Source organism: Eurosta solidaginis, chromosome 5 (genome assembly GCF_040869045.1).
Source record: "Eurosta solidaginis isolate ZX-2024a chromosome 5, ASM4086904v1, whole genome shotgun sequence".
Taxonomy (NCBI): Eukaryota; Metazoa; Arthropoda; class Insecta; order Diptera; family Tephritidae; genus Eurosta; species Eurosta solidaginis.
In genome coordinates this window covers 67,005,608-67,077,696 of record NC_090323.1, presented here as the reverse complement: position 1 = coordinate 67,077,696, position 72,089 = coordinate 67,005,608, and the positions used below count along the sequence as shown (strand labels likewise).

Here is a 72,089-nt window from a genome sequence, read left to right as displayed (position 1 = left end):
TAGCTATTCTAAAAAATCTTATTTTAAAGAAATATTTATACAGGTATATTAGTTATATCCTTGTCTGGATGTATTAAAAGTAGCTATTTTATTATCGCGAACTTGTATTTGATGGGCGCTGGAAATATTTTGTATGGGCTTTGCTCTTGAAAACAGCTCTACAACTTGCAGTTCAGCGTTAATCATTTCAATTTGATTGCTTGTTACTTCTTCAATCGTAATTTTTGATGGACTCATGCCTGTGCAAAGTCATATGCATTGTTAACGACTACACCCCCGCTCTTACATGTTTTCGAACGATTGGTTGCACCAATCCCGTCTGCACAAATTTTTCCATGTGATGTTGCAAAGTAATTCCAAACAATTTTCATTCCAAATATTTCTTCAAAGTGAGGAATTAAAGCTGCAATGTATTTGTTTTTGAATTGTGATGATGGCCCGTCACTCCACATTTTTAAAATTCTAACTGTACTTGGCAAATTTTTAAACAATATATACAAGTATGGAACAATAGTGTCTTTTGTATGTGAAAAATTGTTTGATACCAGCACCTTGGCAGTGAAGTTTTCGTTATAATATAAGCCACTGATAAAAAATTGAAAGCTGCCGCTGATTCCAGTGTACACTTTGGACTTCATCTTGATTTTCACAAACGAAATTCTCCGCAAACTCCACTTGCAACAGACATTCTACGACATAATCCACACTAAGAGCTCTTTGGCGATCATAAACATTAAATACTTCGGACTGCTCGCTTTTTATTAAAAATGTGTACTTAAAATTGTGCCGACAAGCCAGATATATATGCAACAAGATCAGTTAGCTTTCCACTTTTCTGTCGTCTTTCAGTCCGATTGACACCATCGTTTTTCGCCCATTTCATCCATCATACTTGCATATCGAGATCAGTTTCAAGGGCAGTCAATTTCGGTACTGTTATACCAGTACATTTAACGCACTCTCCATACCAGCAGTCCATTGAAGGTATATCACACAAGAACTGCAATACAAAACCATTTTCATAATCTGATACGTGGGCAACAAATTTATGTAAAGCAGAGACAGCATATATGAAATTAGCATGGTATGAGCATAAGCACATGTTGTGTGGCAATTCTTTTATAAGCTTGACATGATCCGGTCGATGCTTTAGGAAAAAGTTAATCCACACGTATCTATATGGAAGGGGAAAGAAATTTTAAACCTAGTTTTTCCTTAACAAAGTGTAGTGGTGTTAAACAGTAAATAAAAATCACAGTACTTACCTTTCCCCGAGTTGCCTTGTTCTTCATTAAATAGTGCACATGCTTCTCTGCAGCTTAGTACCATATGCCTAGTGGGCAACAAGATTTTCTCGCCACTTTCGGACAGATATTCCTTCACATCTCGAATTCTGGGTGAGACTCGCGAAATATCATCACGCTCATTGAAAGCTGTAATAGCTTTTTTGAGCATTAAGATATTTTGGTGAATCTTTTTTTGGGGCGGTGGTGGTAGAATACCAGTATCCATGTCCATTTTGTTGGCTTCACACACGTTACTAAAAAAATTTGCTCAGGACGGCTTTCCGCTTAGTTGGTGATTGGGGTAATGCGGATCTGCTTTCCTCACCGCCTTACCGAATGTTTGTGAACAGTTATACCCTTTTAATTGAGTGGCACTCAAAACTGATCTGCTCCGGTTTTCCACATTACGCTTTTTTTCACGAAGCTTCTGTACCCTTTGCCGAATGTTCTCACGTCGTTTTTCGAGCACGGTACTAATTGTAGTTTGCGGCATTTCATTTTCTTCATTTTTCGTTTTTTGCCGGTAAAGTTTCGTACTTGCAGTTCTTTTCTTTTATTCTCCTCAAATTTTCCGGTGCTTTTAAGCTTAGCTATGTAATTTTTATTTTATTTACGCGAACCTGCGGTTTTATAATTAGTATCTTAGAATATACACAGTTAAATTATTTAAAAAAATCACTGCCACGTTACACATGATTGGCTCATTTTATTCGATGCTACCTAATTTTATTAATGTGATTTCTAATGAGACCGAAAGATCGCGGATTATACTAAGAACACATACCAGTGAATTTTAAAAACAGCGGTCAATTTCGCCACAAAATTTTCTAAGCCAAAAATGCATGCCGGAGGTATGTATATGGATACTTATCTAGTTTGATAAGTATCCAAATATACTATTTACTTCCCTTAAAACTTGAAAATTCTAGAAAAAAATAGGTCAAAATAATTTTATTTACCTTTTTTTTCGATGCTGAAATTTTTTCCATTTTTTCAATTCGAAGATTAATTTTAAAAGAGTGAGAAATGTCAAATACAGACACTTTTAATTTCTTGAAATATAGTGTTACTAGATATTTTACGAAATAGTCTTTCGTATCAAGTAACATTTCATACAGTATTTGTAAAATAAAAAAATCTCCGGTTTCACTTTTCGCGATTCTGGCCATGTCAATATTGTTTGGATCACTGTCGACATCTCGTTGTCAATTCACCAGTATTAGCACAATCATATAATACAACAAGCACTATAAATTGTAGAAGTTTTATCATGAAAAGGAGGGATGACTTGGCCCGTGTTGGAATATTGCTCCTGCCATCTACTTTACATTGCTAGGTGGTCTAGGGATCGTGAAAATGCAAAAAAGAGGGATCGTGAAAATGCGAATTCAAAAACTTGTAAATTTTGCTGTCGAATTTTAAGGAACTTCCCAATAATGTAGATATCTTAATATTTTGATTTTCAGAGCTTTAAGGTCGTTAGTGAAAGACAAAAACTATTTTAAAATTTTAAAGAGCTCAAGGCCGGTTTTAAATAAAACAAATGAATGAATAAATTAAAACAAAAACGTATTCATTTGTTTTATTTAAAACCGGCCTTGAGCTCATTAAAATTTTATAATAGTTTATATTAACGGCCAAAAACATTCTACATTAGGAAAGACAAAAAATATGTTTTTTCTTGTTCTCCTACGCGTTTCGATGTTTTCTACATCTTCTTCAGGGAGCCTGGTTTATTTAATATAAAACATAAAACAAAAGTGACAATTATTAATATTTTCACAACAAACAACATTCATCAATATTTCACTTACATTAATTTGTATAATTACACACATTAAAATATCATTTAATTGTGACTAAAACAATAACAATAATAAACAACACAACATTCTGCACATTTAAAAAGTTCGACTGCGTCCATTGCCTCGTACACTGTGATTGATTGCAGTCGCGTAGGCGCAGTTTATGTGATCCACATCTTCTTTGAAATTCATCGTTTTGTTTACTTTTTGTTGTATGCGCAGCCCTTCTGCTGTTAATCTCGTTTTCAAAATCTGCTGTATGGCCTGTGCTAGTCAGGTGCTCAGCAAGCACTGTAGTGGGTTTTTTGTTTTTCGCGTCGGTTTTATGCTCATTTATTCTTATGTTTAACGATCTCTTTCTGGTTCCAATATATATTTTATCACATTCTTCTCCAATTGATCCATTGCATTTTATTTCATAGTCTACGTCGTGTTGTTGGTCTTTGCTTAACTTGTCCTTTATTTGTGTAAATATTGTGCTAGGTGTTTGGTTTGGTTTGTGTGCAATTTTTATGTTGTTGTTCTTTTGTAAAGCTTTGCATTGATTTTTTGTCTGTTAGTCCTGGTATGTATTTGACGCCTGTGTATATTTTCTTTTCGTTTTCAGGTCTTAAGCCTACATTACTTCGCGCATTGTTAGGTATGTTTGCCTTGGCTGTTGTAATCCATGCGTTTATGAGTTTATTAGGGTAAACATTTTTGTGTATAAAATATTTTTAATTCGTCGTTCGTTTTCTTTCATGAACTCCTGTTCGCCTAACTTTAGAACTTTCTTAATAAAGGTAATTGCCGTTTTTAGAATTTCTTCCGCGTCCTTGGTTTTAATTATTGCGAATATATCATCATTCGCATTTCGTCATCTTCCGCCGTCACATCTCTAAGGTTGTTCGTTAGTTGTAGAGAATTACTTATGTTTAGGGTATCATTAATTGTATTTTTCATTATTAGCCCCATGATACAAAAAATGGAGGTAGTTCCATTTAGTGTGACGTTAAACACTTGACTTTTGCGAGGACAATGACAATTTACCAAAAACAAGCTACCAGATTGAAAATTGTTACGAATTTTTCTAATTTTGATGGATTTCATATTAATGGATACGATTAAATTCATAGTTAACAAGTAAGGAAGGTTAAGTTCGGGTGTAACCGAATATTACATACTCAGTTGAGAGCTATGGTGAGAACATAAGGGAAAATAACCATGTAGGAAAATGAACCGAGGGAAACCCTGGAATGTGTTTATATTACATGTGTATCAAATGAAAGGCACTAATGAGTATTTTATGAGGGAGTGGGCCATATTTCTATAGGTGGACGCCATTTAGGGATATAGCCATAAAGGGGGATCAGGGTTGACTCTAGAATGCGTTTGTACGATATGGGTATCAAATGAAAGGTGTTAATGAGTATTTTAAAAGGGAGTAATCCTTAGTTCCATAGGTGGACGCCGTTTCGAGATATTGCCACAAAGGTGGACCAGGGGTGACTCTAGAATGTGTTTGTACGAAATGGGTATCAAATTAAAGGTATTAATGAGGGTTTTAAAAGGGAGTGGTGGTTGTTGTATAGGTGGTCGCCTTTTCGAGATATCGCCATAAAGGTGGACCAGGGGTGACTCTGGAATGCGTTTGTACGATATGGGTATCAAATAAAAGGTGTTAATGAGTATTCTAAAAGGGAGTAATCATTAGTTCCATAGGTGGACGCCGCTTCGAGATATCGCCATAAAGGTGGACCAGGGGTGACCCTAGAATTTGTTTGTACAATATGGGTATCACAAGAAAGGTGTTAACGGGTATTTTAAAAGGGAGTAATCCTTAGTTCCATAGGTGGACGCCGTTTCGAGATATCGCCATAAAGGTGGGCCAGGGGTGTTTCTAGAATTCGTTTGTGCAATATGGGTATCAAACGAAAGGAGTTAATGAGTATTTTAAAAGGGAGTGGGCTTTAGTTCTATAGGTGGACGCCTTTTCGAGGTATCGCAATAAAGGTGGACCAGGGGTGACTCTAGACTTTGTTTGTACGATATGGGTATCAAATGAAAGTTGTTAATGAGTATTTTCAAAGGGCGTGGGGCTTAGTTCTATAGGTGGACGCCTTTTCGAGATATCGCCATAAAGGTGGGCCAGGGGTGACTCTAGAATGAGTTTGTATGATATGGGTATCAAATTAAAGGTATTAATGAGAGTTTTAAAAGGGAGTGGTGGTAGTTGTATATGTGAAGGCGTTTTCCAGATATCGACCAAAATGTGGACCAGGGTGACCCAGAACATCATCTGTTGGATACCGCTAATTTATTTATATATGTAATATCTGCCAAGATTTTAAGGGTTTTTTATTTCGCCCTGCAGAACTTTTTCATTTTCTTCTACTTAATATGGTAGGTGTTACAACCATTTTATAAAGTTTTTTCTAAAGTTATATTTCGCGTCAATAAAACAATCCAATTACCTTACCATGTTTCATCCCTTATTTCGTATTTGGTATAGAATTATGGCATTTTTTCATTTTTCGTAATTTTCGATATCGAAAAAGTGGGCGTGGTCATAGTCGGATTTCGTTCATTTTTCATACCAAGATAAAGTGAGTTCAAGTAAGCACGTGAACTAAGTTCATTAAAAATATGTCGATTTTTGTTCAAGTTATCGCGTTAACGGCCATGCGGAAGGACAGACGAACGACTGTGTATAAAAACTGGGCGTGGCATCAACCGATTTCGCCCATTTTCACAGAAAACAGTTAGTGTCATAAAATCTATGCCCCCACCAAATTTCAAAAGGATTGGTTAATTTTTGTTCGACTTATGGCGTTAAAAGTATCCTAGACAAATCAAATGAAAAAGGGCGGAGCCACGCCCATTTTGAAATTTTCTTTTATTTTTGTATTTTGTTGCACCATATCATTACTGGAGTTGAATGTTGACATAATTTACTTATATACTGTAAAGATATTAAATTTTTTGTTAAAATTTTACTTAAAAAAAAAACTTTTTTAAAAGTGGGCGTGGTCCTTCTCCGATTTTGCTAATTTTTATTAAGCGTACATATAGTAATAGGAGTACCGTTCCTGCCAAATTTCATCATGATATCTTCAACGACTGCCAAATTACTGCTTGCAAAAGTTTTAAATTACCTTCTTTTAAAAGTAGGCGGTGCCACGCCCATTGTCCAAAATTTTACTAATTTTCCATTCTGCGTCATAAGTACAACCCATCTACCAAGTTTCGTCGCTTTATCTGTCTTTTGTAATGAATTATCGCACTTTTTCGGTTTTTCGCAATTTTCGATATCGAAAAAGTGGGCGTGGTTATAGTCCGATATCGTTCATTTTAAATAGCGATCTGAGATGAGTGCTCAGGAACCTACATACCAAATTTCATCAAGATACCTCAAAATTTACTCAAGTTATCGTGTTAACGGACGGACGGACGTACATGGCTCAATCAAATTTTTTTTCGATCCTGATTATTTTGATATAGGGAAGTGTATATCTATCTCGATTCCTTTATATATGTACAACCAACCGTTATCCAATCAAACTTAATATACTCTGTGAGCTCTGCTCAACTGAGTATAAAAAAGAGAAAAAAGAATAAATGAGCAACATGCGTTGGAAATACATTAATATGAAAAGAAGGTTTTTAATAAGTTTTTTGAGCTGCCGAAAATTGTTTTGGTGGAAGAAACATGGATCGAAGTATATAAAGCAAGGGAATACAGCATTCTTAAGTGTCCGTACGTTTACTCAGAACATTTTGACATAACATACACGTTTGTCAATTGATTGACCGAAACCACAATTTCTAAAGAGTTTAGCACACTTAAACGCAATTTTTATGAAATTGAATTGTGATAAATTGGCGACAAGTCCACATTTTTTATTTATTGTATAATTCACGGGTAGCTCTTGAGGAGGGAATTGTTAAACCGTTTTTTAAGGAGAACATTGCCCTGTAGCTCTGCAAGTTAGCCACTAGTTATGAGAGTTCTTTTGCCCTTTTAACATTGACATGGATGTGGCTTCCCACAAACTTAACAAATTAAACCCTACCACTCACTGCAGACTTTGGAGGTACACTTTTTCTCAACATACCTTAAGAAATATCCACTGCAGAGCTATGATAATATGGCCACGCTAGAACAACAGGATTTTTCGTGTATTTTTTTATGTCTAGGGGTCAAGGTGCCATAAATATGACCAATGTGTGAGTCATTATCCACTATTTTTCAATAAAATTGCATGTTTTACTGTATTCTCAATAGGTATGTATGCACATAAATCGTACTATAGCATATTAATATTGTCTCAGATAACCATTGTGTTTTCATCCTGAAGGAAATTAAAAAAAAAAAAAACACAATTTCGCCTTAAACAGTACCGGTATGGCAACGCTTCTAGCAAAACAACAAACATTATGAAACTTCAAAAATCTCCAAATACGTCAAAAAATTTTGAGTGGAACTACTTTCTTTTTTATACCATGATTAGCCCTATGTGTCTAGAGAGTTTATTGCATGGCACACCTACGGAAGATGATATTGGTAGATATCTTAAATTTTATACATAGTTTGAACATTTGGAATTTTTCGATCGATTATTACCTTACTTCCCGTTGAGCTAGATTCTTGAAACTTGAAACGCTATTCAGACCCCGATGACAATATAGCATGAGGGGAAAAGTTTACACTAGGTGGCGCAGGGATCGTGAAAATAAAAAAAATCAACCGAATTCTTTCAAGTTTCAAGGAACTTCTCGAAAGCCTGGAGACCTGGAACTTTGAACATAGCTTAAGGCCCTGTTAAGTTCTAATATTTAGTATAAACAAGTTTCTAGATGGGGCAAGGATCGAGATATTTAAAGATATTTATAAAATCCATTTGGAACATATTGAAGCTTGCGACTAATTTTGGGTAACTTCTATTTGAGGTAGAAACTTAAAACCGTACACTTACTTCACTGCACCGTGACAATGCAACAAATGGAGAAATAATTCCGCTAGGTGGTGCACTGGTGGAGATAATAAAACAATCAAACGTTCTAGAAGTGGAGTAAAATACCTATTACAAAAAGTTCCTATAGATGCGACGGATCGAGGTACTTCGAATATCATATGAAAGTGGGAATACAGCGATCAATTTACATAAGACTTGCTATTCAGAAACTTGAAACTTGGCATATAGTTAAGAGCACCCAAGCAATGCTACAAAAAGGGAAAATAAAGAGAAGATAAAAAATTGTTTAACACTTCCTTTATATAAATGGTTCAAAACGCTTCGGCGGCGTATCCTTAAATACAGACATAATGTTGATGAATTTTGATATTGAAATTTTAACAGTAGCAATTGTAAACAGCTTGTCAAAAACGAACTATAAAGGTAGTGCGCAGTTTATGGATGTTTTATATCTTCTTTACAGCGACGCTCTTTATCTTGATGGATTTGCAGTAATTGTTCACTAGGTTAGGTTATTGTGCTTTGCTGACGGCTACTACTTTCGCCTGAAAAAAGCTACAGCGATCTAGCAGCTTGTAGGAACTGTTTATTTCCGGATTAGCAGTGTATACCGCAGACGCTAATCTTTCCACTACTTTTGAACCATCGGCGTACATGCTTACGCCTCGTGAGCCCTTGCGCCAACCATCTACGTCTATTGTGACTCTAAGATCCCCTTCGAAGCGCAGATACCGAATCAGCTAGTCTGTTCTTCCTGTAATAGATAACGCTATAGTTCCAGTTGTTAACGTTATATTCTTTGCCACCAGGTCTAAAGGTGGAATGTGCAGAATGGCATACAGTGCATCCGTCGGGGTTGTTTTCAGGACTACCGTAATGCTAAGCATTGACAGCCAGCATACCCCCTATAATTTTTTGAGGTAGGGTTTTTTTGTGTGGATGTCCACCAAATACGAACTTAACATAGGATACGCTTTACCATCACTGTAAATACCCAATGAAAAAGAGAAGACGATAGACCCCACATACAACGCAGCATTCTTTTGTATGCATAAAGTGCCGCCGAGGCCTGCTTCATTTCTTCAACTTTGAGTTTCCACGACAACTTACTGTCTAGAATCATTCCTAGATATTTTGTGCAATATTTCTACTGCAAGGTCAACCCTCCTAGCTTAAGCCTGGTCCGATTTGGGACATTGTACCTCTTAGTAGACATCGGGTCCCTCATCGAACTGCTTGAGCAGTTGGTCGATAACCAGCGTCCATAGCAGACGTGATAACACCCCGCCCTGCGGCTTGCCCCTCATTTCATGGCCACCCCTCATTGTAGTTAAGACCATATATGAAAGCCCCAGCAATGTCTAAGAAGACTCCTTAGGCACGCCCCTCATATTCCAGGATTTCTCTGTTTATAACCACCCTATGCAGTGCCGTGTCAACCGACGACTTGCCTTTAGTGTACGTATGTTGCGTTGTGGAGAGCAATTTTTCGTCCACGTTCGACTTGATTAAAATTTAAAACAAAAGGAAAAATTGGTGAAACTAAAGACTGACGTACCATCACTGACGGACATCCACATAGTCCAGCGTATTAAAACGCAGCGGCTACGCTGGCTAGGTCATGTTATGCGAATGAAAGATGGCGCTCCGGCTAAGAAAGTATTTTTATCGGAGCCGGCCTATGGAAGCAGAGGAAGAGGGCGGCCCAACTCCGCTGGAAGGACCATGTGGAAAACGATTTAAACTCCCTTGGTGTGACCAATTGGCGCCGGTTGGCAGAGCGAAGAAACGACTGGCGCACCTTGTTGGACGCGCATAACCGTTTAAACGGTTAAGCGCCAATTAAGTAGGTAAGTAATATATAAAGACTTATTATATTACACACAAGCAAAAGCTAAAGGTAAAATAATTATGTGTAATTGCTTTATTGATTTATATATATTTGTTTATTGATATCTTAAAAATTATATTCATATAAGCACTTAAAACTATATACATAATTTGTAACATACATTCATATGTAAATTCAATTGAAGTCAAACTAAAGTTAGAATTGTTTAAAAATTGGACCAAACAAATATTGAATTTATTTTCAATATATGATTACTATAGGAATTGATTTCCATATTTTTGATTTTAATTAGCGTCTAAAGAAAAAAAAGTAAATTTTTAAATTTACAATTATAATATAATTGTATATATTACAATATTCAAGCACTAACACTACGATAGGGGAGTGGAAAAGGCGTAACTTAATGCTAAGGTGATATTGTGAAAATAGTGGCGGTGTTTTGTATTTTCAAGCAATATTAGTACATAAAAATCTAGTTAGTGGTATGTGTGTGTGCTCTCGTTGTTAATAAAAGACGTGTTCTTTTGTCACCGAGTTGCAAAAATCGATTTTCTTATATCCTTACAACAATTGTACTATTTAGCAACAAAGCGGGTATAACAGAACTATATAAAATAAGTGGTCAACTAAAACACTTGATGATACAGATGGATTTGTTTTACATTAAAAATAAGTATTCAAAACTTCAAACTATCTGTCTTTATTTTGTCTACATTAGTTTTTAAACGTGTAATATACGCAGAAAAAATTATAGACTTATTTACCAACTATTTTCTTTTTTATTTTCGTTTATTTTAGAGAAAAACATGAATGAGCTTAAACAAAAAATATACAACTAATTTCAAACAACTTTTTTGTTAAATTTGAAAATCAACTTTTGGAAAATCCGGAATCAAAAATTAGGCGATTTAGCGTTCCTATAGCATTCTTGTAAACAAATAAAACACAAACTATATTTTAGATGTCAATGGTCTATATGTGTCTTATAACCTGTCAGCTTTGAAATGTTTGCCAAATGCCGAATCGTAACATATGTACATTACGAAAGAAAATTACTTGGTTCGTGAGTCTTACAAGGTAAATGGAATTATAGCAAAAAAATCTCGATTTATTTTGAATGAATTGATCTTTTTAGGACCAAAAGCACTTTGGAACATATTTTAAAGTCATAATAGACATAAAAACGCCGAATTGGTTGTAAAAATATCTAAAAAAAATCAATTTAGCGATTACTTTCAACTTCTCGTTCACGTATATAATCATGCCTAATACAAAAACCATGTTTTAATGTGACGAGTCATACCATCACGGATGTTACGATTTAGCTCCTGCCTCAACGGGGCTTTCTTTTGCTTTTCAGAATTCTATCACATATTTCTTGCAACTCGATGACAAAAGATCGCGGCTAATCCATATGATTTTGTATTGCTTGTTGACTTTTAATAAATGTGTATGTACGTACAACTGTTTTTCTACTTATATATATATGTATGTTTTTCTTATCGATAGCTAATTGAAAAGTCACCCTATCTTGGCTGCCATTTCAAAAACGCCCTCTTAAATGACTTTTTTAAAAACGCCAACCAATTTTTTTAAGAAAGCCCTATTTCCGAGTTTTCTGGAACAAATTTAAATATATTTTCAGCTGATTGGGCGTTTATTAAACCATTTTTAGGATATAGTATTGTTCAATCAAATTCTAAAAAAAGTGCTTTTGACAGAAAGTCTGAGACAAGATTTTTTTTACAAATTCTGAGATTGTACCTTTTGGAACTGGGAACCGAGATAAAATGATATTCCACTGAAACGTCGATATGTTGTTTTTAAAGTAAGAAAACGTTCGCTTTAAATGTAAGTCTATTTAAACCGCATTTCACAGTAACATCTCATTGAGGCAATAAAAACGCAGACTAACATTCTGCTGAGTTTGCTGAAAAGCATATTTCAACGAAAAATTCAAATACTTATTTTTTTGCCATTTTCTTGTGTCAATTAATAGCAAGTTCACATTCTAAGCCGACGATAAAAGTATAATTTATTATATATTTATATACGTATGTAGTTGTCTCAAATAATATTTAAAACGATAATTATGTATATTAAAAAATTATGTATAAAAAAAATTTTAAATATTGGTTCTTCATAATACGTAAATATATGCAATTTTGTTAATTTCTTTTATATTTTTTTGATTTATTTCACTTTTAAAAATATTCCAGCAAATAATACAAATAATTGTTTGCTTATAAACTATCCGTATAAATTTTAAATTTCACAACACTCGATGCGCGTTTCGTGTTTCTCCGACTCGATTTTATGATTAATGATGTAAAAACATATTTATTTAAAAAAAAAAAACATTGTTTTATAACGCTGTGCAACGATTTGAAATCATTTCCGGAGTGTAGAATAACTCAAACTCGCGAAGTCCGCAGCCAAGATCTAAACCTTTTTAAGTTCAAAATGAGAATATGTAAAATTATAAATGATAAAACGTAACATTGCAATGAGAGTGTAAATTGAAATTAGAATGCGTAAATTCAAATTGAGGAATGTAAATAAATCAAAATGAGAGTATATAACTTTGTAGTGGAAAAATATAAGTTGATAATCAGATATATAAATTCATTTTGAGAATGCGTAATTTCAAAACGAGAAGAAGTTAATTAAAAATGAGAAAAGAATATTTAAAAAGAATTTGTTAAATCAAACTGAGAAAAAGTTAAACAACACTTTCACGTCTAGGTCCAACATACGCCTAATGTAAATCCTACAGAATTTGCTCACCCTCGTTTACTTCCTTCATTTTGAGCTTACTTTTTCTCTTTTGAAATCTATTCTAAATATGAATTTATTTTCTCATTGTCAACTTATATACTCCCAATACAAATTTATACTTTCTCATTTTGAGCGTACAATTCTCAATTTGAATTTACGTATTATCGTTTCAGTTTACACTTTCTCGATACAAAATTACATTTTCTCATTTTGCACTTGAAAAGGTAAAATCTTCAATACAATTTTCTCTTCATGGATACTATACTAACACGTAAATGACAGAAAAAATATTAACAAATTTCGATTGTCATTTTGTAAATTTATTTATATTAGCTAATTTTATAAAGAGCTTTAATGACTTGTTTAACAAAAACTAAGCAAACTAAACTGAAAACCGTTTTAAAAAATATTCGAAAATTCGATGTATATACAAATTTTCAGGAAATTTTCTAAAATCTTAGAACTTTAACGAATTGCTTAACGAAAACTATGCAAACAAATTTCAAAAACGCTTTCGAAAATTTTAGATGTTTTTAACTTCAGGAGAATTTTGAAATTTTCAGTTCCAATAAATTTTAGTACAAGTATGAAGTCAATTAATTTTCTCAATAGACCAATGGCCCAATTGATAAGAGCCATGGCACCAACGTCGTAGTGTCGTAGCGCGACCATTGCGCCAGTACCAAGCAATACTAAATAACTATGCAGAAGTTAGTGCCACCATTAGATACTGTGGTAGCTGACCATAACCTTATCCTAGAGGGATGAAACTTTTTTGAGAGTTTAAACAAAGTCTACATCAGCATAAGGCGCTAAGGAAATATTTTTGTTTTGCGAATGTTAAAAAATGTTACATGTTTTCGTCTAAATATTCCACCTTATCATTCGACAAAATGCCTCCTAATTGCCGCACAGCTTAGTGCTTAGTTTAAAAAATTGTGTTTTGATTCATCAATGTGTTGCTATTAAGAAAATAAAATCAATATCAATTGATCGCGTTCGTGTTGAACTTATATTTCTTTAGTGTACACTTCTAAAAAAATCATATGATTTGAAATTTTAAGTTATCCGTTCACAATTGTACAATTCGACATATAAAACACGTATATTTTAGAAAAGATTCAAATGTATATACACATTTGCCGCAGTTAAGTTTAAATTATTAGGCACTAAGCACATACAAATTTAAAGAAATTATCAGTTGTTTTCTTCTTTTATTTATTTTCATTAATTAAACCAAACTTTATCTAAAATAAAATTCCTTCGGACAATTTTATTAAAAAATCAATTCGTATTTTGAGAAATAAATTTGAACTGGTATCTTGTCAGATAGAAATACATCGGGTTGTAGAGTTTCCCAAAGCTCAAAGACCAATTTGCAGAACTTAAATTGTAAAAAATGTATGAGTTTAACTTGAGTTAAAAAGTTAACTTTTCGTTCTGCACATGAGTCTAAATAAAAATTTGGAAAATTCTATTAATACCAGCAAACACCTTTTTAACTGGATTATTTTCATATGTAGCTTTTGTTATGAATTCAATAACATGTTTCCCGTCGGTTGAGTGATAGAAACATTTTTTTATGAACCTCGAGTAGAGCCAACTGCCAAATGAAATAATTATCCTTAAATTTCAAGGAAAAGGACCTTTAAATCATTTCTTACACTTCCCTTTTATATAAAGAGGAAACATTTTATTTATAGCCAACACTTTAAAATGTCATCCGTCAACTGCCTTACAAGATGTTTAAGATGGCTACGTTTTAGCGTTTTGGCAGCATGTTCAATATGGCGACGCATACGGTCGGCTATCTTCAGAGGGTGGTAGAAAGAGATAGAGGATGAGACCATGATAGTCAATTTCAAAATAAGGCGATCGGTTCTATTTGTTATTTTAACGTCTATGCTGCAGATATCACACTTCTTTTATCCATAATGATACAATTTATTAAAGAGTTCTTTTTAACGAAAATAGTTATAAGAAAATAATTGATCAAATTTGTTTAAAAAAATGTTTTTTTTTAGTTCCAATACGCTCTAGCAGTCGATATCGATTTCTCACATAAAAGCAATGCGTAACAGATAGTTTTCATGTTGAAAATTTAATTAACCAGTTACCAATGCAAGTAAATTTAAAATAAGTGAGAGCAAACTTTGATATTTAGGTTTCAACTTAAAAACAATATAAATTCAAAACGAACGATTTTAGTACCTATACAATAACATTTAATTTGCGAAACTTAAAAAAAATTGAGTGTGAATAATCGGTTTCGTGTCACTATATACTATTTATACATAGTCAATTATATATAAGTGTATATTTAGGTTTTACGTAACATCTTTACATAGACATTTATTACGTAAGATATTTATATTAATTCTATAGCTTGTTTTATGTAGAAAAAATATATAATAAACAATTTTAATGAGCCCAAGATTAGTCCTTCATTTAAATTTATGCATTTAAAAAAATTTGCTTGTTTTTCCATATATCAACTACATATTAGTATTACCAAACTACAAGTTTCTCAAAACGAGTTAAAACTCTAGGAATTTATTCTGGAGCGGGTGCTGAAGTAATTTTTTGCCAAATTTTTTGTCTATGCGAAGAACACAATTGAATTGCATACAACAAAAAAATTTTTTTGTTATTTCGAGCAAATTTTAAACAGCTTGAAAACCAGAAAATAGAGGATTCAATCTAAATATTTGCATGCAATTAAACAACTAACCCTGAACTCTATTAAGGTTTTATAAACAATAATTTAGTAAATCATAAAAAATAACCATAATAATAATAATAAACAAATATTTTATGATTAGTAATAAGTAAGAATAGCTTACTCAATACATATATTTATTTAATCTAATTTCATGCCGTAAGTTGTAAATGTTTTTGTAGTATATTATATATCAATAAATCCAAACTTCACCGTACATCGCCAAAATATGAAGTACTTTTGCATGGCTGATCCGGAAAGTGAAATATTGTTTGGTCATAATAACGACACAAACTTTAGTTTTATGACATACATATCTGAGGTGCCATAGCAACAAGAGTGTTACTCTGAGACTGAAATATGTACAAACCGTTAAGAATGCGATCAGTAACAGATCTTTTTTTCTCGGAACTTCCTCTAAAAAATACTTTATTTTGCGAGTGTATGTCGTATGGGGTATATTGCATAAAATTTGTCTCAGCATCAAATAACTCGACAATGGTTACAATTAGAGCAGTTGATCTAAAGCGGGTTTTCAGCTCGTATATTCTTTGCTAATATGAGAAAAATTTAATATTTGTAAACATTACACTGTGTAACGCCAACATAAACGTGATACAGTTATTTTTTCTGTACGTCTCGTCGAGTAGCAGAAGAATGAGGGTAAGCCAGTTTTGAAACACCTCCAAAATGCTATGTTAAAAGTAAAACTCGCGCCCTTGGTCTGTATCATTATACGAAAAAAATTAAGGTATATGTTGATGAGTGGAACCTTAGAATTCAAAAAAATTCATGAAATTTGTGCCATTTGAATTCATTATACTCATCACATTACAGAGTAACGAACCGGGTTTTGTTGTTGTTGTTGTTGTAGCAATGCCGGGTTTTCGTACATTGCAGCACACGTAAGTCTGTTATTAGCTAGCAGAATATCTGTAGAACATTGGACTAGTTGCTCACTAATTCTTTCTCCTAGCAGTCCTTTCAACTGAAACTTTTAACATTGTGGTGTCCTACAAAATGGAAAAACACCACCCGCCCCCCCCCCCCTCCCTGCAGGCATGTAGAACGCGTTGTTAATTGGCTCAGTCATAGGTGATTCTGAGATAGTCTCTGCCTTTGACTGATCAGTTTAAATACATATAGCTCGGACTTAAGCCCTGTTAGTACAAGTATGGCTGTCAAATGTCCCCCCGTGCATGCAATGGCGCTTTGCGTGACTCTCTTCCATATTTTCGACAGGGCTAATACTTATCTTGTTAAAGCTTTAGTAAATTTAATACTAAACGTATGCGAACGTGTTTAGAATTTTTTATTACGTTGCAAGAACTAAACCTCAAGAAGCATCTTTAAACGTCACACTTGTCCCAATGGACATACATAGCAAAATGTTTAATTTTCTTTTACAGATAAACACCGATAAAAACCCAAAATAACGTGTTTTAATTATTGACTTACATTTAATTTTGATTATAACTATTAGGATATAAATGAGCTTTTGAACTGATGATTGATTACCAGCTGTTGCTCCAACCTTTGCCAAAATATTTCATTTTGAGACAACTTTCACAAAATACTCCATGGTAGGCTCGTTTTTATTTTGTTTTGATATGGTCTAGTATATATATATATATGTATATACCACATATATTGTAGGTAATATGTATATATTTACTTATATTTACTAATTATTGAAGGTTGTATTGTTGTATTTATATGATGTAATTGCTGTGTTCTGAAAAAACCAAAAATATGTCATGCTGTGTATTTCTGAGCTACTACCCGTTGGTACAAGAATAACTTTTTTTTTTCTTATAACATTCGTGATAATTACGTTTCGCAGTATTCTTGTATATAAATGTAGTTAGAATTTCTATAAGGAATTTCGTTAGATTTTGTTTGTGGACCAGCTTATTGCACGACTGTATCATGAAATAAATTAAAGTATATAAGCACCACTCCCAATGTCAATAATAATTCAAAGCCCTTATTATATATAAGTAGATTCTAATTTATTGTGAAACTTCGCGAAAACGTTTTTGACGCTCTAAGCTTTCCACCTCGGCCCATGAGTTGCGCATATTACGAAATAGCTGTAAATTGAAGAAGAACGAGTTAAAATGTTTATAATTTAGATGAATATATTATTATAAAAATAGAAAATGTAATACTAAACCGATAGATTAATTTTAATCAACATAACTTGGCTAGACCTCCGAGGCAATACAATTCAAGCTTCAATTTTCGATGTACTTCTCCTTATTTTTTTTACTAGAAATTAGTTGGATGGATAAATTACCTAGAAGAATCTGGCACTAGGCCGTTGCTGGCTGGTGTACCGTAAGGTTCCGTATTGTGACCCCTATTATTTAGTGTAGTGACTACGCCGTGGTGTGGTAGTAACGTGCCGCGCCTACCACATCGAAGATCCTGGGTCCAAGCCCCAGAGCAAAGCAACATTAAGCCATACAAGGTGCCAGCGCGGTAACATACATACAAACATAAATAAAAGTTCCATGTACTTTGTTTTTGTAAATTGATGGACTAATGTCAAAATCGTACTGCGCCGGAAGTTGATGTCTCAAATCATATTAAAAAAGTACAAATCATATATATAGACATATATGTCAGCAATGCTGGAGCAAGCTTCTGAACTGTGTGTCAAGTTTAATAGCGACCTGTCATCTCTATCACATAGGCTATCTACGAATTTTCTTCCCTCTAACAGTGCTAAATCTTATGTACTGCCCATATCAAAAAGTTATGTTAACGGTCAGGCTCTTCCGAGCCTTTGGATCTATGATAACTGTCTTTTGTTGCTAAAGCGACGAATGTGGGATTTGTCGTTAATTTTAGTCTGTCCTGTGATGATCACATTAATTATGTCGTCATTGAAGTTTACTATACTCTACGAAACTTAAGATTGTCGGCGGCCTTATCCCTCTCGGAATAATAAGAAAGCAATACAATTGATATAGCCAATTATCTGTTATGCGGCATGTGTATACAGCAATTTAGATTCCAGGTCTCCACACAAAATTGATGTTGCTTTCAGTTATGTAACGAGGTATATCTGAATGGAGAACTAGTCTGTTGAGCTATGAGGTCGCTGATTACCTAAGAGCGAGCAACTGAATTTTCATGTATCGCATCGTTGCAGATAAGGCGCCCAGTGACTTACATACATAACAAGTTGACTTTTTCCAAGGTACAACTATCTTATGTCTGTAAGGCTGTTCTTTGTGAATGGTCTCCGCATATGGAACTCTATACCAAACTCAATGCGCAATAGCTTGACTAAAAGCAAGTTCAAGAATGTTATTCGTTCTTTTATTAATTGATGCCCCTATTCGGTACTGAGTTTAGGCATATAATCTGTGCATTGAACATATTTGTTCGTGTATTTGTCTTGATTTCATATCATGCATGAAATGGTTTAGGATAATATTTTGAATTATAGTTATCCACATTGCTCCGGTACTATGGCGGTCACCGGAATTATCAAAGTCATACAGCAATTTTCGAGTCAGTTTCACATTTTTTTACAAATTAGATAATCACAATTTTGTTTTGTCTGGCACTTGTTTTATATATATTTCTACGGACCGTAATAAAAACCGAAAACGTGGCTAAAACACTTTTTCTTTTAATAGCAAGAATTCTAATGCTCTTGGATATACATATAAATAATTATAATTTTGGAACGATTTTCCGTCATCCCTTGTCAAATTTGGTTTTGAGACAAACCGGTTTCGGCGTTGTGCCATCATCAGTGTCGATTTTGGTTCTGATATGTTGTTGTCGTTTGTCCTGTATTTATAGTTCGTAGGTACATGAGCAGGTATTGTCAAAATTGATGCTTGTATATATTTAGTTGTGTGTATGTGTTGTGTGTTCATTCAGAACAGAGCGTGGTTTACTAATCGATTTGTGTGGCTGACTGGGTTAGGTAAAAATCCGTAATTTTAGTCCTTGACCTTCTTTGTGGGTTTGTTGTTTTGGTGTGTTAATTGTTTTGTTTTTATTTGTTGTTGTGTGTTTGTCTGTTGTACCTCTGTGATTTCTTTGTTTCTTGTAAACAAGTTTTAATGGCTCGAATATTGTGTCACAAATTGTGTTTATCTGTTCGTTTATTTTTCTACCGTCGAAAAAAAGCACTAGTAGATAAGCTCAGAAGAACATATGGAGAACCAGAAAGAAATAATGAAAAGAAAAATAATAGCTGGACGACTATGACATATACTGGAAAAGCTACATATAAATTGGAAAACTTCTTTAAAAAATTCAACATTAACACAGCATTCAAAACATCGAACAATCTAGGGCGAAAACTAAGAACTAACACTAACTCAGAGGATCCGTTTAGCAGCCACGGCGTATACAAGCTTACCTGCGGATGCCAGCATAGTTACATAGGACAAACAGGACGGCAAATAAGAACGAGGTTCAGAGAACATATTAGAGATTACAACAAAACAATACGGAATCCAAACCTTATACCCGAGTCTAACTTAGCGAACCACATGGTCGAGAATAAATGTTCCCCAGCAAACATCAATAAAACAGTTAGGGTGCTTCACATACAAGCAAAAGGCCGACGTCTCAACGTACTCGAAAACATGGAAATCTACAAACAAACATTCGACGGTAGAATGATAAACGAACAGATAAACAAAATTTCTGACACAATATTCGAGCCTTTAAAACTTGTTTACAAGAAACAAAGTAATCACACAGGTACAACAGACAAACACACAACAACAAATAAACACAAAAAAATTAACACACCAAAACAACAAACCCACAAAGAAGGTCAAACGACTAAAATTACGGATTTTTACCTACCCCAGTCAGCCACACAAATCGATTAGTAAACCACCCTCGGTTCTGAATGAACACACAGCACATACACATAACTAAATATACACAAGCATCAATTTTGACAATACCTCTTCATGTACCTACGAACTATAAATACAGTACAACCGACAACAACAGATCAGAACGAAAATCGACACTGATGATGGCACAACGCCGAAACCGTTTTGCCTCAAAACCAAATTTTACAAGGGATGACGTAAAATCTTTCCAATATACATCATTTATCCCTGTCGAAAATCAACAAAGCAAGATAAGTCAATTATAATTTTACTCACCTCGTCCACCCAATTATGTTCAGCTAGCAGATCATTCAAAATTTCAGTAGACGATTTGCCAGGATATTCTTGTTGTTGTTCGGCAACCCGCCTCGAACAATGTATATACAAATTATATTTTTCATGAGCAATTTTATGAAATATATCAGCGCGTGCTGCACAAATGCGGCACAGAAGAATATCCTAGTGAAAATAATAAAAAATCGAGATTTTGCAGCTACCCAAAGTACAAAAACAATTTGTTTACGCTTACCTTCTCACAAGCTAAACGTGTATCAGCTGGCACTGGTTGCATAGTGTTTGCATGATAGGGATTACCAAAGAGCAGGAAACGCACAGAAATTCCTGGTTGATGGCAACCTCCACAATTCTTTTGCGTCAAATTATTTTGTCCCCATTCAGTAAAAACATGACATTTGGGATATGTTTCAATTGAAACAATAATACTACGTGTCCAAGGTGTTATTGAGAGTAATTTACGCTTGCAATTCTCCATAATGCTATCAATAATACGTACGCTGCCCAAAAAGTATTCATCTAAAATTAGTGCGAAATGCTGAATTAATATACTTTCCAGTTTACTTTTGATACTGTTACAATTCAAGTCACATAATTTATACAAATCAAAAAGTAAGGAAGGCTATGTTCGGTGTAACCGAACATTACATACTCAGCTGCCAAATTACAGCTTGCAAAACTTTTAAATTGCCTTCTTTTAAATGTGGGCGGTGCTACGCCCATTATCACAGATTTTACTAATTTTCTATTCTGCGTCATAAGGTCAACACTCCTACCAAGTTTCATCGCTTTATCCGTCTTTGGTAACGAATTATCGCACTTTTTCGGTTTTTCGAAATCGAAAAAGTGGGTGTGGTTATAGTCCGATTTCGTTCATTTTGGATAGCGACCTTATATGAGTGCCCAGGAACTTACATACCAAATTTCATTAGGATACCTCACAATTTACTCAAGTTATCGTGTTTACGGATGGACGGACGGACATGGCTAAATGAATTTCTTTTTTTGCCAAGATCATTTCGATATATAGAAGTCTATATCTATCTCGATTAGTTTATGCCGTTACGGGGTACCTTTATGCGAACAAAAATAATATACGCTGTGAGCTCTGCTCAGCTGAGTATAAAAATGTATCTATAAACTGCCATTTTATCAACTATTGTATCCCATATCTAAAGTGGTCATGCGGTTCATATAATATACACTTTTTCCCACTACCAATCGACAAAAGAACTCTTTACAGTACATTCAGAACGAGCGCCTGTAACTTCGCTGAGCAGTCGATAGTCGTGAAGGATTGATGATTCATATACATAAATTCATTTACCCTTTTCTCTAGTGATTTCCAAGAAAAAGCTTGGATCCAACACCTGTGATATCATTGTTTGTATATATATTTCAAAATTATCTCTATAGCGTAAAAAATCTTCCATTATCTTCTCAATAAACTGCTCCGTATCATCAGCTAAAAGTTCAGAACGCATAAATTCTACAATGGTCTCTTTATGGGATTGCACTTGTATCCGTACTGGCGCTTTAACATATAACTTCTTCGAGTCTAGATTCCATGAAGAATACTGAAAATTTAACAAAAAAGAATATATGAACGAACTTTTTCACATTTGTATAACAATATTACTTATTTACCATGGACATATTGCGATAAAACATTTTTCCGTTCTGACAGAAAGGCTCATATTTTTGTAGAATGCACTGGGTGTCCACTTGCCAGATAATGGGCCAATCGTTCACCAAATCCGATCGTAATACAATAAAGTCGCCGGTCTATTGAGAGAGTATATTTTAACAATCATTTATATATGTATGCGTAATGATGAATAAATACTCGAAAGCCATCAATATAAAAGTATGATCCCATGCACCATGAGTAAATTTTGTGTAGGCAATCATAGGTCTCTAAAACCTAAAGCCTAATCCCCGCTTTACAATACGTAAAATACCCAATGGAACTCAAACTCATTCTCGTTATAGTTGGTTCTACTTAAAGTAACCACTCGGTTTGTTAAAAAAAAAAATACTTGGCATTGTGCCGTGTGATTTAGGCTGAGCGACTTCTCCAATTTATTTCGTACACCTGTTTAATTCCCCTTCAAATCGGTCCCACGTTTTATGCCGACTACGAACGGCATTTATAAATCAGACGAATTTTTACTGAGAAGCTTTTCATAGCAGAAATACACCCGGCATGTTTGCCAAATTACTGCCGACCGAGGGGCGATACCGGTTAAAAATTTTTTTTCTGAATTTTCGATGTTGCTGTACTCGTACTTGAACTCAGGACCGTGGGTGTGATAGGGGGAGTACGATACCACCATACACCGCGGCCGGCTTTTCAGCAACCAGTTATATCTCACAGCTAGATCAAAACAACGAGTAACCCAAAAAAAACCTCAATGTACAGAAACACGAAAAACTGACTGCCTCCCCCGTATGCGCAAATGAGATTTTTATTTTTTACAAGGCCTTGAGTATACAATTCAGAAGGTATTGAATCGGGAAGCCCGTAGATGCTCGCAACTCCGATATTTCAGATTTTTAGTCAGCTCCCTATTGATATAAGTAGGTGCGCGATATAGGCTTTTGAAAGAACACTTGTATCTGAGCACCCATATTCACTTTAAAATAAGAAACCTTCAATTCAAAGTCAGCACTTTTAGGTTAAAAAGAGAAATTTCATTTCAAAATTTGACATGCCAACTAAAAGTTAGAATATTTTATTTTTAAACTAGAACTCTTGAAGAAATTTTTAATTTAAAAAAAGAAAAATTATATTTGAAATATTAAACCTTCGTATGAATATCAGAATAGATACTTGAAAATGACAAAATTTTATTTGAAAATAAGAAAGTCTGGTTTTAATTTTTAAACCTTATTGTTGAACATTAGAATCAAATAAGTTTGACGATTTCACTACGACCTTAGGTCTGTTGTGCCCTCTTTTTCTGCAAAAAAAACGTCATGCAGTATTAGATCCTATAAAAAAAATCAAGGAATTTCTTCGGGCCTAGACATAATATGTTCTAATATTCTTGCTGAAGCGAAGGAAATGCATCTCCCTCCCTTTTATGGACGATATAATCGCGCTTGGGAACAACGTACTCAGCACTCTCATCCGCGATATCACAAAATTTACAGAGGCCCCTAACGGTGACCTTCCTCTCATTTAACTTAAATATATTTCATTTTCGATTCATGATTTATTTTCAAATAAAACTTTCTACTTTTGAAATGAAAGTATATTTTTGAGATAAGTTATTTCTAATTTTGAAATGAACAGCACTCCCCGAAGATTGTGGGGAGTACTATCGAGAATGATGGTCCTTTACAGGATATTGATCCGAAAAGTTCCGAAAATTACACAATTACGGTATTATCCCGACCTAGGCCTTTGAATTTTAGTCGCCTCTTACCCCAAGTATGCCTACTTATTCCAAGTCCCTTAACCCACTAGTCAAGTCGCATGGCCCTTTTGCTTTTACATTAACAGTGCCTCGCCTAATTCAATAGGCGTGGCCACACAATAGGCGCGGGCACTATAACCTATGCTATACAAATCAATACACTTTCGAGCTAAATTTACCTTAAAATTATCTGCATCGTGTGTAGTGTTGGCATACGAAGATGCGTTGGCCTTATTCGGTGTATAGCCATCGACATTTTGTTGTTGCTGCGTCTGTTGCTGTTGTGATGGCTGTTGCTGCTGCTGTTGTTGTTGTTGTACTTGATTAAGGGACGTTTGTTGTTGCTCCGATTGTGGATTGTAATTCGATTTGCGCGGTGCACTCTTATTACGACGTGATGTTTTACGGCGATAATTTCTGGAACCATCATCGCTCTAAAGGTAAAAAAAAATTAGGAACCAATGTCAACAAATGTATAAATCGGGAAACTTACATCTTCTTCTTGTGGAGTCCAAACTGGATCTGTATCCGAGTCGGCAAATTCATCAGGCTCTTGATCTTCATTATCAGCTACAGTGTTACCGCCTGCACCTCCACCACCAACAACACCCGAGTTCATGAACATAGCATGCATGCTGGTCTGTTTCGCTTTGCGCAAACCTTGCTCTCGACGTGGTGGCAATGTGAGTGGATCTAAAAGAGCTTAGGTAAGTATGGACGGAAAGCAATGACACGAAAGGATCTTGTGAGCGGACATTAGTGTGGAAAGTAGTTATTGTATGTACATACTTACGAAGGTAAACATGTGCTTGAGTAAGTAAATTTGATAGATTTGTGGTTAACGGGTGTTAGTACAATACCTATAATTGAAACATATCGCACTATTGTGAATGGTATAGTTGCATTAGCGAGGAATTTATAGACGGGGACACTAAGAGAGACGGCTTCGATAGAAGTGACAAGGAATCGCAGATAGAGGTGCATTCTAGAATGAGATACATGAATAACACAAAGCCGTGTAGAAACATCCAAAACTGGAAACTCTCTCTCTGCCACACCAGAAAAGTTGACACACAAGCAAGGCACGACAATAGTTCAATTTAAATAGTTGTAAGTGAATTCCTGCAAGGTTGCCCTGAAGTCTGATTCTGTAGTTCTATTGCTGGGGGATGAATAAAGTTAACATTCCAGCAATCGAACCCGAAGTAATCGCGGAATCACCAAATTTGTTGCAATATATTTATGAAACGGTATATTCGACTGAGCAATTGAGTAAAATACTCTCTCGCCGATCTATAATCAAGCTCTACACATTACCTCATATAAAACGGTATTCGAGATGAAAGTTCGACCAAATATTTGTGGAGTTAGCGACGACGAATACCGAAGAAGATATAATTATGGGATTTACGTAGATGTATACATAAACCCCTATGATTAAACTGTTATAGAATTGAAGAAAATGCTGAACTCTAGAAAAAAACGTACTCTTCTAGGAAAAAAAAAATCGTTTCAGAAAAGTTTACCCGTATTACAAGACTGCACAAGTGGTCAATTGGTCCCCACTAGCGGCGAAAATTCCATTTTTAAAGTCGAATACAGCGGAATTTAGTTGGTGGTATACTTAATAATAAATGACGGGAAATCGTTTCAATATACATCAATTATCCACCCTGTCCGAAAATCAACAAAAGAAAACGAATAATATGAAAACCTTTTCCTAGTAAACCTGCCTACAATTTTCATATCTTCATACTTTAATACAACTGAACATGAAAATTATGTTATGTACATACCTATGTGGCTTAGATTATTCAACAGAACAGAACTTTGGTCGAGTCAACAGAACGAGCATTGCAAGAATGCGCATTAGGGGCCCTGTCCCGGAAGTAAATGCGTTTACAAGGTATAATCGAAAAATAAGTATTAAAATTGCCCCAACCCTTTCGCGACGGAGTGTTATCACCACTCTCCTAGTAGTTTTTTCAACTCAACATCTTTTAAAAATCTTATATTAATTTTCGACTAAATATGTTGTGAGTACTTATGCCAATTCCACACAGAGGCTCAATTAAATAATTAGTCAAGTTTTCTACATTAAAGCCCTAATCGAACTCAATCTTCCATACAAAATACAAATTCTTAGTTATCTCATTATTGCTTTATTGAATGCCAAATCGAGGGAAAGAATCCAGTCGGTTTTGCTTGGTGCTTCGAATTTTATTGTCAATGTAACAAATGACAATCAAAAATACATTATTTTCAATAATTTACGAAAAATAGAAAAACACGAAAAAATTCAAAATTTAATTTTAGCTGCATTCGCTGCAAAGGATAATATGGCTTTTTCGAAAATAGGCACATTTGGTTAGCAACATCTATGGGTAGTTGCGCATGCATTTTATTTTGATTGTATTTGTAGTTAAGAAGGAAATGGCTGCTTTCCATTTTAACTATTTTTTGTAAAAACGAAAATATATTTTCCTGTATGAAAAGGGAAACTTAATTATTTCATTAAATAAAATTGTGATTCGATTAAGTTTCTGTGTGAAAGCGGTATTAAAAGATCAGTAAGCCATTTCATTATTTTCCGACAAATTGTTCCAGTTTCATGTTTAACAATAGGAACTAAATAGATGGATCAACTGCACAAACATGACGGCATTGCCAGCTAGCGAACGAGGCAGGGAAGATGAATGAATGTATGTATGTTACATTTTCAAGTCAAAATATACAGTCTCACTGAGGAAGCTGGTAATACGTAGGAGGAAAGGCAAAACTTCAATTTTCTCTTCAAGTTATCGGCCGAAAAGCCACAAGGATTTTACTTTTTTATTATTTATTTGATAAACTTAGACCCGATTTAGCAGTGCGAGTTTAAACCCAAGTTAAAGTTGGCTAGAGTTTAATCCCGCTGAGCAGCAACATCTTATGTTATCGAACTAAGTAGCAAAGTTAAACACTTTAGTAAACTTTAATTGACCACTCTAGTAAACTTTAATTGAAGTTTAAACTCGCACTGAAAGATATATTTAAATTTTTGAGAAATTTCATAAATTTGTAGATTTCTTCTGAATTAAAAACAAAATATCGACTGAAGAAATTTAATTTACTTTGGGAGCAACTTGGGGGCGCCTTTGCAGCAATAAGTAATGAGGAATACATTAATATCCAAGAGAGAAGTTAAGTACGAGTTCCGCTGTATTTACGGGGTGTTGTATACAAATATTTCCATTTTTAAAATCTTCACATTCATTCTTATTTGGTTTTATTTGATTATTATCCGTTTATATCGATTAATTATTGTTATATTCGACTGTTTTGATGTAAATTCGATTTTTCTTGGTTAGTACCAACTTTTTTTTTACTTTTATCTATACTTACCACCTCAAAGTTTCTCTTATATTTTGGATAAAATCCGCAGATTTCGAAATTTTTAAAAATCTAACAAAACCTTACAGATATGAGAATTTTCATTGTAACAGCTGCAACATTTTGTTACAAACTTTCATAAGCATACAAAAATTATTTTTCCAACTGTTTATATAGCAGCCCAACAAACACTTAAAGTTAGATAAATGGCCTCATCAATCGTATATTTGTATTCGGTTAAACCAGGCATGCTTAACCAACGAAACGATATCATTTCGTTACGATAATCAACGTTAATAAACGAAACGAAGTCATTTCGTTTCGTTTATTAACGTTAAGATCGTTAAATTAACGAAATGATTTCGTTTCGTTTTCTGCCATATCAAAACGAAATCAAATCGTTTATGTTGATTATTAATTTCAAACTATGCTGGCAAAGCTGATTGATTGCGGAGTCATTAAAGGTGAAAGCATTATCCAAGCTGATTGCAACTTTTCTCATGAATTTTGACAGTACGAACATTTCTCAGAGTATTTTTGACATTACCACCAACGAATTACACAAACAAATTACATAGAGTTTGTGTGTGTATGTGCGCTCTTTGTTGCCACCTTACGGCTTCACCATGGCTATAGCATTGCCAGCACAATTCAAACATAAAGTATCACGTTTTCGTTAACGTTTTTAACGTTAACGAAAGCTTTTCGTTTCGGTTAAAAACGAGATACAATTTATCTTGATAATTTCTTTATCGATAATATTTCGAAGTGTTTCAACGGAAACGGTGGAAATTTTTTGATAAACGATTAGCTTAACGTTAAGGTGCATCCCTGGGTTAAACGATCAAAGCATACAGACGAAATCAGCTGATTCTTATGTAACATTACATTCTCTATGGCGAAAAGTATGGAAAACAATGGGCGCGTACAGCGAATCTTTGAGTGATAATTTTCTAAACGAATCGTTAAGTATTTTTGATCCACTCAACGGTGGGGATTTAACGTCACATAATAATATTTTTTCGGTACATTCGCTCAACCTGTTTATCGGCTTTCTGGCAGTTCTTTGACATTTACATTTGTTGTTTATGAATGAAATTTGTCCTCTTAATTTTATATTGAAGTGTGAAAAATAGTTTAGGGAGTCCTTTTTCTTGAAATTTAAGGATAGTTATTTCATTTGACAGTTGGCTCAACTCGTTCAGAGAACATGTTTGCAACGTATCAACAAAAATAGTGTTCGCTGAAAGAGTCCAATATGTAATTTTAAAACGAAAATAAAAATTCTATCGTTTTTATACAGATTTGTTAAAAATTATCTTTCTCTTCGAATACATATTGAACGAAATCGCGCAAAGTTGTCAAATTAATAGGTGCAATCCCATTAACTGAAAAACGCTGGCCCTAACTGTTGTCAATCATGTAGGCTGAACGGATCTTGTAGCAAAACTAAAAAGCTTTTCACCGGCCTGTTTAGTGTCTACGCAGTAAATTAATTTCATGCATTATCTGTATTTGAAACGGAGCAGCGCAACCATACATCATACTACGCCGATTGAGTCCACGACCTTACCGCAAAACCCTTCCTTCCATAGACCATGAATTTTTGATTTCATAAATAAATAAACATTTTGCTAGAGTCTATAAATAATTTTTTACCACTTGAGAAAAATATAGATAATTTGCAAAAAATTCACAAAACGCGATCCTTATATACTACACATTTTGATACATATATGTAAGTTTGTAGACAAATTTTCAAATCCGTTTTCTTGTATTTATTCAGTGTCACTTACGTGATTCCTATAAGTTCTGATATAAGTTGCATATTGCAATATTTAATTTGCCAAATTCTTTCGACTTTACTTTGACATCACATAAAACACGTAAGAGCAGAAGAAAACTGAAAAATTAAATGGCTTCTTCACGAAATCGTTAGTCATTTGTTTGAACTTTCGTTTTTACAGAATGATGTGCAAAGGTTACCCCCATTCTCGAATCCCTAATGTTGAAGAACGGCTCGACAAACACTGGAGAAACAAAACGTTCTCAAACAGAATGGAACCTAATTATCAAATGGAAACAGTTATGTGTAGTTCTCCAAACGACCCGAAAGTAATTAATTCCTTCAGTTATGGAGCAAGAATTTTCCTCATTGCAAATAGCAAGAAAGATGACGAATCCTATACGCCAGCCTCTCATACCGACTATAGCGAATATCAAAGTACCGTTTCAAAACTAATAAAGCGCCTTGAAAGGACGAAGACCCAACTAACAGTTCGGGCACGGAGGTGGAAAAGCATGCATCAAGTCTTGTGCAAAATATGGCTGGACGAGCGCATGCTTAAGCTGTCCATACACCTCTTTGCGAACGTGGACGTATTTTCTTTTTTTTTTATTATTCCGCTTTTCGCAACAATAATAGAGAATATGTTGTTTTAAACAGTGTATAAACATATTTTAGAAGCTTTTTCCCAATTATCATATTTACCACGAAAAACTTAAGAGTTGAGTCCGAGGTTTTGTTAGAAATTTACTTAATTGACAGCAATGCGTGAACGTGCAAACGAGTTCCGACGAAATACTTTGCATTTGCGAAGATTTAAAAACACAATATAGGTCCAAGTGCACGTTCACAAAGAGGTGTACGGAGTACTTTATAAATTGGAGGTTGAGTATACTCTGTCCAATCCATTAAAATGGCAATTTGCGTTAATTTTCCCGGAACCAGTCTCTTTAATAACGCATATAAAGTTCTACCTAGGTTATTAAGCGAAATATTGTAAAGCAATGCCTTCATCATCAAAGCAGCTCTTGACATCGTGGAATTTAGCTGGCGGTTCGCGGATATGTTTGAATTTCAATCGACTTTAAATCGAGCGAATTCTTTAACCTATTGTTGGACAAGACAATTTAAGGCGTAGAACACAAATCGCCGAGTGGTTGAGGTCGATGATTACGAGTTTAAAACAAGTTTTGAAAAATTCAATATCGTCGACAACACTTTGAAAATTAAGCGGATTCAAATGAAATTTAGTTGCTAAATACGAGTCAAGTCATTGTTAAAAAGTTCAACCAACGCACAGTGGATATGATGAAGATTCTCGGTACAGAAAAGTTATTTCTAACGTTTAGTTAGTACAAATTTCATTTCCGACAAGTTTTCGGTTGCCGCTACTAATTTTTTTTTTTATTGTGGGAGCAAAATTATTGATTGATTGAAAAAATACAGAAATTTGTAATAGTAATGCAACTCAATGGTCAACCTCACCTATCCGTGAACAGGCAGGCGAGGCTCCCGCGACCCCAAATTCCTCATGGCGTGGTGGGAGCTGGAATTTGTATGGAAATTTCATTTAAAAAAGCTTTATAAACCTTTATATTATTTATGAATTAGGTTAGTCCATACGTTATTCAAGTTCACGTCGTTTGCTAGCTCATGTACACAGTTGAAAGCTGAGTTGAAAGCCGCCTAAGCGGCAAAGCCTGAAGGGACAGCAGTTGTAAGTACGAGCAAAAAACGACCCAACTATTATCTCTGTTACTAGAAATTTCTATAATATAGCTATGTACTTGCATCGGTCATAAGAGATTACAAAGGCAATGAAATGCTTTAAAAATTAAAATTATGATTTGAATTTAATACTAACTATAACTTGAAGCGATATACCTCTCGAGTAGTTTTAGGGCGATCTTTTCTTCCAATTTGTGGTGTACTATTTGTGTACTTGGGTAATATCCAAGCAATTCTCGAGATCTACATATATATTTATTGCTGACTCCAAACCATTTACAGAAGTACCTCACGGCAGGAAATTCCAGATTTTATGAAATGACGAAAGTCTGGCAGTCACAGGCCCTTCCTCTAATAGTTCTACGATAGTTTTGAGCAGGTCAAATTATCTGTATAGCAGATTTGCTGTAGAATACTACACTCAGAGAAAAAATCGTTCTAAAACTAACGAAACAAGTTCAAAATTAAGAACATTAGTTGACAAAAGTCTGTTAAGTACGTTTTTTTTAACTCGTGACCGATGGGCTTGTTTTAAGAACAGTTTTTCCAAGCACGCCGTTCGTATTTTATGACCACTTTGGTATTGATGTGTGAACCTTCTGTGCTCATTTCAAGCACTATTTGTGCTTGATTTAAGATTTTTAGTTCTCACGCTTCCAGAACGATTTGTTGTCGATTTAAGAGATGCCGGTCTCAATTCAAAAACGGTTTGTGCTTGATCATTGGTGGGAGTGGGAAGGTACCATTTATTTATTTTTTCATTAATAAATAATGTTTTTATCGTTAGTAAAAAATATTAATAACAAAAAATATTATCAAACGCATAATATGCATTTTTTCATATATTTCTCTTATTGAGAAATTCTTATTTGATGATGGAATCTGAATATATATTTAAAACATTGCATAACAAGACTGAGAATCACCTGTGCATATGTGAATGGAACTCAACGAAAAATAAGAGTCAACAAAATAGAATATAAAAAAATTGTTTTAAAGAACTTCAGAGTTTGACGGTGATCGAACTCGTGCCACACGATAGCAACCGCAACATCATGGCTGCTGGACCACTACAACTGCTTGATAGCTTTTGCCAAATGTTGTATTTAACATTGTAGTACACGAATTATACCGTTTCTTTTTTCTTGAACTTAATTTAAGAACATTGTTCTCATTTCTTTTCAAGAAAATGGTTGTCAGTTCAAGAACAAAGGTCGTTCGTTTTTCATGAACAAAAAAGTAAGAACATGAAAAGCTTGAATTGAGTCCGGTGCTGCTGGATTTTAGAACGGTGTTTTTCTCTGAGTGTATTAGCAGAATTTTTCAAACATGACAAAGATCGCAAATTAAGAATTAACATTTTCAAACCAAAAGTTTAAGAACCTTTTTTGTGGTTTACTGGGTTCTAACAACAACTTCACTAAGGGCCAACCCAGTTGTAACTGCTAGTTTCTACGGACTTTCATAAAAAGCTATGTTTAGAATTTCCATTAAATTGTTTAAGTGGTTAAAGTAATCAATCCGCACACATTGTCCTGACCATAAACTGGCTGGCCTACATATTAAAAATGGTCCTTCCTACTCTTTCTTTTCTTTCTCCTTCCTATCCCGTTTCATATTACAATTATTTGAGCCGCTCAGTGCACACATCGGCTAACTCCATAAAACGAAAAGTTGAGAAACGCGATGATGTAATGTATATTGTTTCTAAAAAATCCTCTGATAATATGAATTCAAATATATAACGTAGAATGCATAACTGCAGATATAGCTTTCATCTAACGGTATATAAAACAAGTAAGGAAGGCTAAGTTCGGGTGTAACCGAACATTACATACTCAGCTGAGAGCATGGGAGACAAAATAAGGGAAAATGACCATGTAGGAAAATGAACCTAGGGTAACCCTGGAATGTGTTTGTATGACATGGGTATCAAATGGAAGGTATTAAAGAGTATTTTAAAAGGGAGTGGGCCATAGTTCTATAGGTGGACGCCTTTTCGAGATATCGTCATAAAGGTGGACCAGTGTTTATACGATATGGGTATCAAATTAAAGGTATTAATAAGGGTTTTAAAAGGGAGTGGCCCTTAGTTGTATATGTCAAGGCGTTTTCGAGATATCGACCAAAATGTGGACCAGGGTGACCCAGAACATCATCTGTCGGGTACCGCTAATTTATTTATATATGTAATACCACGAACAGTATTCCTGCCATGAGTCCAAGGGCTTTTGATTTCGCCCGCAGAACTTTTTCATTTTCTTCTACTTAATATGGTAGGTGTCACACCCAGTTTACAAAGTTTTTTCCAGTTATATTTTGCGTCAAAAAACCAATCCAATCACCATGTTTCATCCCTTTTTTCGTATTTGGTATAGAATTATGGCATTTTTTTAATTTTTCGATATCGAAAAAGTGGGCGTGGTCATAGTAGGATTTCGCCTATTTTTAATACCACAATAAAGTGAGTTCAGATAAGTACGTGAACTAAGTTTAGTAAAGGTATATCGATTTTTGCTCAAGTTATCGTATTAAAGGCCGAGCGGAAGGACAGACGGTCGACTGTGTATAAAAACTGGGCATGGCTTCAACCGATTTCGCCCTTTTTCACAGAAAACAGTTATCGTCATAGAATCTAAGCCTCTACCAAATTTCACAAGGATTGCTAAATTTTTGTTCGACTTATGGCATTAAAAGTATCCTAGACAAATTAAATGAAAAAGGGCGGAGCCACGCCCATTTTGAAATTTTCTTTTATTTTCGTATTTTGTTGCACCATATCATTACTGGAGTTGAATGTTGACATAATTTACTTATATACTTAAAGATATTCAATTTTTTTTTGTAAGTGTCACATTCCTGCCAAATTTCATCATGATATCTTCAACGACTGCCAAATTACAGCTTGCAAAACTTTTCAATTACCTTCTTTTAAAAGTGGGCGGTGCCACGCCCATTGTCCAAAATTTTACTAATTTTCTATTCTGCGTCATAAGGCCAACCCACCTACCAATTTTAATCGCTTTATCCGCCTTTGGTAATGACTTATCGCACTTTTTCGGTTTTTCGATATCGAAAAAGTGGGCGTGGTTATAGTCCGATGTCGGTCATTTTAAATAGCGATCTGAGATGAGTGCCCAGGAACTTACATACCATATGTCATCGTGCACTTTCATGTTCATTGGCAGCCCTGGTCTCTCACTTCTATTATTATCTACTCATTCATTCTTTATATTCATTCTCTCTTTACTTTGTACTGAAATATTATTCCGAGCTTAAGTTGTATCATTTTATGAAATGTAAATGAAGTCATTCGTTAAACTGAATTCAATAAAGTTGGTCATCCAAAACTGTCGTAGTGACAGTTCTCGAAGTGGTCATGGACCTAAATAGGTTGACGATTGCAGAATTAAAAGAAATACTGCATAAACTGCAAATTAAGACAAGTGGCACAAAAACCGAATTGGTCAGCAGATTACAAGAAGTAGACGAAACATTATTGACAATGCTGGAGCCTTATATGCGAGTGGGTGCAGCGGTAACACAGGCAAGTAACGCAAATCTGAAGCAGAGTGAGCAGCAGTCCAGGGACGACGCTGTGGTCATGACGCAGCTGGAGGTGCAAGTTAGCGCGCTACGTGGAGCGATAGATACGCTAAGTGCACAGTTGCAGGCCATACGTCCAGGAGGATCAAGTGTTCTTGAACCAAATACAGGTAACTGCAGTGATTTGTATAGGGTTTCAGCGCCGCTCGTAGTCACACAGGCGCCGGTAGCGTTCGTGCCACAAGTAGCATCGGTGACAACGCCAGCGTCGACAGCATTGCCTACGTCGTTTTCAGCGCCAATTGAACGGAATTTTCCACTTGCACCGCAATACTCGTGTATGCCACAAACGTCACAGCAACCATACTTTTCGTACTCAACTTTGCCATATGCAATAACGCAGTCGCCGTATTCAACTGCGCAGTCAGCGTATCCAACAGCACAGCAGCTAATTTCATCCTATTCAGATACAAACGGGTCAAATGGCCTCGCAGAGCGTGTCAATCAAGCAGTCTTGGCGTATTTGAGAACATCGAGCAGTGATGCAAAGGACTGGGACACACACATCCGGATGCTTCAGTGGTCACTAAACACAAAGGTGAATGCAACAACGAAATTTGCACCCATTGACCTGGTTTACGATTTCCCATGAACTACATATGCAAGGGCGACGTGATGAAGCAATTCTCAATATCGAAAAAGCAAGAGTTAAGTGGAAAGAGAAATTCAATGCAAAGTATAAAAAGCCTGTGCCCTATGAGGAGGGATCTTTAGTCCTCATTGAAGCACCGCCAGAGAGTACAGGCGAATCTCGAAAATTGCAACCTAAGTATAAGGGTCCGTATGACGTAAAGAAAGTGTTGCGATTCGACCGATATGTTATAGAAGATTTGGAGGGAATGCAGCGTTCTCAACGAAAATACAGTACCATTGCCACATCAGACAAGATGAAGCCCTGGTGTGCCCTGTTTCCAGAAATTGATGAGAATGGTGATCCTGAGGTGATTACGAAGCAGGGTAACTCGGGACGAGTTAATGTCAGGAGAGGCCGAGCTGTCATCGTGCGCTTTCATGTTCATTGGCAGCCCTGTCCTCTCACTTCTATTATTATCTACTCATTCATTCTTTATATTCATTCTCTCTTTACTTTGAATATTATTCCGAGCTTAAGTTGTATCATTTTATGAAATGTAAATGAAGTCATTCGTTAAACTGAATTCAATAAAGTTGGTCATCCAAAACTGTCGTAGTGACATATATTTCATTAAGATACCTCAAAATTTACTCAAGTTATCCTGTTTTCGGACGGACGGACATGGCTAAATGAATTTCTTTTTTCGCTGAGATCATTTTGATATTTACAAGTCTATATCTATCTCGATTAGTTTATGCCGTTACAGATTCCCGTTATGCGAACAAAATTAATATACTCTGTGAGCTCTGCTCAGCTGAGTATAATAACTTACAAAAATATAGTGTATATAAAGTAGATAACCCTATAACTGCTATACTAACTACAGCTTGCATTGTGCTTCTTTTTATCTGTTTACCGATGCGATTTTGTTACGAATATTATTGAGGGAGAGAGCATCTTCGGCTGTTTAAAAACAAATAAGCATCGATGCACGGCCAGAACAGATACAGCGTTACTGAAACGATATACATTTGAGTATGGAGTTAATCGAAATGGCGTCTGAAATAAATTACTTATTATTCAATGGCCAAAAAAATTTGCCATTTAACGGTGCTAATCTTTATTATTCAGGAAAGTTATTATAAATATAAAAAGTTATGACTATACCATGGACTTTGACACTGAAATTTAAGATTTTTCAAAAAGTGGAATTAATCGATGTGTGCACTGAGCGGCTCATTTATTAATTATTACGTTTTTGATTTACATTTCTCCAGTTTTAAGAAAACTTTTCCGTCTGTAGTTTTATGGCCAACTATTTCTAGTACGTCGTAACACTTCTTTTAGGTTTTAAATTTAATCGGTATCTCCAAAACAAGTTGAGTTATCGAAATCGAAATCACTCCACCTCCTTCATTTGATATACATGTTGTATGTAAACATGTAATACGGGTTCATATTTTGTTCAATAAAATGTCTTAATTGAGACCTAGGAAAAAGGTGTTCTGTGCAAAAAAACCCACTTTTTATATATATAACATTTTGGAAACACAAAAAAACTGATTATTTAGTAAATAATACACCTAGAATGTTGAAATTTGACGTGTGGACTGATATTGACTCTTGATAAAAATTAAAAAAAAAAATTTAAAATAGGCGTGGCACCGCCCACTTGTGATAAAATGAATTTTGCAAATATTATTAATCATAAATCAAAAATCGTTAAACCTATAGTAACGAAATTCTGCAGAGATTGCCTTTACTATAAGGAATGCTTTGAAGAAAAATTTACGAAATCGGTTAAGGACCACGCCCACTTTTATATAATTGATTTTTAAAAGGGTCGTGGACGAGCTATATCTTTGCAAAAAGGAGCTTTATATCAATGGTATTTCATTTCCAAAGTGGATTTATAACAATAAATAGGAAAAACTTCAATTTTTAAAAAACGGACGGGGCACCGCCCCTTTTATGATTAAACAATTTTCTATGTTTCGGGAGCCATAACTGGAAGAAAAATTAACGGATCGTAGTAAAATTGGGTACACAAAATTTCCCCATAGCAGGAAACATTTCTACAAAAATGGACGAGATCGGTTAAAGACCACGCCCACTTTTATATAAAATATTTTTAAAAGGGTCGTAGACGAAAATAATAAGCTATATCTTAGCGAAAAAGAGCTTTGTATCAATAGAATTTTACTTTCTAAATTGAATTATAACATTAAATTGGAAAACACTAAAGTTTTTGAAAATGGGTGTGGCACCGCCCCTTTTATGACAATTTTCTGTTTCGGGAGCCATAATTCGAAGAAAAATTATCATATCGTAATGAAATTGTGTACACATATTTTCCTTATAGCAGCGAATATTTGTAGTAAAAATGGACGGGATCGGTTAAAGACCACAGCAACTTAGATATAAAACAAGTTTAAAAGGGTCGCAGACTAGAATAGTAAGCTATAACTTAGCAAAAAATAGTTTTCAATCAATGATATTTCACTTATCAAGTTTTATTGTAAGAGGAAATGGGGAGATATTTTTTTAAACGGGCAGTGACACGTGTTATGTAGAAAAGTAATTTATCTGAAATGAAATCTTCAATTCAAGCTCAAGCTGAGTATATAAAGTTCGGTTACACTCGAACTTAGACACCTTTACTTGTTTTTAAATGAAAGGTGTTGATTTATTTAATAATTAGTGAAAATTTTAAGCAACGTAAGATCAGGACGGACAAGGACCTCAGCGGGTTAGGGGTCAGAATATACCCGCGGTAGGTATGCCTGTCGTAAGAGGCGACTAAAATACCAGATTCAAGGGGCTGTGTAGAGCAACCCTTCAAGTTTGCCAGCGCAATATATAGCTTCTCCAAACCCAATTTTCAACCTCACCTATCCGCGGCGAATCCTGTTGGAGTGGGTGAAGTTATGGAATAACACTTTGGGATTGCATTTGTTTTTTAATTTTTTGGAATAATGAATAAAATGTTTTTAATCGTTATTCCTTTTTTGTTATTCCAGAATTATTATTTCTTTTTACATTCCTCGTATGGAATAACAAAATTCAAATGCATTCCGCAAGTGAATAATAGGTTTGTATCATATCTATATATATAAAAAGAAGTATACATTTTGATTGTCACTCCATAACTCGAGAACGGATAGAAAGATTGCCATGAAATTTTTAGGAAAGATACAGGAAGGAGAGATGATGGTTAGTTGATTTTGAAATCCCAAATCGGTTTAGCCATTCTTGAGTTATGATTTTTTTTTTAGAAAAAATTCAAAATTTGAAAAAAAAATAAAAAGAAGTGTACATTTTGATTGTCATCTATATATATAAAGGGCATTGTACATTTTGATTGTCACTCCATAACTCGAGAACGGATAGAAAGATTGCCATGAAATTTTTAGGAAAGATACAGGAAGGAGAGATGATGGTTAGTTGATTTTGAAATCCCAAATCGGTTTAGCCATTCTTGAGTTATGATTTTTTTTAGAAAAAATTCAAAATTTGAAAAAAAAAAGAAGTGTACATTTTGATTGTCATCTATATATATAAAAAGAAGTGTACATTTTGATTGTCACTCCATAACTCGAGAACGGATAGAAAGATTGCCATGAAATTTTTAGGAAAGATGCAAGGAGAGATGATGGTTAGTTGATTTTGAAATCCCAAATCGGTTTAGCCATTCTTGAGTTATGATTTTTTTTAGAAAAAATTCAAATACATATATAAAAATCAAATTCTGTGTGTGTGTGTTTGCTATGGAAACGTATTTCCCACACTTCAATCATCACCAAATTTCGGCTATAGGTTCCCTCGATCAACACAAAGATTTTAGGCTTAAAATTATTTCTATATATAAAAGGGGCGTGGCACCTCCCATACAAATGGAATTTTTGGTACTGCATAACTCTGAAGGTACACATGCCAGAACATTGAAATTCAGTGAGGAGTTATATGAGGTCAATCCCTAACACAACCAAGAAAATGTGGAATTGGGAAAAACGGGGCGTGGCACCTCCTATACAAATGGAATATATCATACTTCATATCTCTGGATGTAGTAATGGTAGGACAATGAAAAATGGTAAGGAGCTATATGACGTTAAGTCCTAACACCTCCAGTAAAATGTGGAATTGGGAAAAAGGGGCGTGGCACCTTCCCTATAAATGCTTCTTCAGAATTTAGACCCACCAAAATTGGCAATGGAACCAGACTTTGCGTTTAGAAATTAATGCCGAATGTAATCGAAGCAGCAATCATCAGCGGTAAAAACAAAGGTGAAGGTGTGCTCATACCACGGATCCCAATGATTGCTACAGATTTACCATTAAATTTTAAGCTCTTAGTTTCCTGTACGCATTGCTTTTGCAATTACAATCAACAAAGCGCAAGGACAATCGCCTACTGTTGCAGGATTAAATTTAGAGAGTCCGTGCTTTTCCCATGGCCAGCTATATGTTGCTTGCTCTAGAGTTGGAACGCCAAAAAATATGTTTATCTTTGCACCGAAGGAAAAAACCAAAAATATTGTGTACCCATATGCATTACAATAAGATACAATAATAAAATATTTTAAACGAAAATCTCACCAAATATGCGTACAAAATTCAATTCAATTTACAGAACAATAAACTAAATTATCCACAAACAAAACGGAAAAAAATAACGCAACATTCATTCGATATCGGGCGTTACAACGTACGCCAGGTAAAGCTAGTATTTTTATATAGTGACCATGGTTAGACCCTTGCAGTCAAAGGGGCAAATTATTGATATTTAAAGTTTAAATTACAATTAAAACTAAATTTAGCTTAAATTAATATGAGCAATTTAATTCTCTAAAAATGGTTATGGTGGCATTGTTAAACTTTTTATTTCCCGGTTTGGTTATGCGATTATATTTTACTTTAATTTTAAATTCCCACATCTACTGCAATTGCAGTGAAATTAGAGAATTGGGTTCAGCGCTGTGAAAATAAATTTTAGGTACAGGCAGTATCATTCATACTGAATTTCTTTCTTTCTCTTTTTCCAAAAAGAGTTTGCCCTATTTTATTTAGGTATAATCAGTGTATTTGAGTATTTCATTCCAATTAATGCAATCAAGTGAATAACAAAGAAAAGGAATATTATTCCTTTTTAACACGCTTATATTAGCTTCACTTGAATGTATGCTAGTTTGTAAATCTCTAGGCTAGGCGCGCAAAGGAGTTAGACCCATCTAGCGGCAATTATTGAAGACTCGCGGCAGTGGGTAAACAACTCGCTACAAAACGAGTTGTGCTCAATAGCGGAGACACGAACCTCTGTGCTACGGTGCTATCAACATCAAATATCTAAGGCCCGGTTTATCAGTGGTTGGTTAAGCTTGCTTAAACTCTAGTCAAAATTAAACTCCAGTTAAACTACTGAGCAGTTCTTCAGTCACAGTTTAAGGCCATCTTTGGGGTATGCTGTTTTGTGCGGCAACATTGGTTTTTGTATTATCTAGATAATTTGTAGATACGGCAACAGCTGGATTTTGTTTACCCAACAAACATGGAAAAAAAATCTCCGGCGCAATATATATCTAGTTCCGGAAGTGATATCCAACATCATTATTTAATTATTCTTAAACCAAATAGTTCTCGAGTTGATATCATTCTCCATTCACTATCCAACCTTTGAGAAGTTTTGTAAAATTAAAAGTTTTCGAGTTGATCTCCAACGTCATTAATATTTTCCAATTATTATCCTAATTTCGAGATATTTTGAGAAATTTACGGTTCTCAAATGAATATTCAACACATTTCTCCAGTTGATATCTTACATTATATATCGAGTTGAGGTGGAGTCGAAAAAAATATCCAAGGAGGTACCACCAACACCAACAGCTGCTTATTGTGAGAAATAAACACCTGGCTGATAGCAGTAATGAAGCGTAATTAATTAAAAATAAATTATATAGGCGGCCACCGTGGTGTGATAGTAGCGTGCTCCGCCTACTACACCGAAGATCCTACATAAACATCATTGAATCTTACATTTGAGTCCAGATAGAGAACCACAAGTTGTTAATTAATTATATAGGCGGCCGCCGTGGTGTGATAGTAGCGTGCTCCGCCTAATACACCGAAGATCCTACATAAACATCATTGAATCTTACATTTGAGTCCAGATAAAGAACCACAAGTTGTTAATTACATTTTTTCAACTTAAGTAACAGCATGTTTTGCTTTATAAAAAGTTCCCTTTTTGAGTACGCTATGATTTTCGAGTTGAGCCACTGTTTCGAAACAACTCTTGAGATTTTAGAAGTATGCCTTGTTACCAACATCAGCTGTAGTGGTACTCAAGTCCAAATATTTGTTGGGTATATTCGACGCCATTTCGTACGAACGCAAATAACTGATATGTTAACCAGAGTTTAAACATGGCAGATCGGCCGCTTAAGCTTAGCTTAAACTTCAGTTAAAGTAGACTGAAAAAACTGCAGAATTAGTTTAAGCGTAGTTTAACTGACAAACTGAGTTGAAATTGTACTGAAAAACCGGGCCTAAGTGGATTGTAGATACTAAAACGGCACCATATTTGCGTGTTTTTTAAACTATATTTATTTTAATCCGAAGAATGTCTAAAAGATTTATATTCACTATTGCGGAATAACGAAAATGTAGAGCAATTATTTGTAGCTTCAAAGGAATAATTATTCCAATGGAATGTATTCTTAGCAACTCTGCTTTTCAGCCACGTCACTACTGACAGATACAAATTTGAAACAGTAATTCTGGTCTATTTAAGAGGCAGTGTTGAACTACAACAGAAAACCACTCTTCGCAGAAGTGCTATTTTAGCCCCAGTAGACAGTTGAAGCAATGCCTTCAAAGTCTCCCACTGTGTCTTCAACTAGCGTAAGCTCTTGTAAAGCACAGACTGAAAGGCCCACTTTGTTGGTAAAACACCTGGTTTTGATAATTTTCAATATGCGGAATAAAATAGTACCAATGTACGCTTATTTATACCCATAACTTATTAAATTTTATGTTCAAGTTTCATATACTATATTTTGATACTCTCTACGTACTTAAATGTAAGCAAAATATATAAAAATACGGTACCATTATAAAATCGGAGCAAAAATTTAGCTGCATGAAAATGTGCAGCATTAAGTAAGGTATTTCCGTCCTACGTCCCGTGTGCTTTGTAGACAAAACTTCTCACTTACACGCGCCGCCACAACTTAGTATATTTTACATATGTATATGCTATTACTAAATCTAAAGCTCAGTCACCAGTTGTTAGAAATATACAGTTCTCTGAAAAATAATAGGGACAGAGCTGCAACAAAACTTCATTTCAGTAGATTCGAAGTATGCCGAGCAAATGGTTTTCAACTAACTGCATATTATTTTTACTCAGCCTTAACATAAATAAATACCGTTTAAAAATCCAAATTATTTTAACACATTTAAAAGAAAATCATTCCGTCTTCAACAAAGTCAGTGAACGGTTGTGCGATTTAATAAGGAAAGTGTATCATTTCATAGCCTCGACGTAAATATTTATACTTAAGCCTGTATTTTTTAATAGATGCTGGCAGATTGATATTAATGTCTACTACAATTTGGAATTTTTCGCAATTAGTAGATATGGGAAAGGGCAAGCTTTGCGATCCGAAAACGCGAGAACATATTAAAAACATGGTGAAACAGGGGAAATCGTACGAAAAAGTGACAGATTTACTTAAGATTAGGTGGAAAAACGCAGTTGAGTGGATTCCCCGGGGTGAAATGTGTGGCAGAAAACCAAAAATCACACCGATTAGAAAAAAGAATCCTTTTATTTCATCCAAACAAATTAAAAGTGAGTTAAATATTGATGCTGAATCGTCAACTATTCGCAAAACTCTTATTAAAGAAACTATGAAGTCCAGGAGCCCCAGAAAAGTGTCTATGTTGTCCAAAAAGGACGTGCAACAAAGACTAAAATTTGCGTTGGAACATGTGTTTTGGTCTGAAGAATAGTGGGGTTACATTCTTTGGTATGACGAAACAAAAATAAATTTGGTTTAACTCAGACCGAGGTATTCATCATGTAAAAAGACCGCCAAACGCAGCATAAAATCCTAAAAGTACCATAAAGACCATAAAACATGGTGGCGGAAACATGGTCTGGGGAACATTTTCATACAATGGTGTGGGACCACAATCCCCAGATGTAAAAAATGTGGAATACCGTAAAAGCATCAATAAGGGGAAAGTATCCAAGTAACAATGGTGGGCTTTGGGAAGTTATTAAGGATTCATGGAATGCAATTCGGGTTTCGGTCTGCCAAAAATTAGTTGATTCCATGCCGAAACGATGCCGGTCAGTTATAAACAACAGTGGCTTTTCAACAAAGTATTATGCCCCTATTACGGTATACAACTCAACTTAGTTGAGTTGTAATTAAGACAACTCAACTTTAAGACAACTCAACTCCTGTTTGGTATTACGAATTACAACCTATTTCAGTTGAAGTTAAATTTGTGCGAATAGGATTAATATCCAAACAGCAAAAATTGCATTTACTCTAAAACAGGATTCCCAGGAGTAGTGATTAGTATCAATGGGACCCACGTTCGCATAATTTCACCTATTTTGGCTGCATCCGAACTGCGGCCAGCCTCGTCCAACTTCGGAATGGCGCTTCATAAATGTGTACAAAATTGTTGATAATTTTTTGATTAAAAAAGGTTTAACTACCCGCTTTAAATTTTTTGTTTTTTTTGGTAGCGTTTTGTGCACCATCGAACTCTTATCTATGGTGGTATCAAAAGACACGTTTCGATCTCCGTTTTTAGGATTCGAAAGCGGAAATTAAAAATTTTATTTCTGTCGAAAAATATTTACAAAAACCCACAAAATGGCCCGAGTATCCGAAATATGAGGCCCGTTCCCCAGTTTTTTTGCACAGAATATCTTTCTGCGTTGGCGCCCTTTGGCTGCGATTTGTAAAAATAACCCTCGGTGGGTCCAACGCCTTTCTGCATTAGTGTGTACAAAAAATCTGGAAAAATACAACAACCAATTGAAATTAGATTTTATTAGAAATTAAATCCTAAATCGGAGGTCGAAACGGTGCTTTTCATACCAACTTCGAAAATTTTTTTTAAAAATTAGGTGATGAACGTCTTGTAAAACGTTACATTTTTTCAAAACAACTGCAAAATTGTATGAGACAACTGCTAGCAATCAGTTGTAAGATTTTGACGTCTTTGACAACTACACTAACACAAGGTTGTAAACGGTAATGCCACAAAAAGTTGTAAGACTATACAACTCAACCGATATTTTTTTTGACAGGTTGAGTTGTAATCTGTAATACCAAATTGCGAAATATCAACCCAACCAGAGTTGAGTTGTAAACGGTAATAGGGACATTAAACTAAGTAGAAACTAATTTTTAAACTGAATACAAATTGGTTTATTTTTTTGGCCTCACATCGTTACTTTTCACCCCAAACAAGGTGTCCTTATTTTTTTTTTTTTCACATGTTAAAATTGCAAGTTGCATTAAAAATTAAAAAAAAGCAACAAATTAGTTAACACCCTTTGAATTTTTCACCTTTTTGAATCTGCATGAGAATCATAAGGAGCATGATACTGTCCTTATTATATTTCACATAACTGTACATCTGGTCAATGACTAAACTAAACTGTATTTTCAAGCTAATTGAATTCCCAAAAGCAAAGGCGACGAACGTTTTCAGAAAATAACTAAGCGATTTAAAATATTTATTTCGCTATCACAGATCCGTTAAAATTATCTAGACAAATAAGCTGCAAAGGCCTCCTGTTAAACCGAAATGTGGTAAAATTCAAAATTCAAAAAAAAAATGTGTTCAATCTACCTAAAGCGTAGCTAAAATTAAGAAACATTTAATCGTAAATATTTATAAAAATAACTTTAATGCCTGTACAACCTATACTATTTTTTAGAACTTAATGTATTTAACTATCATTCTTTTTTATAGTTTTCGAATTTTAAAAAATGTTTGAATGCTTAAAGTTTAGTTTTTGAAAAAAGGGGAAAAGAGAGCAACCTTAAATTATTATTTATAATGTGAGTGAGTGTGTGCGTGTTTAAGGAAGTGCGATATGTATGTAAGTATAATAATTTGTGAAATGTTAGGTTCCGTAGCATTGGCCGTGATGGCGGCTGAGCACTGAATGTATTTTGAAATTTAACTGTGACTTGGACGCAGACGAAAGTGAACAAAGTGAAATACAAAATTTCCTTCTCAAACGCTCGTTCGCGCGCACTTTGCTGCTTTGGGAAAATTTGTTGAAGAAATCTGTTTAATTATTAGAGCGAATAGGGTGGTGAGCCATGTTATGTGAGGTAATATATCCCATTTCGCATGCATTGAAATGCTGTATTCATCCATCTTGTTGTGAAATAAAAACACAAAATGTTTTTTAAAGTAAGAATTCTTGTTTCTTTGCTGCATTCATTTGTCAAAAATACTTAATTCCATTTTATCAACTGGTTTTTTATCTTTCTATCATTATTTATAGTATGTATTGTAACAAATTAATTTTGTTGCTTTAAATTTTGATTATTTTAGTATTTATTTTTTAGTTTTTTTTTTTTTTTGCTAACAAAATATTAGAACATTTTAAACACCAACCAGACATTCGGTTCTTTATTTTTTTGGTTGTTCACATTTGTCTTTTGCGCGCGAACGAGCATATGGGCGTTCGCGTTTGAGCAGCTATTACTTATTCTGCACTCAAATTGTGAAGTCGAGAAAGAGAGTAAGCGTGCAGTATTTGCGTTTGTGGGCGAGAATATACTTATATATATATATTCTCAACACATCCACGCGCATATGTGTACATATATTGTTTTCACCTTCTCAGCTTCCGACTGCGCATGCGCCATCAGCTAACTAATAATCAACCAGTCAGCACAAAAAAAATGCAACACAACAAAGCACAGTTGCGCGCGCGCTCATCAGTGCCAAGGCCACAGAAAGTTAATTAAAGGATGATGGTGACCAGCCGTTACGCCAGCGGCAGCTGCTGCAGCAGCAGCGGCAGCAGTGGGTGCTAATGTATTACTAGAAGTGGTAGTACTGGAGGAATTTTGTTGGTTCGGCAACATACCTTGGCTGCTACCGCCGCCGCCACTGCTAAAGCCCAATTGTGCACAGTATTGTTGCTGTTGTTGTGCATGTTGTTGTTGCTGTTGTGCATGTTGCTGCTGTTGCGATTGCGATTGCGGTTGCGATGGCTGTTGCCCGTATGGGCGGAATGATTGCTGTTGTTGATGATGTTGCAGTTGTTGCTGTTGCTGTTCAGACGGATGCTGAATTACTGAGGCAGCAGTATTTGATGTTGTATTTGCTCCTGATGTTTCTGCAGCCGCAGCAGCTGCTGCAGCAGCCATATGAGCTTGTGGTCGCTTTTTCGGCAATATTTGCGTTTGTGAGAGTATTTTAATGCCATGTGCATCATCACCCGACAAAACAGTACCTTGTTCATCAACAGCATCAGCTTGCTGCTGCTGACTCGTTTGCTGTTGTTCACTTGTGTGACCTGCTGTATGATTTGCAGCAGCATCATCGGTGCTATCTGTTTTCGTACGTTTCGGTGCGGTACCAGCAGGTGGACGTTGATAATTTAACTTTCGTCCACTCTTTACCACAGCAGGTGGTGGCGAATCATCACGCTCACCTTGCAAAAATTTCAAATAGCTATCCATGAATTTCGTCTTTTTCTCACCAATCGATGTACCAACAACAGGCTTACGTTCGCTACCTGGTGCGGCACCCATACCAGCTGTTGGTGTTGCGGCTGCTGGTGCACCTGTTGTTGTCACACCACTTGCTAAACCATTATTCGTAGGGGCTGTTACTGTTGGTGTACTCCCAACACTACCGCTTTGAGTTTCCGATTGCGGATGGCGTATGCCAAAGTTAGTGGCACTACGCCCATTGCTATTAGGGTTTGAGGCAGAGTTCGCATAACCTTGCTTGGGTGCAACTGCATCGGTAAGGAAATCTAATTCTTCTTCAATATTGGGTACAATTACTTTATTACTAGCTGCAGCAGCTGTTGTTGCATCAGCATTTGGTTGTTGTTGCTGTTGTTGTGTTTGTTGTGCTGTTTGCTGTGGCGTTGGCTGCTGTTGTTGTTGTGGGGACTGTTGCAAAGGTTGTTGCTGCTGTTGTTGTTGTTGTTGCTGCTGCTGTTGCTGCTGATTAAGATTATAAAGCGTATGCTGAATGGCGCCTGCTGCTGTGGCAGCAGTTTGTTGCATACATGCAGAGTACTGTGAAGCAATTTGCTGTGGAAATGTGCTTGAATAGTACGATGACAAATTCGTAAGATGAGCTTGTGATTGTGCTTGCGATGATTGCATATGCGCCGGCTGTGGTATTTGCTGCTGCTGTATTGGTTGTTGCTGTTGCTGCTGCTGTGCTGCAACTACTTGTTGTTGCTGTTGCACTTGTTGCTGTTGTTGTTGCTGTTGTTGCTGTTGCTGCTGCTGCTGTTGTTGTGCGGTATGTGGATTCACATATGTTGGAATGCTAATGGCAGGCGTTTGTGCCACTGGCGATGGTGTATTATTTTCAATTTTTAAAGGTGTATTCCATTTACTATTGAAATCATAGTAGGTAGCCTGTTGTTGCGTCTGTTGCTGCTGCTGCTGTTGTTGCTGTTGTTGTTGCTGCTGCTGCTGCTGTTGTTGTTGCTGTTGTTGTTGTTGTTGCTGATGATGTTGTTGTGCTTGTTGTTGTTGTTGATGATGTACCACTTCTTGTTGTGGACTACGCACCGTTGCATAATCATTGGTGACGAGCGTCTTTTTCGGTTGCCGTTTACGCGGAGTTTTTGCGGGTTTCGCTGGTAGCTGCTTGGCCTGTTCTGCTTCAACCTGAAAAGAAATAAGCAAAAACAGAACGAAATTTACTTTTAGAAAAATGATGTGAAATCTACGAGTTATTTATTACTAACTTAAAATGTAGAAAGTAAATAAAAAGGGAAAACTAAAAAGGGAAGCGTATTTTTTGTTGATTTGTTCTATTATAAGAATGAAAGCAGTCATGATATTTAGGTGAAAAGTGAATGAAATGAACTCAATAAAGCGAAGAGTGCCGCATTAGAACAATGGATTTTTCTGAAAACTAATTGCAGAATATCCACAAAAAAACCAATAATTTCGTGAAGGCAATAACTTATATGTGATTGCAAAAATACCCCCAAAGTTCACTTAAAAAAGATTTGAGTTATGGTGACCATTATACGCTGTTAGTAACTGAATATTTGTAGCTAAATCATTATCGTTATATAACAACAAAGCTAACATATTATAAATTTTACCTTGCCGAACTTTATATTACAGTCATTTAGAAATAAAAGCTTGTACGCATTCGCATAACATTACCCTCGGGATTGTATAGAGTGATTGAAGCATTTGTTTTTAGAATTTAACACATCGGCTGTCAACCTCACCTATCCGCGGCGAATCCTGTTTCACTAACAGACGAGGCTCTGGGGTTGGGGTGGGGAGGGAGAGATGGCCTGAAGGTTTAATGTGGCCATATAAGTGTGCAGTGTTTCAAGCGCCAATGCGGCCGGCACGGCATATAGAAGTGTTGGCGTTTTCCTCAACACGGTCGCGATTTTCCAGTGGTTCGACCAGCCTTTTAGGCGTAATACTGCTATAAAACTTAAAAGCAACATTTCCTGTTCGGGACAGAATCTCAAACTATCACTATTATTTTAATGGTCTTTCTGATTTGGTCATACTTTGAAAACTTGCAGCCATGTCAGAATGTCATTATACGTTGGGAGCTTTCGAAAAATAATACAAGTACTTCCGACGGTTTCATTAACGTTATCATTAAGCTAAGTTCTAATTGTATAAAACCACGCTTGTTTTGTGCTTAGAATAACTAAAACTATTTGTTTTTCACGAAACAATCGTTAAATAAGCAAAAAAAAAACGGGTCTGGCAAAATTGAGATAGCGATAACGCCAAAGTCATAACCATATTGTTACTTAACCATATCTATTGCCATGGGTTATTGATGCCTTAACCTAAAGTACAATGTGACAATTTCATATCTAAAACAAAAAATGAAATATGCAAAAAGGTAATAAATTCACCAATTCAAGTATTTTTAGTTTATGGATATGGCGAATAACCAATACCCAATTGGTTGGCTATGGTATGGTTATGGTTGGGGCGTTATGGTATGGCTCCATTGACATTATAACATTGATTTCCATAAGGTTGGTTGGATCAGCAGTTTTATGGATATGACAAGTTTGCCGCGAGCTTAACACCAACGGTGTCAAAGAAAGCTGTTTGAACACACTTTTACAACCAAAAGCTCAATTAACTCCACAGCTTTTCATAAGGTCAGCAGTTGGGTTTAGTTTTGTAAGTTTTTTTGTTCTTCCCAAAGAGAAGCTCGGCCTTAGATCTCTTCGCCTTACATTTATTTATTTTTTTTTTTTTAATAAAGATTAATCTTTTTCCCTTTTCGCCAATATCAATGTCGTTTCGAAAAGTGGGTGAAAAGTGAAGTTAGCAGCTTTTAGTTCCTCGGCAATCATAGGCCACATAAATCAAATTTGAAACTTTTTGCGAGATTTAAGAATTTAACGAGTAAATTTTTTTTTAATTTTTTATTTTAGGTGTTCTGAAAAATTAGCGGGCCGGTACCTACATGTTTTATGCCGAATACGAACGGCATCGGTAAGGCAGATTTCCGCTGAGAAGCTTTTCATAGCAGAAATACACTTAAAGTTGTTGCCAAACTATTGCGGAGGGCCCACCCTATTTAGAAAAACTATTTCTTAAATATTTGATGGTGCTTTTTCGGGATTTGAATCCAGTCCCTTCGGTTTACTATCACACCGACGGAATTAATAAATAAATTTTTAATAATAGGCAATAACAAGTCACGTATGGCGTTTTCGAACCCACAGCTGCTGAATACGGGGTCAATATTGACAAATATTACCAAAGATAAGGAACACTACTAAGAACACCTCCGGCTTTCACAAATTTTAAATGTCTTTGTTTCATGCTTCTCTTTTTTTCTGGCAGCACTCTCAGATTTTTGTCCTTTTCCATTTTCTACTAGGAAAGACTGGAGCTATATATTTTGACAAATAACCTTTTCCTTAATCCCAGAATTGTAATAGATAGTTAATTAATATTTACGAAATAAAGTCAGTCAAGGCGATTTGCGCTATTTCATATATGAAAAAGTATAAAGAAACGTCAAAAATAGACGTCGGCTGTTGCAAATTATTTTGGTATGATATGAAATATTGTATAAACGCCTACCGAAATCGGTCGGTTTTATTAAAAAATCCACTATAATTTAATAAAAATAAATATTAAGAAAAATACATGGTAGTAAAATTTTTCAGTATGAAGTGCACTTACAATTTTTGCAAGGGAGTGTACTAGACAAAAGAAGTCTTAGCTTACAGTTAGCTTAATTAAATCACAAATATTCTACCTTATTACTACTTAGTTCAATGTGAATCAGTCACATATGTAGCTAACTTATTTTACTACACTTAAAAGGAGGTTCTAACTACCAACAACACACTAAGCCCTTTGCACCATTTCTCAGTACATTAAAAAGTTTATGTTTATTAATTTTATTATCAACCTTTAAGTTTTTGGTACCCTTTGAGTTACATTAATATACCGGAAAGCATAAATACAAGGAATCCTGTACAGCATGGTGCGTTGAAATAGTGTCAGGGGTAAACTATTTTTTAATATTCTCAATGTTTATAGAGTACCTAAAAATATTAGCTTTTCCCGAAACCTTTCAATAAGTAAAGAATCATCTAAAATGCGTAAGCAATCCTTTTTTATTACGATTTCACAACCAAAAAAATTAATTAATTTTGAATGTAGATAAATTACTTTTTGAGTGAGAAGTGAATTTAGCGCCGTGACAATCATGAACCACAAACTTGAAACTTCTTGCTAGATTGAATTTAGTATTTTTTTTCTTTTTTTAGCAAACTATAAGGATACTTTCGGAGCACAAATTTTTTGGCTTATTAAATTGTGTTGCATTAAAATGCCACTTTAAAATGACTGTATTCTTTAAGTTTCGAGCATTATTAATATGAAAACAAAAAATTACATATATCTTTACATTATGTGCTAATTTGTGGTGAGATTTTCTGTACAAATTGATGAGAGGTATTGCAATTTATTGCAGACTCCGGGCGGCATCTACCAAAATTTCTGATTTTTGTTTGTTGAACTTTTCAGACGGAAAAAACTAAACTAAAACTTTTTTGTTGTAAGTAGCTCATGGCGCGTTTCAGATTCAAATACCATACTATATTTTAAAAGTTTTGTTGTATGAAATTTTATGAGCTTGACGCAAATTTTTATTTGATAGGTATTCTGTTTTATTGTAATGGAAAATCACCTCACGAAATTTTCGAGGAGTAATGCCATCGTGACAATCCTCTGTTGAAAAATACTAACCCGACTGCCGTAATTTATGTTACATGTTGAAATACATTTTTTATAATAGAATAAACCCTAAAAATCATTAAGAGGAATGAACCCGACTTCAAATGTCATTCGCGTTTCGTGTTTGCAAATAGTTTCGGTTTAGGTTTCACTACTTAAAATTGATTTCGCTTTATAATTAACAAAATGAACATGTGTTGCATCAGGCTATTTAATATATGTGGTTGCAGATACAGCAGTTTGTTTATTAGTTTTTCTCAAAACACGTTGGAACTTGTTCTTGTTCCAATTTAGTTTTATTCCTTGCTCTATTTCATCGCACATCACTGTTTGTATGTATATAGAAGATGTAAAGGAGCCATCCAATTATAATTACAATTTTGCATTCGTGCCTTTTAATATTGCTTAAAAGAGATTTGTATGTAGTTAAAACAGTTATTATAGCAGCATTCTTACACTCGCATCTTCCTCAAAAATTGTGATAGTTAAACGTCACAGTTTCAAATACATACAATTCGGTTTGTTTAGTTTCACTCCCTTTTGTTAAATGAAAAAATAAAAAAATATTAGTTACAGGAGAAATGTTAAAAGGAAGCAATGCTTAATGAGGAAAAGTTAAAAGAAAACAAAAACAAAGAAACAAATTTGCAAAAAAAAGAAAAGGTGAATACAGAACAAATCTTTATGCATTCGACAGATTACACAGGCCTGCGAAGATGTTTTGCACGTATATATGATGCTACCTGAAAGCTTTGTGTGCGCTGAAAACCAATTATTATTATTATCCTACACATCAGAATATTTGCTAAATTGTTAAGAAATTGATATTCAATTTGTAAGTATTTTTATCTGACATGGAAAAGTAGCCTACTTCCAAATTTTTCTGCAAGCAAAGCATAAGAATAAGGGCCTGTTGTTGTTGTTGTAGCGATAAGGTTACTCCCCGAAGGCTTTGGGGGTGTTGTCGATGTGATGGTCTTTTGCAGGATAAGTACCCGATACGCTCCGGTAACACAGCACCATTAAGGTACTAGCCCGACCATCTCGGGAACGATTTGTATGACTGCATTAAACCTTCAGGCCATCTCTTCCTACCCAACCCCCAAGTTCCATAAGGAGCTTGGGTCGCCAGAGTCTCGTCTGTTAGTGAAACGGGATTCGAAGGTGAGGTTAACAATTGGGTTGGAGAAACTGTACATATATTGCACTACACAACCCCTATTACGAAGGTTCGTTTCGCCTCAGAGATGAATCACTAGTGTATTTGCACCGTGTTAAACGATGGCAACATTTCATTTCATAACTGATTTCGCCTTCCTGTTTTAAATTAAGTAAGAAATGAAAAGCCCGAACGAAAATAATAGAGAATACCAGGGCTAGGCTAGACGGAATCGGTTGGGGGCGAATCGTTCGTCTGAGCTATCGTTCGCAATACAGAATGAAGCCCTAAAATTATTAATTTGCTTTGCACACGAGGCTATGCGTCATAGCCGCCTATTAGACGCTGCATGCGAAATCTGTACGCTTTGATGTCGAACACATGTACTTGAATGGAGAGCTGCACACGAAGCGTAAGCTGCATGAAAGCGATAAAGCATGAAAGCTTCATGTAGCTAAGCGTACAGCAATGTTGGTCGTTGACCGTACGTACGCTTGAAAAAAAGGAAGAACAAGATGTTTGTTTACATTTTTTGTATGAAAATTTGTGTAATTAGTTAGAAAATGTTATTTTAGCTAATAAAAGTGTGTTAAAGGTATATTACCAAAGCGAAAATGTGAATTCAACACCACAAAAGCTTGGTTGGACATTGTTGAAGCGATTAAAATGCTAAATCGTGTTGGACACTAGAAATCATTTTTTTCTCTAGTCCGCGGTGGTGTGAAGTTGCCTTTCATAATTTACAAAAGCACGGGGATGCAAACAACTTTTAATACCTATTTTCCTTTGGTTTCGGGGACGGATATACCTGTAGAAATTTAATTTCTTATTTTTTCAATAATTGTTTGCTTTTTGTAGCGCCGCTCGAAAGTAGCTTCATGTGCAGATCCTGAGGCGTAGAGAAATCGTAGCTACATGTCATATCTTGTACGCGTCTATGAAGTTGCGCCTCGTGTGCATCTTGCCGTTGGGTGCTTTCACACTTTGAGGGTGAAATTATTTTTCCCACTCGGTACTTTCCTGACATTTTTCACAGTGAAAAACTGTAATTTAACAAATGAACAGGAAACAAAAGCTTGCTTTTTTTATTGTATAGTGAGAATGTTTATAACAGTGCTTCGCGAAATTTTGTAGGCGAATGGGCATGGCGAAATAATCTCCAATTGCTAAATCTGAAGTTCTTTTATATTTACATATTTTTTCTAGGTTAACCTTTTTTTTAATGTAAATAAAAGTCCAGCTGTGTTATCACGTTACCGAATTAAAATTTTATCAAAAAATAATCAAAAGCAATAGCGACGCTGCAAATCAAAACAGTCTGCATTTTCTTTATGATTTATTAACTTTCAAAGTGAGACATTTTTAAAGGTAATTGAGAGAAAAAAATATTTCAATAGCTTTCAGTGGAACACAAATCGTTAAGGACCACATCTTTTCGCTCTCAAAACTGAAAAATGTATATTCTGCAGGCCTATGTAATTCATGTTAGAAAGAAATCATAATACGTATTAAATACAAAGTGCATATGTACATGCATACGTATATATAGATATGAGTATGCATGTATGTACACAGGTGGATTTGTGTTTGTGCATATGTGGTATGTTGTTGCCATTGTACCATCACCAAAAAGATCGGATGCCTTGATTAGGAATCATGGAGCGGTCAGTAAATTACTATAAAACCAAATTAAAATGGAGTAAGATAAATTTCAATAAGATATAAAATCATAATTTTATAATAGCCGTTTTTTACACGTATATACGCCTACATTTGCGGGTAAAAAAACGCTTATCCTCACTTAGATAATGTTTAGGAGACCCATTTAGCGGCAGGGTTAAATAACTAGTTACAGAACGGGTTGTACCGAAAAGCGTACACACACACCTCTGTTGGCCATAGTGTATAACCTATAGCTGAATCGGTTGCGGTGAATAGTGGACACACACCATTTGTAGAGGTAATACATTTCAGTTGCATTAGAGTATATTGCGTATTGAAATTAAGGAGTACTTTCAGAAGTGCAGATAGGATTTAACGCTTAGCAGTTCATATAAAGTTTAAGGGTATATGTATATAGATGTAAAAAAAAAAAAACATAGCTAATATATAATAAAAGTGCACATCGTAGGCACAATATAGTCGCGTGAGTGTAGGATCACCATATAGGGCACTTTTGAAACAAATCTGATACGGCGTTCTTCAAAAATGTTCTAAAATAAGACGTTTTCTACCGGCAGCTGAAATAGAGTGATCGTCCTTGTTGTTGTTGTTGTTGTTGTTGTAGCAATGCTCGCCCCACCTAATAGCCGCGACCGATCACAAATTGTCATCAATATCCTCTAACGGCAGTCCACGGAAACTTGCCGTTTCAACAGGGGTGGACCATAAGGAAAGGGGTGTTAGAGGCGTTGGTTCCACATTACAATTAAAGAGATGGTTGGTGTCATGTGGGGACACATTGCAAGCGGGGCATACATTTTGTATGTCGGGGTTGATTCTGGATAGGTAAGAGTTTAACCTGTTACAGTATCCAGAACGAAGTTGAGCAAGAGTGACACGCGTTTCCCTGGGGAGTATGCGTTCCTCTTCTGCGAGTTCTGGATATTTTTCTTCAAGTACTGGATTCACCGGGCAATTCCCGACATAAAGGTGCGACGCCTGTCTATGGAGTTCACCAAGGACCTGCTTGTGTTTTTTCGCTTCATACGGCTGGGTTCTCAGGTGCCGTATTTCCTCAAAATGCTTACGGAGATGACTCCTTAGGCCCCTAGGCGGTGCTGGTTCGTCAATCAGATGTCTGTTGGGATGCCCAGGTTTCTGGGTATTCAACAGAAACTGTTCGGTCAGCATCTCATTTCTCTCCCTGATGTGGAGTATTCTCGCCTCATTATGCAGATGGTGTTCTGGGGACATAAGAAGACAGCCCGTGGCGATTCTGAGAGCAGTATTTTGGCAGGCCTGTAGTTTCTTCCAGTGGGTGGTTTTTAGGCTTGGCGACCATATGGGTGACGCGTAGCACGTAATCGGCTGGCTAATTGCTTTGTATGTGGTCAAGAGCGTTTCTTTATCTTTTCCCCAGGTACTGCCAGCAAGGATTTTATTACGGCTCTGAATTCTTGGAACAATTGCGGTTGCGTGCGCACCAAAATGTAGATCCTGATCAAACGTCACACCCAAGATTTTGGGGTGTAGGACAGTCGGTAGCGTAGTGCCATCGACGTGGATGTTCAATATGGTCGACATTTGGGGCGTCCATGTTGTAAATAAGGTCGCGGAAGATTTAGTCGGTGACAGTGCCAGGTTTCGCGAGGTGAAAAAACTGGAGAGATCAGGGAGATAGCCGTTTATTTTATTGCATAGCTCATCGATCTCTGGGCCTGGGCCTGTGGCCATTATTATGCAGTCATCGGCGTAGGAAACGATTGTGACTCCTTCCGGTGGTGAAGGTAGCTTAGATATGTAGAAATTAAACAAAAGCGGGGATAGGACACCACCCTGTGGCACCCCTTGTTTAATTCTCCTTTGTTTTGATGTTTCGTTTCTGAATTGCACCGATGCCTGCCGACCACCCAGATAATTTGCGGTCCACCTTTTAAGACATGGGGGAAGGGTAGACCCTTCCAGGTCTTGCAGTAACGAGCCATGGTTGACCGTATCAAAAGCTTTTGATAGGTCTAACGCTACGAGTACTGTTCTATGGTGGGGATATTGATTCAAACCGCAATTTATCTGGGTGCTAATGACATTTAGCGCGGAGGTAGTGCTATGGAGTTTTCTGAAGCCATGCTGATGAGGGGCTAGCTGCAAATGTGCTTGGAAATAAGGGAGCAAAATGGCTTCAAGCGTCTTTGCCACTGGCGATAGGAGAGATATCGGACGATATGACTCACCTACGGTAGCTGGTTTCCCAGTCTTTAGTAGCGGGACCACCTTGGCCATTTTCCATTTCTCGGGTATGACAAAGGTGGAAAGAGACAGGTTGAAGACATGCGCTAAATATTTGAAACCCTCTTTCCCTAGGTTTTTAAGCATCGGCATGGCTATGCCGTCTGCGCCCATTGCTGTGGATGGTTTAGCGCGACCAATGGCGTCCTCAACCTCTCTAGCGGTGATGGTAATTGGTGACGCGCTGAGTTTGTGTTTATGTGCGTGTCTATTGGCTCTCCGTCTATCTTTGTCGACCGTAGGATGCATTATATATTGTCGGCAAAAAGCGCTCGCGCATTTATTTTTTCGCATCCGACAGCACCTTATCGCCAAAGGCGATGGAAACTTTGTCTTTGCGCTTAGTCGGATTCGATAGGGACTTTACGGTGGACCAAAGTTTACCTACACCGGTAGAGAGGTTACAACCTCTTAGGTGCTCTTCCCATTTCGCCCGCTTGTGTTCGTCCACAAGCAATCTGATGCGTTGGTTTATATCCCTTATTTGGGGGTCGCCTGGATCAAGCTGTCTTATAAGGTCGCGTTCCCTCGCTAAGCTCGCGGCCTCCGCCGGGAAGTGGGGCCGGATTTCGGGAATTCTCCCGGCGGGAATGAAATGTGCTGAGGCGGATTCAATGACCTTACGGAAGGCACGCTCCCCTTGGCGGGCATCAGTCGGGATAGGGAGGGCAGCAAAGCTGCTGTCTGTTGCAGATTTATATTCTTCCCACTTTCCTTTTTTGAAGTTTATGAAAGTGCGTTTTTCGGTGACGATGAAGTCGGCGGGTACGCTCGAACGAAATAAGTATGGGCAGGTGGTCGGATGCCAATGTTACCATCGGCTGCCAGTTGACGCAGTTTACGAGTTCTGCGCTCACGATTGAGATATCTGGCGAGCTATGACAGCTTCCTACCATACGTGTGGGGGCGTCTCCGTTTATTGTGCAGAACGTCTTTTCGTCTATCTGATCCGCCAACATCTCACCCCTACCATCCGCCCGCAAGTTTGAATGCCATAGGTCGTGATGGGCATTGAAATCGCCTAAGATAATGCGATTGTTACCAGTGAGTAAGGCCTCGATATTAGGGCGGTATCCACTGGGGCAACAGGTGACAGGAGGGATGTAGATGTTGATGATTTCTAGATTTGCATCGCCTGACCGGACAGATAGGCCTTGACGTTCTAAGACATTGTCCCTGCGGTCGATGCCAGGATCAAATATATAATATTGCACAGAGTGGTGTATAATAAACGCGAGGCCGCCTCCATTTCCGCTCTCGCGGTCCTTCCTGTGGACATTATAACCAGAGCAGGTCTGCAATGCAGATCTTGCTGTGAGTTTAGTCTCTTGAATAGCAGCAATGCGGATGTTGTGCCGTTTCATGAAATCGACTAGACGGGGGCAGGGGCTGATGCTCAGCATTGCTACCAGCTTTACTACGAAGGTAGTAGTTATGAGTGGTATCAGCTGTTTGAGTTGTTGGCGCCGTGGGGCGCGAGCAGCAGCGGGTACTTGTTGTGGCTTGCTGAGCAGCGAAGCTGCTGGAAGGTAGTGGGGATACGCTTAGGCGTAGACTACGGGACGCCCTTGGGCGTGAGCAGCAAGGAGCCACAAAAGATTTATAAAAGTTACGTGGACGCCGGCTTTTGGGATCAAGCCCAGAACAACCTGTCCGATGCAACCATCCCTTGCACGAGACACACTGAACACAAAGATCGATGAGCTATGCAATAAAATAAACGGCTATCTCCCTGATCTCTCCAGTTTTTTCGCCTCGCGAAACCTGGCATTGTCACCGACTAAATCTTCCGCGACCTTGTTTACAACATGGACGCCCCAAATGTCGACCATATTGAACATCCACGTCGATGGCACTACGCTACCGACTGTCCTACACCCCAAAATCTTGGGTGTGACGTTTGATCAGGATCTACATTTTGGTGCGCACGCAACCGCAATTGTTCCAAGAATTCAGAGCCGTAATAAAATCCTCAAATCCCTTGCTGGCAGTACCTGGGGAAAAGATAAAGAAACGCTCTTGACCACATACAAAGCAATTAGCCAGCCGATTACGTGCTACGCGTCACCCATATGGTCGCCAAGCCTAAAAACCACCCATTGGAAGAAACTACAGGCCTGCCAAAATACTGCTCTCAGAATCGCCACGGGCTGTCTTCTTATGTCCCCAGAACACCATCTGCATAATGAGGCGAGAATACTCCCCATCAGGGAGAGAAATGAGATGCTGACCAAACAGTTTCTGTTGAATACCCAGCAACCTGGGCATCCCAACAGACATCTGATTGACGAACCAGCACCGCCTAGGGGCCTAAGGAGTCATCTCCGTAAGCATTTTGAGGAAATACGGCACCTGAGAACCCAGCCGTATGAAGCGGAAAAACACAAGCAGGTCCTTGGTGAACTCCATAGACAGGCGTCGGACCTTTATGTCGGGAATTGCCCGGTGAATCCAGTACTTGAAGAAAAATATCCAGAACTCGCAGAGGAGGAACGCATACTCCCCAGGGAAACGCGTGTCACTCTTGCTCAACTTCGTTCTGGATACTGTAACAGGTTAAACTCTTACCTATCCAGAATCAACCCCGACATACAAAATGTATGCCCTGCTTGCAACGTGTCCCCACATGACACCAACCATCTCTTTAATTGTAATGTGGAACCAACGCCTCTAACACCCCTTTCCTTATGGTCCACCCCTGTTGAAACGGCAAGTTTCCTTGGACTCCCGTTAGAGGATATTGATGACAATTTGTGATCGGTCGCGGCTATTAGGTGGGGCGAGCATTGCTACAACAACAACAACAACAACAGAGTATGACCGTCCTAAAAAGATTCTTTTCTGGCAAATGCAGCAAAACCATTTCTCAGGACCGGGGTCAGGAGACGGACCCGGATTGGGTTCGATACTTTCCCGGAGTAAGAGAATATGTAGCAGTCCTGCTGCAAGGAGCTGCTGGGAGGATGACAATTTGTGGGAGGGAAGAAACAATTTAAATGGGGTCACACTGAAATGACAGTCCTTGGTCGGGAAAAATCCCGAGTCGCTCCGGTACATAGAACCGACTGCCTTGGGAAGCGCCGACCGACTGCCTTGGATCGTCCTTCAGTCGATGATGTAAAGTAAAGCAATCAACCGAAATTAAGAGTGTTAACGGGAATTACAAGCCTTTTCTTTTTTGCTTTATTTTTGGAGAAATAATAGCTTTTTAAATTATAATCGAAACGATCATAACTTCAAGCAATTCCAATGAGTTATGGGTCTTAGGATATATCTGGGTTTAGGTAGATCTGTTTTAAGCGGTAACTTAAACCTACAGACCAAGGTTGAAATCGTGGAAAAAATCAATCCCGCGGCAGTTGGCAAAGTACCAGAAGGTGCTAGCGTTTTGCGATTACAACAAACTACAAATTTTTCAAGTCATAGCAACAAAATATTCTAGTTCACCTCAAGTTCAAAATATGCCAAGTTTCTCAGTGTCAGTTTAAACTACAGTTAAAGTTGGAACCCTTTTTAACCTTGTCACTTTCGTCGTACGGAGTAGCATGGTAAATGGCCCAACTGGCAAGGTTAAGCGTAGGCTACCTAACTAAAGTTCGAAATCGCACTAATAATTTGTTCGTTAATTTAATCGGTTTTATATTTTCATTCATAATTAACAAAAATTCCTTTCCATCCATATTTAACCAAAAAGTTCCCAACGCCATTATGGAGAAAAAAATCTGAACTTAGTTATATGTTTTATTATTTCTACCATTTTAATATTTAACTAACCGAATACAAAACAAGCTGTTTCAAAGGGCAAAGTAGTAAAGCGTTTTTATAGGTAACAAAATTAAAACGCAAAGCGAATCGAACTTATATAGATCTTAAAACAAATTAAGTAACTAGCATGGCAGGAAAACACGGAGATTGCGGTCGTCATTTAGAACCTTCTTCTTCCGTTGGGATTTTACGTCAAATTACTGAGCATAAAGGTTTTTGCTACACTGGCTAAACGTGTTTATTCGGTTATCTGACAGTTATTCTACATTCTAAAGTGTTGAATACAGTTTTTCCTCTTAATATTATATTAAAATGTGAAAATTAATTTAAGCCTTGTCCTTAAAGTTTAAGGATAATTATTTTATTTGGAAACTCTCCGTTGAGGGAACAAATTTTGTAACACTCAACTGACGGAAACATGTTTGCAACGTATCAAAAAAAAACGGTGACCGCTAAGAGCGTCCAATGATGATACAGACCTTTTTCTTGATAATCGAGTTAAAAATGAGCTTCGTCAGAGCAGGTTTACATAGAAAGCTTTGACCAGAGCTTAAACTTGTACAGATGTCATAAATATCTTAACTTTCCGCTTCGCTCTGCGCTGCCAAATAAAAACACTACCTCATCTGTCAAACTGAAGTATTGGAAAAAGGTCCAGAAATCTGGGCATCCCAACAGACATCTGATTGATGAGCCAACACCGCCCAGGGCTTAAGGAGTCATCTCCGTAAGCATTACGAGGAAATACGGCAACTGGAAGCACAGCCGTATGAAGCCAAAAAACACAAACAGGTCCTCAGTGAACTCCACAAGCAGGCGTCGAACCTCCATGTCAGGAATTGCCCGGGGAATCCTGTATTCAAAGAATAATACCCTAAACTTGCAGAAGAGGAACACACTCCCTAGGAAAACGCGAGTCACTCTAGCTCAACTTCTATCTGGAAGCTGTGACAGGTTAAACTCTTACCTATCCAGAATCAACCCCGTCATACCAAATGTTTGCCCTGCTTGCGATGTGTCCCCACATGACACCAACCATCTCTTCAATTGTAATGTGGAACCAACGCCTCTAACACCCCCCTCATTATGGTCCTCCCCTGTTGAAACAGCAAGTTTCCTTGCACTCCCGTTAGAGGATATTGATGACAATTTGTGATCGGTCACACCAATTGGATGGGGCGAAGCACTGCTACAACAACAACAAAAACAACAACAACAACAAAAACAACAACAACAACAACATTGGGGGGGAAAAGCATTCTTTGTAAATCTGGCCCAGTCGTCCGAGTACAGTTGAGTTGCAAATAGTGTCAAAGCTTTAACTTTGTTTCGTGTTTAATGGAATAAAACGCATTTAAATAAACTCACAACAAAGTCAACACAAAGTTTTAGATTTGATACTATGAAAGCCTTAATTGACAGCTGACGGCAGATAAGCAATTTAGACGATACTTCTTTTCTATAAAATCTGACACTGAAAATAACTTCTATTCGTTGCTCCAACAAAAATAGAAATATGTTTTTTTATCAAATTTGTTAATAAACATGTGTATTGAATATTGCAATATTTTTTTTTTAATCTCTTTTGGTTAAGCAGTAATAAAGGTTGCAGTGTGCTCAAAGTAATATAAACGGTTAGAAAAAAATGTTTTTTGGCTCTCCTGATCAATTACTGAAAAACATTTCGTCGGCTTAAGGTGAACCTGCTACATTATAGAATTTTTTTTGATACAGTTGGATAGAGCAGGAGCTAATGCATCAACCAGGCAAACAGAATCTCAAATAATGGCCACCCATAAATTAAAACAACAATTTAATGAGTTGCTTTCCATAAAAAATTCAAATAGTTTTTGCCTGTCTTGTAAAAGTTTTTTGTTCTTCAAATGGACCTAAGCTGGGGATATAACTATTTTACTGGCGCGCCGACGATATGTAATTGAAAATTTTTATTATATTATTTATTTATATATTATTTAGACCGTACCATACGTATAAAAAATTTGAATGCATATCTCAATGTTTATCGAATTCGGTTTCTATATTGATGCTTATCACCATTTCTACGCAAAAACTAGTTACATACAAATAATACTATTCAAAATATTGTATCCATCAGGCCTGAAGGTTTCCAAAATCGACGATCCCTCGGATTTAGAAAAGTAAATTGCAGTTAAAGCAATAAATGGGAAAAACTATGTTAGAAAAACCGTATACCAAATCAGTGTAAGTTTTGATACAGCGAAAATCACAAAAGTACCCTGATATCCCTCCTAGTGCGACTATTGCACAGTTTTTATAGAAGTTGACCTCAGGTTAACATTGCCATTTGGCTGCTTACATAGGATTTATCTAGCTCATATTAATAAAAGCTGCCAATGTGGAAGGGTTAATCTTAATTCAATTTTAACTGCAGGCCGCGGTCATTTAAAAAAACCGCGACTAAGTATGTTTAAATTAAATGTGATGATTGTAAACATTGAACTCCTAATTTTTTCATATTCTACCACTAGTCATAAATTGTTTCAACTGTTTTCTAAATTAGTAAAAATTAAATTTTAATAAATATAAATGGGAAATGTGTGCGTTAGGTGTTAGGAGCTATGTGTTATGTTATAAGCCAATAAATACAATTTAAATAATAAAACTCAACAAAAAAAATTCCAGCTTAAATAAAAATCAAAGTCAAAGGGCACCACAACAACAAAGATGCGCAAATGCAACAATCAACACAATTTAACAAAAGGTTTGAAGAAAATATACAAATCGAAAAATTATAAAATACAAACCTTGGGTATTGTTTGAATCTGTGACGCTTGGGAAGACGGAGTTTGTTGCTGTTGATTATTTGCAGCCGTTGGTGACACCAGCATATTTGCCACCATATGCTGACGTCGCTGTTTTTCAACTTGTTGCTGTTGTAGTTTTTGATTATTATTGTATAAATTTTGTTGCGCTAACAAATGCTGCTGTTGTTGTTGAGCTTGTTGTTGTTGCTGTTGTGTATGCTGCAATACAGATGAATTGCTGTTACCAATAGTAGCGCCCGTGTTGGGATTGTATAGCGTTTGTTTAATTTCAAGTCCAGGTGGCAAATTAAATATCAAACTTTCGCCCACATCATTGTCAGTGACATAGCCTAATTGACGATTCTCTTGTTTAACTTGTAATTGTAAAACATTTTTCACATCTTCTGTGCTAGCACCACCGCCGTCTGTTGAACCATTGGTATCTTCAATTTTAGTCCAGCATGCCGAAACATGCTGTTGTTGTTGCAACTGCTGCTGTTGTGGCTGTGTACTTTGTATCACAGATGAATAGGCTACAGTGGAAGCCGCAGCTGGTGACACTGATGCTGTTGCAACATTGCGTCGCACCGCTGGTGATTCTGCACCTGTACTGCCACCACCACCTGTCTTATAGACAATTACTTGTGGCGATACTGCATTATCAACTGCAACTGTTAGAGCTGGCGTAGAACTACCAGCAGCATATGTAGCATTTACGTCATTTTGCTGTATTTGTTCAACTTGTATAACTTGTTGTTGTTGTCCTTTACGTACAATTTTATAATTTTTTCCGTCAATGGTATAATACATTTCACCATCATTGTCAATTGAAGCTGTAACTTCCTCTTCTTGTTGTTGTTGCTGCTGTTGTTGTTGTTGCTGCTGTAACTGCTGTTGTTGTAGTTGTGTTTGATATATAATTATATCATTGTAAGCCTTTAAATCGGCTGCTTTCTCCTGTTTGATTTGCTGAAAATGTGCAACACACGCGTCGCAAGAATTCAATGAATTTTATTTGATTGTACATATTATATATGTATGTAGTTTTAGATGTGTGATTTGATTGTACGTCATACTAGAAACTATCAAGTTTTCGATGATATTATATTGACGGTCTCAGATATATATTTTTTTATTAAGATATATGTTTTTATACATAAGTAAATTAATACATAAAAAATATTTAAAACAAAACTGTATACATATTCATAATTGAAAATTGGTTTCAATGATTTAATAAGCGTCACAGAAAGTTAGTGGAAACTCTTAATCGTTAAAAAATAGGAATTGAGTATAATATTTATTCCTACAAATAATAAGGATTCGGTATGGAGATAGCTCGTATGTGTACTAAACAATTTATTTGGATGGCTGCCTATGTTCTGGGTTATGACAACTCACAAGAATAGTTACTGAAATCATATTCGACGATATTTCTATTTTACTAATAATAGATAATTTTCCTCCAAATTTTCGACGTTCATGCTAACATAATACCTAAAATTACAGAAATAACTAATTTTACTTTGTTATTGTAATTTTCGAAATTCCCCAAAATGGCGTTAAGACTTCAATGCAATTGTATAACCAATACTTTATGTAGTCTATGTGTACCCAATTCTTTAACTTCTACTCCCCATAATAGTTCAGTCATCGAATGAGGTAAAGTAAATTAAAATAAAATCGAATTCATCTAAAACCCAAAACTAGACTAAAATTTTTAGTCAAAAAGATTTACTAAACGGAAACAAACACGAAATTGCCCAACAACCTACTCACCACCTTGTCCGCCACTAAATTCAACTGTTGCTGTTGTGCCTGCAGTTGTTGGTGTTGCTGTTGTTGCGATTGTTGTTGCATAGCCAAAAAAGTATTAGATAGCATTGGTGTATTCCAACTAAGCGTTGTTGATGTAGTTGCAGATGTAGTAGGCGATGGCGATGCACCGCTCGATGAGGAATTTTCACCATAATAATTAGAAGCATTATTTGCTGCCGCAGCTGCTGCCGATGAGACAACGGCAACAGCAGCTTGATTTTGAAAATTCGTCAATTGCTTATCTAACGTTGATGGTATTTGTATTTGACGCACAGGTGTATTAACCGCGCTTGAAGCGTAATGTGCTGGTTTAGGTTGGGCGCTTGCTGCGGCCGCATGATGGTATATTTGTTGAAATACCGGATTATATCCGCTGATTGGTGAAGGGGACACAAAACTGCCGCTGCCAGCAGCTGCTGCATTAAAACTTGCCGCTATACCTGAATGAGCCGCTTGTAAAAATAAAGATTGTGCAGGTGCCAAATGAGGATGTTGGAAATCTTCCGCAGAGCCACTACTCGAAGCAGATGGCACAATACGATTATATGCATAAGACCACGGACTTGAATTGGGATCCATATTATTTGGTATCAATGTTCAACGGTTTGTAAAATGAAATCTACAATATAAAACAAATTAGTTGTGCACGAAAATGTTTTTAGTTTCTTTAGTTTTCTTGTTGTGGGGTGCGTTCACCGAAAACAGGTACAATAGAATTCGCTTCGAAATATATGGATTAAAATAATTCACCGCCAAAAGAACTTATACAAAACAGCGAGTTCCATAGCAGCGGGATAATGAATTTTTTTTATACATAATTACACACTGCCAACTCAACATTATGCTACTTTTGCTGTGGAAAACTCATGTACATAATAGACATGCATAACATATATTGGCTTATCTAAAGTATGTATGCTGATTGGATTTCAGCGCTTCCCCCACAACATTACAAGTACACGCACTTGATTCCGATTAATGCTGTAATATACTCTCAAGCCGAAAAATTTTAGTTTGGGGTTTTATTGCATGTCCCGCACTACTCCAACACCCGCTTAGCATTCGGATCTAGGAGCACCTAAAATCTGTACTTTGTCTTTCGTTATGTATCTAGCTGGATTACGACTGTTGTGGCTGCATAGCAAAACGTCTCGACCGGTCGTTCTATACGCCGTTGCCCAGCGCTGTCGCCTTGGGTGACTCGTCGCGTTCTTCTGCAGCTCGTTACGTTGCGCTTGTGGCAAAAATTGATATTTTTTTCTATTTTAGGTATCGAGAGTCTCAAACTCCACTTAACTGATATGAAGAAAGTTCTTATGATGACTTTGCAACTATTTTTTTCACAAAATTTACAATTTTTTGTTGTTAATTTTAAAATTTTCCACACTTCTATTCTGTCTACTCGCTATTACACAGTCCGAGCGCCATTTTGAGAAAAACATTCCCACTCCGAATTCGACCGAGGCTAGCTAGTCCGAAAGTGTGTATTATCTGCCATGATGACAAACGTCAAAAACAGGGTCGCATTTAAAAACATACCATTTCAATCTCTTGCAAACCATATTAGGGCCGTATTGTGTCGAATATGATGCATTCAATCACACGCATAAAATTATTTCTTAGAACGTAATAGTTATAGTCTAAAAGATTGTACAACCAGATCTTCGCCATTTTAAAATGCTAAAATTTTCGCAGCGCATACTACTAACTGAAGTAGGAATGTTTGTATGCCATGAAGCTGGAGACATAGTGATAATACTTTCAGAAAAAGTATCGATACCGATACTCATATAAAATACTCGTACCGAAGTATCGATGCTAATAATCATACTCAGTAAAAGGTATCGAGTATACTTGTTCCAGGTGAGTACTTTGGAATTTTATCAAAAGTGAACAATAATTGTTTTAATGGGATCGTATATGTTGAATTTAATAGAATACAACTTTGGAAGTTTATTGTATTTATTAGTCCCTCGGAATTGATAAGTTAATTTATTAATTAGAGATTATTTGGTCGTTCAACTTAAAGCAAAAATATTAGTTTTTAAATCTTTCTCCGACGCGTTTCGACACGTTCTTGTGTCTTATGCGGGAGACTACGTATTTATTCAGTCAAGAAAACATAATAAGAAAACATTTGCAAGTTCTATTGCATACACACCTTAACATAAATCATAAGGGGGACTCATGTAACCGTATAAATACCTTATAAAGTGTGTAAACGTATAAATTTATCTAGTTTACGCACGAGCTGTCAAATTTTGTATGAAAAATCATTTACACAATTTGTATAAATTTACGCGCACATTTCATTGTGTAAACGCGGTAAACTCAAAGGAATGCAACCTTGCAGACATTACAGACGGCATTTTCATCAAAAATCTCCAACATCAGCAAGTAAAGGCGTTTTAGTTTTGATTTTTCACTTAATCTTTGTATTTTTTAATTTGTATATCAATCAAAAAAATTTTTTTGGAAATAATAGGGGGACTCATGATAGCATATAAACTTATAAGGTGTAAAATTATTTCCATTTACACACGCGGTTATATGAACGCACCTAGTAATACTCTTGATAAACTTGATTGTTTTTCAGCTGTATTATTGCCAAAAAAATTTTTTTGATTGTTGTACAAATTAAAAAATACCAAGATTAAGTGAAAAATTAAAACTAAAACGCCTTTACTTGCTGATGTTGGAGATTTCTGATGAAAATGCCGGCTGTAATGTCTGCAAGGTTGCATTCCTTTGAGTTTACCGCGTTTACACAATGAAATGTGCGCGTAAATTTATACAAATTGTGTAAATGATTTTTCATACAAAATTTGACAGCTCGTTTACGCACTAGATAAATTTATACGTTTACACACTTTATAAGGCATTTATACGGTTACATGAGTCCCCCTAATACAGCTGTAAAACAATCAAGTTTATCAAGAGTATTACTAGGTGCGTTCATATAACCGCGTATGTAAATGGATATAATTTTACACCTTATAAGTTTATATGCTATCGTGAGTCCCCCTATAGGCTTCGAATAAATTACACATACATACAAAACGATATCCATTTAATATATACAACATTATACAGTAGATGTTCTTTAATGTTAAAGAGCGGTACGCAGATCACAAATAATTGCTCAAGAAAAATTTAGACTTTTTCGTGCGTGAAAAATAGTTGTGTGGAACTAATTTTGACGTTTAAAAATCCACGGTAAATAGTGAAACAAGTAAGAATAAGAGCACATAAACAAATGAAATGTAAAGAATTTCACTTCCCTTATATGTGCCCATTTCTCCTCCGCCGTGAAGTTCACTATGCGCTATTTGCGTTTTGGTGCTGCAGCTGTTGTTATTTCCATATCTGAACTAAAATAATAATTATTTATTGCAGAGAAATTAACCTTATTACCTTCTTCTTCAAGAAATATATAGCACTTGACATATTTCTTGCGGAAACCGGTGTTGCCGTATGCAAATTTGATGGAAAAATAGTAGTAAATTAGCGTACTAAATTTCTTGTAAACTGCGTACTACCTCAAGAAAATTTACCACAAGGAATTTTCTTGAGCATTTCTTGAGCGTTTTTTATATGGAATTTTTACTTTCTTGTGATCTGCGTACCGCTCTTAATACTTATAGCGTTTTCTTTTCTGGCAAAAGTGTTACGCTTTTTGTACGCCGCGCAAGGGTTGTAAATATAGTTTGTTCTATTCTAAAAAGCAGTTAACGCCTTTATGGGGTATTTCATTCTTTTCTGAAAATTGTTTTCTGCACGCAACACAAAAGCGTTACACTTTTACCCTGCATAAAATGGCGGTGTAGCAGTGCAACTCTGCTAAACCAGCTGATCGTGACAATTTATCGTAACGTCGCATATTTTTTTAGCGAAGAAAATTGAAATGAAAGAAATAGTTGCTAATGAATTTTTATTATCATTGACAAGCGCGTTTGTGAAAATCAGCTAATACACGGGGTAGCCATTTATGTTCTTTCCATGCACTATAAATGTTGAAAATTTTCTGGGGTAGGAGTAACTCTATTAAGACTTTACCATTTACTTAGGCAACAACTTATTTCAGAAAAGAAAACGCCATTAGTATTTGTTTAATGTATGTAACATCAATTGATTTAAAGGAAATTTTTAATTAGAAAAAGTTTTTCTAAACGGGTCGCCCCTCGGTGGTTGTTTCGCAAGCACTTCGAATGTATTTCTCCAATGAAAAGCTTCCCAGTGGAAATTCATCTGCCTTACAGGTGCCGTTCGGAATCGGCATAAAATATATTAGCCTCATTAGGAAATTTAAAAATAAGGAGCTTTAAAAATAGCGCGGCATAAATTGGAAGAGAAGCTCGGCCTAAATCTCCTCGGGAATAAATCGCGTCAACTATTTTGTTTATGGCATTAAACGTGATTTGGAGGGATTAGCTAAATAGAAGAGTATCAGAACGACTGTTATTTATTTAAACCCTTATACTATGAACTACCGTATCTCTACTGGTAGTATTGTTGCGTACAATATACGACTTTGAAATTTTATTAAGATTGAAACTGTAATCCCCTTTTTAGTAGGCGTGGTCCTTATAAGCTTTTATTCGGCGGTCGCCTTGGTTGTTGTTGTTGTTTTTGTAGCGATAAGGTTGCTCCCCGAAGGCGTTGGGGAGTGTTATCGATGTGATGGTCCTTTGCCGGATAAAGATCCGGTACGCTCCGGTACCACAGCACCATTAAGGTGCTAGCCCGACCATCTCGGGAACGATTTATGTGGCAACATTAAACCTTCAGGCCATTCCCCCCTCCCCACCACCAAGTTCCATGAGGAGCTTGTGGTCGCCAGAGCCTCGTCTGTTAGTGAAACAGGATTCGCCGCGGATAGGTGAGGTTGACAATTGGGTTCGGAGAAGCTATATATTGCGCTGGCAACCTGAAGGGTTGCGCTACACAACCCCTTGAATCTGGTATTTTAGACGCCTCTTACGACAGGCATACCTACCGCGGGTATATTCTGATCCCCTAACCCGCTGGGGCCGCCGTGGTGTGATGTATAGCGTGCTCCGCCTACTACACCGAAGATCCTGGGTTCACCCCCCCCCCCCCCCCCCGGAAAAAACAACATCAAAAACTTTAGAAACAAGTTTTTTCAACTAGAAGACAATTTTTCTAAGCGGGGTCGCCCCTCGGCAGTGTTTGGCAAGCACTCCGAGTGTATTTATGCCATGAAAAGTTCTCAGTGAAAATACATCTGCATTGCAGATGCCGTTTGGAGTCGGTATTAAACAAGTAAGTCCCATCCCGCCAATTTGTAGGAAAAAATAGGAGCACGACGCAAATTGGAAGAGAAGCTCGGCCTTAAATCTCTTCGGAGGTTATCGCGCCTTACATTCTCAGCTGAGCAGAGCTCACAGAGTATATTAACTTTGTTCGTATAACGGGAATCCGTAACGGCATAAACTAATCGAGATAGATATAGGCTTCTATATATCAAAATGATCTGGGTGAAAAAAGACATTCCTTTAGCCATGTCCGTCCGTCCGTCTGTAAACACCATAACTTGAGTAAATTTTGAGGTATCTTGATGAAATTTGGTACGTGGGTTCCTCCACGCTCATCTGAGATCGCTATTTAAAATGAACGAAATCGGACTACAACCACGCCCACTTTTTCGATATCGAGAATTTCGAAAAACCGAAAAAGTGCGATAATTCATTACCAAAGACGGATAAAGCGACGAAAATTGGTAGGTGCATTGACCTTATGACTCAAAATAGAAAATTAGAAAAATTTTGGACAATGGGTGTGGCACCGCCCTCTTTTAAAAGAAGGTAATTTAAAAGTTTTGCAAGCTATAATTTGGCAGTCGTTGAAGATATCATGATGAAATTTGGTGGGCACGTTACTCCTATTGCTATATGTGTGCTAAATAAAAATTAGCGAAATCGAATAACGAACACGCCCCTTTTAAAATTTTTTTTTAAGTCAAATTTTAACAAAATATTTAATATCTTCACAGTATAAAAGTAAATTATGTCAACATTCGACTCCAGTAATGATATGGTGCAACAAAACACAAAGATAAAAGAAAATTTCAAAATGGGCGTAACTCCGCCCGTTTTCATTTAATTCGTCTAGAATACTTTTAATGCCATAAGTCGAACAAAAATTTACCATTCCTTGTGAAATTTGGTAGGGACATAGATTCTATGACGGTAACTGTTTTCTGTAAAAATGGGCGAAATCGGTTGAAGCCACGCCCAGTTTTTATACACGGTCGACCGTCTGTTCTTCCGCTCGGCCGTTAACACGATAACTTGCGCAAAAAACGATATATCTTAACTAAACTTAGTTCACGTACTTATCTGAAGTCACTTTATCTTGGTGTAAAATATGGCCGAAATCCGACTATGACCACGCCCACTTTTCCGATATAGAAAATTACGAAAAATAAAAAAAATGCTATAATTCTGTACCAAATATGAAAAAAGAGATCAAACATGGTAATTGGATTGGTTTATTGACGCAAAATATAACTTTAGAAATAACTTTGTAAAATGGGTGTGACACCCACCATATCAAGTAGAAGAAAATGAAAAAGTACTGCAGGGCGAAATCAAAAGCCCTTGGAATCTTGGCAGGAATACGGTTCGTAGTATGATATATATAAATAAATTAGCGGTACCCGACAGAAGGTGTTCTGGGTCTCCCTGGTTCACATATTGGTCGACATCTCGAAAACGCCTTCACATATTCAACTAAGGGCTACTCCCTTTTAAAACCCTCATTAATACTTTTAATTTGATACCCACATCGTACAAACACATTCTAGAGTCACCCCTGGTCCACCCTTATCGCGATATCTCGAAAAGGCGTCCACCTATAGAACTAAGGCCCACTACGTTTTAAATAATCATTAACACCTTTCATTTGATACACATGTCATACAAACACATTTCAGGGCCAACCTAGGTTCATTTTGCTAAATGGTGATTTTCCCTTATTTTGTTTCCAAAGCTCTCAGCTGAGTATGTAATGTTCGGTTACACCCGAACTT

At 36.2% G+C, this 72,089-nt stretch overlaps 1 protein-coding gene across 2 annotated transcripts; it reads right to left on the bottom strand.

Annotated features, from left to right (window-relative positions):
• Positions 1–16,454: 16,454 nt before the first annotated feature.
• On the bottom strand, positions 16,455–66,497 carry LOC137252509 (myb-like protein Q). 2 transcript variants are annotated; one of them, XM_067788336.1, is made up of 11 exons: positions 66,004–66,497; positions 65,000–65,657; positions 63,221–64,189; positions 46,198–47,971; positions 24,485–24,684; positions 24,171–24,425; positions 22,217–22,354; positions 21,897–22,146; positions 20,805–21,088; positions 20,552–20,734; positions 16,455–17,488 (listed from the first exon to the last, which is right to left on the bottom strand). In XM_067788336.1, exons 2-11 carry the CDS (start codon positions 65,615–65,617, stop codon positions 17,408–17,410), a joined length of 4,752 nt encoding a protein of 1,583 aa, XP_067644437.1. In that variant the 5' UTR covers positions 65,618–65,657; positions 66,004–66,497; the 3' UTR covers positions 16,455–17,407. The 2 variants fall into 2 exon arrangements, with proteins under 2 accessions (XP_067644437.1, XP_067644438.1); XM_067788337.1 differs by lacking the exon at positions 63,221–64,189.
• Between the last annotated feature and the right edge of the window lie 5,592 nt (positions 66,498–72,089).

Excerpts from the sequence above, each read along its gene's own strand:
- LOC137252509 (XM_067788336.1), bottom strand. The coding sequence starts at position 65,617 with ATGGATCCCAATTCAAGTCCGTGGTCTTATGCATATAATCGTATTGTG. Across the intron at positions 24,685-46,197 it reads CGGCGGCGGTAGCAGCCAAG|ATCCACTCACATTGCCACCA; the intron begins GTATGTTGCCGA and ends AAGCTCTTTTAG. Across the intron at positions 20,735-20,804 it reads CACGTTTAGCTTGTGAGAAG|GATATTCTTCTGTGCCGCAT; the intron begins GTAAGCGTAAAC and ends TATTTTCACTAG.